The 59,951-nt window shown below is 40.2% G+C and overlaps 4 protein-coding genes and 1 pseudogene across 4 annotated transcripts; all 5 read right to left on the reverse strand.

Moving 5' to 3' along the window:
• Positions 1–2,313: 2,313 nt before the first annotated feature.
• LOC130138342 (cysteine protease XCP2-like) lies at positions 2,314–2,862 on the reverse strand. Its single transcript, XM_056312122.1, has one exon. The coding sequence runs from the start codon at positions 2,860–2,862 to the stop codon at positions 2,314–2,316; it is 549 nt and encodes a 182-aa protein (XP_056168097.1).
• Positions 2,863–17,330: 14,468 nt separating this feature from the next.
• On the reverse strand, positions 17,331–18,145 carry LOC130138368 (peroxisome biogenesis protein 7-like; the record flags this gene model as incomplete). Its single annotated transcript, XM_056312233.1, has 1 exon — positions 17,331–18,145. A coding segment is annotated over one exon (633 nt), but the record flags the coding sequence as incomplete, so codon positions are not given.
• A 12,658-nt stretch (positions 18,146–30,803) lies between these two features.
• Positions 30,804–34,490, reverse strand: LOC130134605 (uncharacterized). Its single transcript, XM_056312296.1, has 4 exons — positions 34,392–34,490; positions 31,536–31,618; positions 31,192–31,432; positions 30,804–31,009 (listed from the first exon to the last, which is right to left on the reverse strand). The coding sequence occupies exons 1-4, from the start codon at positions 34,488–34,490 to the stop codon at positions 30,866–30,868; spliced, it is 567 nt and encodes a 188-aa protein (XP_056168271.1). The 3' UTR covers positions 30,804–30,865.
• A 1,743-nt stretch (positions 34,491–36,233) lies between these two features.
• LOC115663206 (cysteine protease XCP2-like) lies at positions 36,234–40,901 on the reverse strand (annotated as a pseudogene).
• Positions 40,902–49,875: 8,974 nt separating this feature from the next.
• On the reverse strand, positions 49,876–51,108 carry LOC115684770 (peroxisome biogenesis protein 7). Its single transcript, XM_030609643.2, has one exon. It carries the CDS (start codon positions 51,014–51,016, stop codon positions 50,057–50,059), a length of 960 nt encoding a protein of 319 aa, XP_030465503.2. The 5' UTR covers positions 51,017–51,108; the 3' UTR covers positions 49,876–50,056.
• Positions 51,109–59,951: the final 8,843 nt, after the last annotated feature.

Raw genomic sequence — 59,951 nt, forward strand, 5'->3', positions numbered from 1 at the left:
TGAGAACATAACGAATTAAGACCTACCGAAGTGTAGAGCTGAAAATCTTTTGCGGAGCCGTCCATGGCGACGCTAATCGGCTGTTGAACGACGGAGAAGAGAAGAGCATTGTCTGACGGATACACGACCACGTACCCGTCAATGCTCACCGCCTTGTTATACTCCTTCTGATTGAACAAAATCAACTCTAAATCAGATACATGGCAAAAGACTAATGCTATTCATCATGTTTCCTATGACGTCACACGTAATTCCCTCAAGAAGATGCGTATCGAATTTACTCCAAAACAATTCACTCATTGCATTTGTTTTGCCTCCATGGCCTAGAGACCAAATGAGACCATATATAAATTCAGGGGAAAGTGGATAAAGATACATTCTCATCAGTGAATTCAATGAAACATAAGCACATGATGTTCATAAACAAAAATTTATGAACTCTCAGACTTGCACATGCAGGATGTCAAGATACGAATCATACGGGACCGAACCTTGGTGACGTTGCAGACACCTGCCACGCCGGTGTAGGGATAGTCTTCTTCCGAATCGATTCCGCCGTTGTTGATGACCCATTCGAAGGCGTTGGTCATGTAGCCACCACCGCATCCATAGTTGGTGGTGACGCAGTCCACGAGCTCTTGCTCCGAAAGGCTGATCAGGTCCCCGGTTTTGAGTGCATTGATTCCTTCCATGGCTCCGGTCGAAGAGAATGCCCAACAACTTCCTATGATCGTGGATCGAGTGCAACATTCAAGCGATATTCGAGAGAAAATCACCCAAAAAACACACAATAAACAAGCACCTGAGTGCCTGAACTGCGACTTCGATCACAATTTGCATCCATAAGATTGAGAACCCATAATTTACATCCTACTGTAACAAAATCTAGCAATTGGTTTAATAATATGCTTGGGAAAACATTTTGATCCTAAAGAATTGTTGATATTATCAGGCGACAGACAACCTAAACACAGGATCAAATTTAAAGTGTCACGTTACAAATTGTTGGTTTTGAATCGGGTTCTTCAAACACCGAGAATTTTTACTTCGTTCTTCCAGAAAATATGGAGCCGAAAAGCTCTCTCTCTTCTATTTCTGCTAAACTTAATCGTATCTATGAGCTACAAGCTCTTTATTTTGTTTCTGCGCATATCTAACCTGCATAGTGGTACAAAACAAGGATGCGAATATTCAATAATCCATACGGCCACAGCCTGATTCCGAAGCTCAATTATTTATTTCTGGTTGATCGGCAAATTTTCATGTTGTCGACGTCAAAGCGTATGAGAAGAAACTTTAGGGTTGTCAAGTCGAGGGAGGCTTTCCAATCCTCTTCTAATCTTACCAGATGGAATTTTACTAAGATCAGGCAATTCTCTTCTGCTCATTTCTCAGGCATATTTAACTTTCTTAAAACCTCTTTCATAGATCAAAACGCTCCAAGATTTCACCATTCCATCCTATTTTTAGCCTTCACACAGGCGATAACATGTGACTCCCTGTTTCCTAACAACTCAAGCTTTTACATTTATCGGCAGTCCCATGAACTTCGCGGGTTTCTCTTACAATTTGGACCTTCTACAGTGAAAATTCTTAAGGACCTCGATGTCCCTATATTGCTAAGATCGATTGCATCGCTACAGAATCAGTCCAAACTTACCTAATGTTCTTGCAGTGCAGTGATTGGGTTGAAACCTGGCCACGTTTATCATTAAATTACCCGACAACACCAAGGGCTCACTAATTATTTCATATAGTCGTATTCGGAAAACATAATTCGATGTTTTTGAACCTAGTGGTCTTACCTTCTTATATTTGACCAAACCAATAACATACGACAAAGAAGAATTTCTAGTGGTCAAGTCAATGGCATCTTGTTCACGTGCATGCAGACCATGTTCTCTCAATATCTCACTTGCCAACTATCGAAACAGAATTCCCAAAAAAATTTATCGTATGTTCAAGCATAATAAAGCTTAATATTAAGCTAACACGGTGATTAGTCCGAATCAGATTGAATACAAATCTCAAACTTTAGATACAGCTTCAAGTCCGATTAGACTCGGTACTATCTAATGTCACGCATGCTCGTGTTATAGGGATGATGCATGAGTGGAACAAAGCAAATCACGGTTTTGAAAATAACACGGTCAATCGTGGGTCATGATGATTTTTGAACTATGAACCACTCGATATAAACATATAAATCTAGAAGATAGGATAAGGTATGTTCCTAATGATTTTGTGATGTCATCTTAGAGATCAGCAAAATACACCCCAAAAATTATGATGAAAGAAGCAAAACCAATCAAATTAGCAGGTCAAAGACGTACCGCATTGTCCTTGGTACTTCACACCAGTGACGATGCCATAGTTCCTCCAATCCAAAGAAGATGGTGCCTCGCAAGACTGCACTCCCTTCCTCTCGCTCCTCCTCAAGCTCTCTCTTTTGGCCCTCCACTTTTGGTTGACCGACTTCTTCACCTTGGACAAGTAAAGTTGCTTGAACTCCTCGTTGCTCAAGTCAGCAAACTTGTTCAGCCCCACGCTATGCCTCTTGTCATCGCCTGACCTCTTGCCCTCCCTATTTCTCTCCACTACGTATCTCAAGTTACTCTTGAAGTTCTCGAGCCGCTTCTCGGCCTCCTCCGCATGATTGTACACCTTCTTGTGCTTCGCCTTCCATCTCTGGAAGAGCTCGATGACCCGTTCGTCCGAAATGGCGTCGTTTTGGTCCTGTCCATGGCCGATGATCGAATACTCACTGGGGAGAGAAGTATGTGACAGAGACAGGCATGTAAGTGAAGCAAAGAAGAGGAAGGCAAGATCTAGTTGATGATGAGTTCTTGAAGAAGAACCCATGATGTTCTCTCAACTGGGATTCAGAGAACAGTGCTTAACTTGGTGTGAGAGCTGGTCTCTCTCTCGTTGCGTAGGGTTTGTTTATAAGATGGGAATTCGCAGCATTAACTACCAGTCAGCCCAAGTACTTCTTTTCTCTTTTTCCTTTCCCTGTCCGTGCTTCACCATCCCACGTTTTCAATGACGGATGACAAAAGCTTTAATTCCATTAGATTAACAATCAACCTAATCCACGATGACAAGGACTTTCGAAATTTATAATAAGTAGCTCTGCTCGGAGCTGTATGATTAATCGAAATTTGACTTTTAAATGTTGTTCTATATTTCTCTTTGCACTTCTATCAGATCTTTCCATGTGAAAGGTTTCGACTACAACGTGTTAAAGTCATCGAAATATATCGAAATATATACAGAGATTATAACTTTACATATATTTAGGTACTATAAATTTTGAAACTGCAGTACTTGCTCCACCAAAGGGGAAAAAAGGATAAATTTAACATTGGGCACAAAAGGACCCCCATATAAAACTGTGCATTTTCTTATTTAACTTCTTGAATCCAAATTGGAAGTGTTTCTTGTGAGCCCACGTTAGCAATGTTGGTAGCAACAATGAGGCCAAATTGAAGCAAGGAGGCACTCCAACATATATGATTAAGCTGCTTCTATCAAGGGTATACATCACAATCTCAGCATATCAAGCTCAAACTGTCTTTTTAATTAGTTGGCATAGGTCCACATTTTTAGACTGTTCTAACTAGGGTTTTTTTTTTCCTTTTCTGATGGATCCTTGACTAAGGAGTTAAGTGGGGAAGAAATATAACAGTCCAATCCAACTACTCTCTCTCTCTCTCTCTCTCTCTCTCTCTCTCTCTCTCTCTCTCTCTCTCTCTCTCTCTCTCTCTCTCTCTCTCTCTCTCTCTCTCTCATTGTATCTAGATGATGTTGTATTAGATTTTGCGATAAATATTGTATAGACTTATTTATCAAAAAATGTCGTGAATGGTACAAGTCATACATATGAAAGTTTAATTGAGGATATATTTCTCCCATGCATGTTCGTAAAAAGAATATGTGTGAAAATAAAATGTCTGTGAGCTGGGGTTTCGATTTCCAACATTGCAGCTTTGTCGTGAGCTGGTGAGGATTGTTTAGGTAAAAAGAACGTGATTTTCTAGTCAAATCAAATGGGACCATCACTTTGCTGCTTTCTTTTGCAAAATAGACAATGTGATAGTAATTGCAAGATTCTAGTAGAGGACAATCCTTCAAGTCTTCACTTCACCAGAACGTCTTCATTTTGCTTAGATCCATTGAATAACACTTGAGATGAGTCGCTTCCTATGGACATAGATGCTAGTAATGAAAACTTGTCTTGAGATTTCGATTTTGTCGCGGGAATAGCGGATTTGGAGAAGAAAGAAATGATCGGGGGGTTAAAATGTTAAACTCGCCATGGACATATCTGGAGTCGGGTGAATCTGAGTCAAGTTGAAGCTACTCACCAGTGGCTCAAGTTCGAGTAGCTGCCAGCTCGACTGGGTAATTGCTCAAAATTGACTCACCTCATTTCGAGTCGAGCTAGTGGTCAGGGAACTCGAGTATTTTGGTGAGTCGAGCTAAAGCTCGCCATCACTCGGCTTGAAAAGCTAGCGAGCATAATCGAGTTTTTATTACTTTGTTGAAAAATACATTACAATAGTCTTTAGAATTACATGTTGTACCATCACATCACATGTATCAATGCGAGAAAAATATCCGAGCTTATTAAGCTTGAGCTCGAGTACATATATATCTGTTTTTAAATTGAGTTGAGCTTTGAGTGTTTGGAGTTTCAAGTCGACTTGAGCTCAAGCCTAAATTTTGATATTCGATCGAACTTCAGTTGAGTTTCCAGCACCGAGTAAGCGAATCGAGTCAAGCTCAAACTTGACACCGTATCAACTCGACTCGATTGCACCCTTGATTATACTACCGATATGGGCTTTTCAGGCAAAGCTAAGAATTAACAATCATCAGGACTGGGAATGTGGAAAACGTTCGGGCAACTGCACAACAGAGAAAGAAAAGTGCTCAATTCATTGCAACGACTGCTTCAGCAACTAGGGCAGAGCATTCATGTTCTGTGAAAAGATTAGATGGGAGGTGGGGTTTTGATTTCCAACATTGCAGCTTTGTCTTGAGCTGGTGAGGATTGTTTAGGAAAAAAGAACGTGATTTTCTAGTCAAATCAAATGGGACCATCACTTTGCAGCTTTCTTTTGCAAAATAGACAATGTGATAGTAATTGCAAAATTCTAGTAGAGGACAATCCTTCAAGTCTTCACTTCACCAGAATGTTTTCATTTTGCTTAGATCCATTGAATAACACTTGAGATGAGTCGCTTCCTATGGACATAGATGCTAGTAATGAAAACTTGTCTTGAGATTTCGATTTTGTCGCGGGAATCGCGAATTTGGAGAAGAAAGAAATGATCGGGGGGTTAAAATGTTAAACTCGCCATGGACATATCTATAGTCGGGTGAATCTGAGTCAAGTTGAAGCTACTCACCAGTGGTTCAAGTTCGAGTAGCCGCCAGCTCGACTGGGTAATTGCTCAAAATTGACTCACCTCATTTCGAGTCGAGCTAGTGGTCAGGGAACTCGAGTATTTTGGTGAGTCGAGCTAAAGCTCGCCATCACGCGGCTTGAAAAGCTAGCAAGCATAATCGAGTTTTTATTACTTTGTTAAAAAATACATTACAATAGTCTTTAGAATTACATGTTGTACCATCACATCACATGTATCAATGCGAGAAAAATATCTGAGCTTATTAAGCTTGAGCTCGAGTACATATATATATCTGTTTTTAAATTGAGTCGAGCTCTGAGTGTTTGGAGTTTCAAGTCAACTCGAGCTCAAGCCTAAATTTTGATATGTGATCGAACTTCAGTTGAGTTTCCAGCACCGAGTAAGCGAATCGAGTCAAGCTCAAACTTGACACCGTATCAACTCGACTCGATTGCACCCTTGATTATACTACCGATATGGGCTTTTCAGGCAAAGCTAAGAATTAACAATCATCAGGACTGGGAATGTGGAAAACGTTCGGGCAACTGCACAACAGAGAAAGAAAAGTGCTCAATTCATTGCAACGACTGCTTCAGCAACTAGGGCAGAGCATTCATGTTCTGTGAAAAGATTAGATGGGAGGTGGGGTTTTGATTTCCAACATTGCAGCTTTGTCTTGAGCTGGTGAGGATTGTTTAGGAAAAAAGAACGTGATTTTCTAGTCAAATCAAATGGGACCATCACTTTGCAGCTTTCTTTTGCAAAATAGACAATGTGATAGTAATTGCAAGATTCTAGTAGAGGACAATCCTTCAAGTCTTCACTTCGCCAGAATGTCTTCATTTTGCTTAGATCCATTGAATAACACTTGAGATGAGTCGCTTCCTATGGACATAGACGCTAGCAATGAAAACTTGTCTTGAGATTTCGATTTTGTCGCGGGAATCGCGGATTTGGAGAAGAAAGAAATGATCGGGGGGTTAAAATGTTAAACTCGCCATGGACATATCTATAGTCCGGTGAATCTGAGTCAAGTTGAAGCTACTCACCAGTGGCTCAAGTTCGAGTAGCTGCCAGCTCGACTGGGTAATTGCTCAAAATTGACTCACCTCATTTCGAGTCAAGCTAGAGGTCAGGGAACTCGAGTATTTTGGTGAGTCGAGCTAAAGCTCACCATCACTCGGCTTGAAAAGCTTGCGAGCATAATCGAGTTTTTATTACTTCGTTAAAAAATACATTACAATAGTCTTTAGAATTACATGTTGTACCATCACATCACATGTATCAATGCGAGAAAAATATCCGAGCTTATTAAGCTTGAGCTCGAGTACATATATATCTATTTTTAAATTGAGTCAAGCTCTGAGTGTTTGGAGTTTCAAGTCGACTCGAGCTCAAGCCTAAATTTTGATATTCGATCGAACTTCAGTCGAGTTTCCAGCACCGAGTAAGCGAATCGAGTCAAGCTCAAACTTGACACCATATCAACTCGACTCAATTGCACCCTTGATTATACTACCGATATGAGCTTTTCAGGCAAAGCTAAGAATTAACAATCATCAGGACCGGGAATGTAGAAAACGTTCGGGCAACTGCACAACAGAGAAAGAAAAGTGCTCAATTCATTGCAACGACTGCTTCAGCAACTAGGGCAGAGCATTCATGTTCTGCGGGGTTGAAAGATTTGAATGAGTGGTTAGGACCCCCAAAAGAAAAAAGGGTTTAACCCTCATATTTTCTTTGTTCTCTTTTACTTATCCATTTTCTGCAGAAAGGAGTTACTGATACAGCTTTAGTCTATTACAGAGAGAGACCAAAAATTGGCTCATAGTTTGAATGGTATTTCCAGCAATTGGAGGACGATGATCGGGTCATCAGACCCCGCAAATCTTCCTGACAGAGAGATGTGCGAATTCATCTCAGTTATTCCTGCAACCAGATGTGGCTGGCTGGTCTCGTTTCGATGTTGGAGTGAGACATTACTAGCTAGCAAAGAGAGAGAGATACAACTAGAACACTCGTATTCCCACCAATTCACATTAACATCACATAGTACATAAATCTACGGTTTATTGGGGAAAAAAAGAAGAACAAATACGTCTGCTAAAACATTGAAACGAACAATCAGATTGCATCTCAAGCACTGAGATTCTGAGTAAGAACGTTTCAGACTTGGAGCTAAACATACGAACGCTTATTAGATTACCTCAAAGCAGTTTCCTGCGTATTGCTACCTTCATTGCTCATCATACAATGGAAAATGACGGGAAATATCAGAAATCTCAAGTTTCGTGCGTAATTCTTGATCAACATTGGACGTTCAAATGATTCATCAAAGCAGGCAAGGCACCCTAAGCATGCATCTCAAAACGTTCTCAAACAGTGTGATCAGCATAATTTCGAGATGCATTTCCCGCAAAAGGTTATTCACTGAATATACTCGGACTTATTAACAGAATCCTTTCAATTATTTCAGCTAACAATTCTAGCGAAAATCAATTCTTTGGGGCAAATCAACAATTTGACTTTGGTAAGCGAAAACAAGTGCAATGCGATTTCGACTATTAAAAAAATAACCAAGAGGAACCTAATTACTTCACAGGGACAAAACTGACCAAGTATCTTTTGTTGCTTTCATATGGCAAAGTATGCATCTTCTGGACCACATACTTCAAGACCAGTAGATGAATGTCCTTATCCACAAACCTGCAACCATATGTCACGAACAAAAGCCTGAGTTAAAATACCATTTCCTGTGGGTTAAAGACAAACAAATCGGTTGAAATTTTTCCTGAGATGAGAATCTCCTCACAGTATTAGGCACCAAAAAGTCTCTTGACAGTATATACTATACACCAGTCACAGTGAGGCCCTCTTAAGATTTGACCCTGTAGACACAAACCTTAAGCAAGAAAGCAAGGAGAGTGAGACATTGAAGAAACTCAGCAGTTGATCTCCCCCAAGGAATCGAATTTTTTAACTCTCACACTTGCTAATGCCTCTGCAGTATTCCCCTTCCACCAGACCTCAAACTGCAGATCTTCCGTGACATTCTTAAGCGAGCAGTTATATCAACGGTGTCAAATGCAGTTGATCTTTCACAGGAAAGTATAACATATACACAAAACTAGATAGAGCAGCAAAACACAAAGAAGCAAATCTTGACAGGAACTCAATATGAGGGAAAAAGAAGATTAAATATTCTATGGCAGGTAAAAAAGGGTTTAACCAGCTGCCAAGGTCATTTAAACTTGATCATACGCTTTATGCTTTGGACACAATAGTAAAACGAAAGTAACAGTACATGACGACATAATCCATCACAGTTTGATTTGAAGAAGGATTGTAGGTTAAGAGGAGTTTGGAATGCAGGAATAGAATCAGCCTTACACAGTTCAAAACCTAAGCTCAGTTAGGACTTGACAAGGAGATATGTCAAAGAGCAAATGATAGAAAAACTGAGACTAAGAGTAGACATCAACTACAGAAGGACAGAGCAAGGGAGCTGCAGTGAAGGGGGTTTCTGGGATGTAGAACATAACAAGAGAATACTAGCTCGGAAAAATTGGAATATCTTTAAATATAGAGATGAAGAAATGACTCTGACTCCATGGTGAATACCAGGCCATCGATTTGATAGGAAAATACCTACATAAATCACTCGTCGACCTCCACTCAGTGTGTGATTTACATTATTAGAAACCTCAAAACAATTCTCGACTGACCCAATATGGAGACAATTGACAGTAAAGAACAAAAGAGGTAAAGAACAAAAGATCAGGAAAAGACTCCAGCTTCGCTAATCTTAAAAGTCAGAAAGATCCTGAATAAAGCCCTATAGAATCATCAAAAACCTGATAAGCAATTACAGTTCTTCAGGAGCTAAAAAATGCATGTGTATACCACTGTACGAAAAGCACCAATAATCACAGCTACCTAACCACACATTATTCACATCTAAACCAAACTTGCGGCCTGACTAGATGTAACTTGTTAAATTGATTTAGTTCACAGCTTCATTCGCATCACTTCATCACATGCTGCTAAAGTAAGCCCAACATTAAAACTTTGACCAACTTTCAAATACTGATACCATTACACAGCTTGATTAAGAGAGAACCTTCTAGATTTCAATTACCTGGACCATCTCAATAGTATTGTTCTTAGCTAGCGAGTGAAAGACTTGCACTAATAAGGCAGAAACGAACCTATGAAAAGCCACAGAAATAGCTTTTGTTACTCCGTAGTGGAAAACAGTGACAGTGAATTTAAGTAAGAGCAAAAAGATTGTTGCATGTTGAAAGGGTAGTTTAGTCTTCTCCATAATTAGTGAGCCATAATGCTCACTATATATATATAGATGATGTAATTTGATTAAGTAAATTACGATTGTGTTTTTCATCATGGTATCAGAGCCAATAAACAAAACCCTAGTCCTTCAACTGTTACCCTAGCCACCGGAGGCCACTGTTGTCACCGGAGAAGTCACTGCCGCCGGCCTTGGAATCTACGCTGGCGGCGGCTACCACAACTCCTGCAACAACCGCCGGCGTCCGCAACGTCCACAACGTCCACGACTCCCGCGACTCCGGCGACTCTTGCGACACCATTCCGGCATTGATTCATCCGTCGATTCACCAAATCGACACTTCGTTACTGTCGCTTTGAGTCGTCCTGAGTCGCGCCAACATTGCCTAGTTCTAGTCCGGCATCGCTGGGCCTTGCTGAACTCAGATCTGGCGATGTTCCACCAAGTTCTGAAGCCGCGAGTTTGAGTTTGAGTTTGAATGTGAAGCCACGACGAAATCCACGAGTGTTGCTGGTTCTACGAGCGTCGCTGGTTCCACAGAGCCGTCAACGATGACCTCCAGAGTCCACGAGTTTTGCTGATTCTACGAGGGTTGCTGGTTCATGAGTGTTGCTGGTTCCACAGAGCTGCCAACGATGTCCATCAGAGTCAAAAGGTGAGTGAGAGGAAAGTGAAGTCACAAGGTGGGCCTTGCTCGTACTCAAGTGTAAACGAGCATTATAGGTTCAGCAGCCAGAAGAAATATTTGAGAATGGGATTATTAATTTTTGGTGAATCACACTGTTATTTGCCCGACGCATATCACATAGGCGTTCTTTTCTTGCAAAACTAAAGTCCCTGCCTCGTGTTGAAGTTTACTTGTGATGATAGATTATTGGGTTTGTTAATGCCCTATGTTGATTTGTGCTTCTGTTCTGATGAGTTATTATGTTTGGTGGTAATTGGTGGTAATTATTACAATTGGTGCACAAGGTGCAAATTTCGGTTAAGTTTATTTTGATATTATTATTGAGTTATGGCTGGCAATTCTGGAAACACGGATACCAGTCTCACTAATCTGAAGTTGACCTCTGTTAAGCTCGATGGGACCAATTACCCTTCTTGGTCTATGGCAGTCGAAACATATCTTTTAGCCACCAAACAGCTGAGTTATCTGACTTCATCTCCACCTACGGATAAAACAAAGGAGGATGATTGGCGTTCTGGCGATGCTGCTATTCGAACATTGTTGTGGAATACCATGGATTCCAAGATTAGTCCTCAGTTTATGCAGCGTACATCAGCCAAAGCTATTTGGGACAAATGTGCTCTTATGTTTTCGGGTCGTGATAATATAACCCGTGTTTGTGATGTGTGGGAGGAGCTATTTGACCTACGTATTGGAGACATGTCTGCATCTGATTACTATTCTAGATTCACCACCCTTTGTGAGAAATTGGATACTTATTTGCCTACCACTGATGACATTAGAGAGTTGGCTAAGCGCCAACAGGATATGAGAGTTGTGTTATTTCTCCGGGGGCTTGGTCCTACTCATTCTTCTCTCCGACAACAGATTATCTCCCAGGGTACTCTTCCATCAGTAGATGAGGTCTTTTCTCGGGTCCTTCGATGTGTGCCTGACTCATTATCATCTGCACCTGTAGCAAGTGCTATGGTCTCTCAGTCTTCTGGTGGCCATGGAGGCCGAGGACGTGTTCCTCGGGGTCGTGGCAGGTCAATCTTTTCTCTTGGTCGTGGCCGAGATGGTGGTAGGGGTGCCGGAAGTTCTCGTTATTGCAACCATTGTCAGCGAGCTGGCCATACTGAGTCTTATTGCTATACCCTACATCCTGAGCTTCGTCCACGGGCTGCTTATGCCGAAGCAGTAGAATCTCAAGTACAGAAGGTTCCTGATCAGTCACAGGAGTTACCTAGTACCATTATGCTGACTCGTGCCGAGTATGAGTCCTTAGTGCGTCACAACCAGGTGGTGGATTCCTCTCGCTCCCTATCGCTACTTTGGCACGAGACTTCTTCGGGTAGTCCGTCTGTTTACTCTCTTCTGCGCCCACTTCCTGGGTCGTAGACTCTGGTGCCACAAATCATATGACCGGTAATTCTAAGCTGTTGTCTGATATTACTTCTATGTCACCTAGTTCCGTTACACTTGCTGATGGTTCACAGTCCCATATCACTGGTCAAGGGAATGCAACCTTGGGTCTCTCTCTTACTCTTTCATCTGTTTACCATTTGCCAGCTTTCCCATATAACTTGCTCTCTGTTAGTTCTCTTACTAGAGATTTGAATTGTTCTGTAACGTTTACTTCCACTCGTTGCGTCTTTCAGGATCTGAGGACCGGACGGATGATTGGTGGCGGACATGAGTCCAATGGGCTGTACTACCTGAACAAAGACCTCATTGCTGCGGCTGCTCAAAAGAAAACTGCTTCCGACTTATTTCAGATGCATTGTCGTATGGGTCATCCACCACCTGACATTCTTCGTCATTTTTCACCTGTTTCAAAATCTATGAGTCCTATCCAGTGTGATGCATGCCAATTTGGCAAACACCATCGGGTGTCGTTTCCTTCTCGTGTCCAGCGTCGTGTGTCTAGTCCTTTTGAGTTGGTCCATACTGATGTCTGGGGACCGTGTCGTGTCAGCGATATGTCTGGTTATAAATATTTTGTTACATTCGTGGATGATTATTCTCGAATGACATGGTTATATTTAATAAAAGATCGAACTGAAGTTTTTTCATGTTTCCGTATGTTTTACTTTGAAATTCTCAATCAATATCATGTTTCTATTAAATATTTGCGTTCTGATAATGCCAAAGAATATATGGCTGTTTCCTCTGGTTTTCAATCATTTCTTATATCTCATGGGATTTTGCATCAGACTTCTTGTCCTTATACCCCCCAACAGAATGGGGTGGCTGAACGAAAAAATCGGCATCTCCTGGATGTGGCTCGTTGCCTCCTTTTTCATATGAACCTCCCCAAAATGTACTGGGGGCATGCTGTTCTTACAGCATGCTATCTCATAAATCGCCTTCCATCCTCAGTGCTTCATGGGGGCATACCTTTCTCCACTATCCATCCCACAAGTCCACTTTTTACTTTACCACTTCGTGTGTTTGGGTGTGTCTGTTTTATGCATCGTCTTGCTCCTGGTCATGATAAACTCGATCCACGGGCCCACAAATGTGTGTTTCTTGGGTATTCTCGAACTCAGAAAGGGTATAAGTGTTATAGTCCAGTTAGTCGGCGGTTGTATGTCTCAGCAGATGTAACTTTTTTCGAGGATCAGTCATATTACTCCTCTACAGCGGGTCCTTCTGAAGATGTTCCATCTTCGACTATGGCTCCACTACCGCCTATTCTCTTAGCGAGTATGCCTGAGTCATCAACGTCATCGCCTAGTTTTCAGTTCGCCGACAAGACCTATCAATGGCGCCGGTCTGTTCAACGTGAGGTAGTACAGTCACCGCCTGCATTGGATATGCATGATTCTCCACCAGTCAATGTCCCATCTTCTGATCCACCAGTTGCTTCTGAGCCTGATTCTACTACTGACATTCCCATTGCATTGCGCAAAGGTACACGTTCTTGTGTTGGTCAACCCAATCCTCGGTTTACTCCTTATAGTGGTTTGTCTTGTCATACACATACTCGTTACCCTCTTTCTCGATTTTTATCATACGATTGTCTTTCTCCTACATATTCCTCGTTTGTTGCTTCTTTATCTGCTGTATCTGTGCCAAGTACTGTTGCAGAGGCTCTTGCTCATCCAGGTTGGCGACAAGCTATGGAGGATGAAATGCAGGCACTACAGGATAATGGGACATGGCAACTTACATCGTTACCTGCTGGGAAATAGGCTGTGGGTTGCCGTTGGGTTTTCACAGTGAAGTTTCAACCAGATGGCACTGTTGAGCGTCTGAAGGCACGTCTAGTTGCCAAAGGTTACACCCAGACATATGGAGTTGATTATGATGATACATTCTCTCCTGTAGCAAAGATACCTTCCGTTCGTGTTTTCATCTCTCTTGCTGTCCATTATGGTTGGACTCTTCACCAACTTGATGTCAAGAATGCCTTTCTTCATGGGGACTTGGTAGAGGAGGTATATATGGAGCAACCCCCGGGGTTCGTTGCTCAGGGGGAGTCTACCAGTGTTTGTCGTCTACGCAAGGCATTATATGGATTGAAACAGTCTCCTCGTGCATGGTTTGGTCATTTCAGTGATGCAGTTATTCGGTTTGGTTTGCGACGTTGTACCGTAGATCATTCTGTATTTAGCTCTACTTCCCCTGCTGGGTGTGTTCTCCTGATTGTGTATGTGGATGATATTATCATTACTGGTAGTGATTCTGTGGGCATTAAAAAATTGAAACAGTTTTTACAGGCAGAATTTAGCACAAAAGATATGGGTTGTTTGCGGTATTTCTTGGGCATTGAGGTGGCCTACTCACGTGATGGTATCTCATTATCACAGCGGAAATATGTATTGGATATTCTTAGTGAGGTTGGTTTTCTTGGAGCGAAGCCTGTTAATACTCCGATGGATCCTAATGTGAAGCTTGATGCAGAACAAGGTGAATTACTTAATGATCCAAGTAAGTATCGAGATTTGGTGGGTAAGCTCAATTATTTAAGCATTACCCGACCCGGATATCTCTTTTGCGGTTAGTCTTTGTTAGTCAATTTATGAGTACTCCTCGTACTACACATTGGGATGCAGTGCTACGTATAGTTAAATACTTGAAGGGAGCACCAGGTAAAGGGATATTGTTCAAGAATCATGGACATCTTGATGTTATTGGCTACTCTGATGCTGATTGGGCTGGTTGTCCTTTTGATAGGCGATCAACTTCTGGTTATTGTGTATTCTTGGGAGGCAATCTTGTGAGTTGGAAAAGTAAGAAACAACGGGTGGTGTCTCGATCGAGTCTTTGAGGCGGAATATCGGGCCATGGCTCATGTGACTAGTGAGTTGATTTGGTTGAAGATGTTATTATCCGAACTTAGTATGTCTTCTTGACTCCCTCCGTTCGTGTTGTGATAACTGGTCTGCTATGCATATCGCTTCAAATCCAGTTTTCACGGCGCACGAAGCACATTGAAGTAGATTGCCATTTTGTGCGAGAAAAGATTCAAAACAAGGAAATAACACTTCAATACACACGGACTGAAGACCAACTTGCTGATCTTTTCACTAAGTCATTGCAAGGTAGTAGAGTGATTACTTTGTGTAACAAGTTGGGGCTCTTTGATGTTTATGCCCCAACTTGAGGGGGAGTGTTGAAAGGGTAGTTTAGTCTTCTCCATAATTAGTCAGCCATAATGCTCACTATATATATATAGATGATGTAATTTGATTAAGTAAATTACGATTGTGTTTTTCATCATTGCACAACCAAACAAAAGAACTGGTAAACTGAAACTTGAGTTTACTCTCATTGCAAGAAGAATAAACAGTTTTCTTTTTTTTTGGTCAGAAGAATAAACAGTTAAAAGGCATTCTTTTGTTAAACCTGACAAAAACTCCATGGAACAGACATTACTTTAACTATTGCCATCGCACTTTTATTCACATTAGAAGACTGTACCAATTAGTTTAAACACCGTAGCAAATGAAAACAGGACACCTGCTATTTACTGCTACACAATTTACAATGAATTCGATATGCAGATAATTAATCATGATATGCAATTTCCAACAAAGATTTTCGCTATTTTCTCAATTTAAATATACAGTCTACTTGTTCGTAAATTATTCTTATTAATCAAGATCAATAGCGAAACAAGCAATACAGATACCCACATCGCCGGACTGAAGAAGCCAAAGCACAATCATATGCGTATTACACTTTTGACATGGACCATTCAAAATCCCGCTTCCAAGTACTTAAACAACCACAGCAAAATCAGCTCAAAGAGGGTACACACAAGGTAAAAAAAAAAAAGCCTCCAGTTTAAGTTGCTCTAGGATCAGTCCCAATTTGCCAAACATAAACAAGCTCATCCCAATCAGTACTCCCAAGAAGCCCTTTGACAAGTGCACCCATGTCAAGGCCAACCACAATCACGTCCGTTGGTTGTGCCCTCCCCACAAGCAAATCCCCCACCATGTAATCCAATAATAACACAGTCATATTGTACAAGCAAGACAGGATCAAACTCCGGCTGGCACTCAGATCCAAATACCATTTCCCAGCTAGATAATGCAAAACTCTTTATAACTCGAACCAGGAGCATCCAGTGGTAATATTCTTTGCTAGCAATTGAAAGACCTGACCTCCTAGATGGAAACAAACTGATGAAAAGCCATATTTATATTTAAAAGCAAGAGATCGATTCGAAAATCAAGCTCCAGGGTAAGGCAGCCACAATTTTGACAATGCATCCTTCATTTCTATGAAGATTAGCCAACAAGGAACTCATAAGAACAAAGAATGCCTAGAAGCATACTACCAATCCCGCAACACTACAGAAATTTCCACGCAAAATATTACAAAAGATTAAGGAGGCGATTCCATTAAAGCCATTGTTCTGCCATGAATAAAGAAGAGATCCTAAACATCATCCTGGACTTAGCAACTAAAATCAAAAAGAGAATCGCCTTACTTGGGGACCAGCATTAGACATACATGGGGATCACAGTCCTCGTAAGGCTGTGCTTTTCTAGGAGAATTAAAAGACCAAAGCTGGCGACAGAGCCCGGCAAAAAGCACTGACAAGCATGTAGATAAGACATTCACCAAAAAAGAAAGAAAGAGAAAAAAACTAAAATTTGAAAAACACACAGTATTCTCAGAATCTTGCATTTAGATCACTTCAGCTTTAGAAGATAACTATGAGCAATTTCTATCTTCAAATATTTATGAGAGATCAGTTCAGAAAAACTATTTTTGCTGGATCTCCCACACTTATCAACAACAGATTCATATTGCCAAAAGTTTCTATATATCAGTTTCTATCAATGACTGTCTTTGGCAGAGTTACTGAGCAAAGTTATAACCAAACTCAATGGCAACATGAACTTTCGGCCAATAGTTGCACTCAATGTAAGTAGATCATTATAAGTAAAAGTGCCCATTTTGTCCATAAGAAGATCAGAGAATAGTAAGTAACCCAACTAGACACGTCAGAGAGAGGCATTAAAATGACACTTTCAAATCATTTGAAATGCTCAAAAAACACAATTAACAAAGAAAAGATGTTTTGAGACAAGCACCAGAACTATTTTGTCAAAGAAGTTGGAACTCCCGTGCCCGGAACAGGTGATATACAAGTTAGAAAGAGTGACCATAAAGTAAGAAGTATCAAAGAATGCTGCACTAACCAAACAAAGGAACCGATAAAATTGAAAGTCAACCTCATCCTCACATGACAAAGAAGAGGCAGCTACATGGTCTTTCCTTGATCAAACAAGGTAATACTGAAAATTCATAATCGAGACATTAATTTCACTACAGCAACGGCAACTAGATCCTTATAATAAGACTACAAAGCTGAGTTAAAACAATCGCAGCAATAAACAAACACAGGAGAACCATCACTGATGCCATCCCATACAAGGTGAACATAACGAGCGCAAACTCATCGTTCTGAAAATGCAAATAGAAATTTTCCCTGCTTCATTGAATCTAATTTACAATCTATTTATTTGCGAGTCATTTACCAAGATCAACCGTAGAACGACAATTACGCTTTCAAATTTGGCCATTCAGAATCCTGATCCCAAGTTGATACAGCTCAATGAGCGGACGACCCAAAAAAATGAAATTTGTTATCCTAATTCAAGGAGCTCTAGGATCGGTCCCATGTTGCCAAACATAAACAAGCTCGTCCCAACCTGTACTAGCGAGAAGCCCTTCGACGAACACGCTCATGTCGACGCCCACAGCGAATTCCGTGTGATGATCATACCTCCCCACGAGCGAATCCTCCACCATGTAATCCCACAAGCACACCGTCATGTCGTAGGAGCACGACGCCATCAAGCTCCCCCTGTGCGGCGAGAACCTCACCTTCCTCACGGCGTACCCGTGCCCGTTGAGCGCGGCCACGGGGACCCGGTAATTCCTCACATCCCAAATCCGAATGCTCTTGTCGACCGAGCCCGTGGCGATCACGACGCAGTCGTCGTACTTGTTCCAGTCGAGGGAGAGGATCTCGAACTCGTGGGCCGGGATGATCATGGTGGAGCCGGGCTCGCGGACGTCCCAGATGCGGACGGTGCAGTCGCCGGAGGCGGAGGCGGAGGCGAAGACGTCGGCGTGGCGGGGGTTCCAAGGGGCGGCGGAGTAGACGCAGTAGGTGTGCTCCTTGAAGGTACGGAGGCTGGCGGGGCGGTCGACGGTCCAGAGCTTGATGGTGTCGTCCCAAGCGGCGGAGAGGAATGAGTCACGGCGGATGGGTACAATCCCAAATATTATTTTTGAGTAAATTTATTATAGAAGTACAAAAATTTGAGATTTTCGGTGGTTAAAAAATTAATTTTAGATAAATTTATCAACGTATCAGTTTAGGATTTTTCATGATATTAATTTTTAAAAAAACAGGAAAAAAAGGAAAATGAGAAAAAAACCTAAATGGGCTCAGTTTGGGTTATTAACTGAATTGGGTTTGGTTTAGTTTTAGAAAGTATAGGCTTGGTTATAGTTTAGATAGATTTGGGCTGAGTTTGATTTTTTTCTAATTGAAAAAGGGCTTGATGTAAGAGCCCATTTGTATCTACAGCCCAAACCCTAGCTGATCAAGTATCCATGTGAGGACCAGGCCCAAGGGCCCAGACCGTGTCTCTTTTATTAGAACAAATAAATAATAAATAAATCGAAAATAATAAAAAATATATAGGAAAAACATATTAGAGTGTGCAGCTTACGTTTAAGCGTGGTGACAATAAAAATAATAATAAAATAATCGAAAAATGAAAATTTGGAAAATGCTTAGGAAAATAGGCCTTGATTAGGTTGTTAGATTTTAATATTAAATTTATCTTAGTTTCATTTAGTTTTTTTTTATCGAATAGTTTATTTTAGCTTGTATACGTATATTTTAGGGATTTTAATTAATACCTTTGATTTAGTTTAGGTTTAGGAAGATTAATCTTTTAGAAATGAAATTGGATTTTATCTAAATTTAGCTCATCAGGTTGCTGTCATGGGGCTTAATAATAAGGCCAAGTTTTTTTCTTGACTAACTCGTATTAGATTACACTACAAAAAAACACCGGATTAGCGACGAAATTTGCGACGGAAAATTTGGAAAAATCCGTCGCAAATCGAATTTACGACGAATTTTACGACGGAAAAAATTCCGTCGCTACTAGGTCGTCGCAAAATTTTGCGACGGAAAATTTAAAAGTTCGTCGCAAATTAGCCACGAATACAATCCGTCGCAAAATTCGTCGCAAATATTTCGTCACAAATTTACGACGAACTCTATCCGTCGCAAAATTCGTCGCAAAATTCGTCGCAAATTTCGTCGGAAATTCGTCGCAAAAATTCGTCGCAAAATTCGTCGCAGATTTCGTCGCAAATTTCGTCACAAAATTCGTCGCAAATTTCGTCGCACAAATTCGTCGCAAAATTCGTCGCAAAATTTCGTCGCAAATTTCGTCGCAAAATTGGTCGCAAATTTCGTCTCAAATTTCGTCGCAAAATTAGCGACGAATACAATCCGTCGCAAAATTCGTCGCAAATTACATCGCAAATTTCGTCGCAATTTCGTCGCAAAGTTCGTCGCAAAAATTCGTTGAAAAATGTATTCGTCGCAAATTAGCGACGAACTGTAATGATCGCAAAATTCGGCTTAAAATATTCGTCGCTATGTTTACATCATTTCGGCCATAAATTCTTGTCCATAACAAACAAAGGAGACAATGACATATAATTGAAACAGAAAAACGAACAAACCATAAATTCTGACAAACAAGCCACAATGACATATAATTGAAACAAATAACTGAAGGAAAGTTACAGAGTCTGACATGATGCTATTGGATATTCAATCTTACAATACATTCAAAACATGAACTAAGAGACGAGACAACCATAAAAGACGCAGAAAAACCATACACAAGAAGACGCAGCTTTGGTACGATGGCATGACACCAAAAGTAGTCACTTTTGTCGAGACCTGAGGAAATGTCGATGCATAAATCAGTTCAGAATATAAAAGAAGCGTTTATGCATGGATGTGGAACTAGGTGTAAAATAACAAGAGGGTTAACAAAAATACGTTTCAGGACGAACATAAATGTTCTTACTTATAAATATGAGTGAAATTATAAAAAACCAAGATTATGAAGCAAGCTTACCCCCGATTTTGAGAATTTTAACTAGAAAGACTGGAGAAAATCATCATCATCATCATCATCAGCATTCTTGGCATCAATGTGTTGGTCATCATTGTGCCCATCACCTACTGGATTGGTTGGAGGTACAGGAGGATCGTCATAGCGATTGAGGTTAAGGTGTTGCATAACGAGTCTCATTTGTTGTTGTAAGTTATTTATTTGTTCGTCCTTCTGAACAAGTAAATTATTCAGACGATGCACTTCTTGGGTCAATTGCTCGTCTTGTCGTGGCTTCCTTCGACCAGTCGCAGTGGATGATGAACTTCCAGGATTATTCGGCATGTACATCCTTGACAACGATCCCATCCCAAATATTTTTCCTTTTTTCACCCCACCCGTTGCCTCCATCCATAATGTCATATTATCAACTGGTGGCCCAAACTCAGGACAATCATCACTACCACTAGCCACTGCTCATTAAAAGTTCATCATATTTTTCCTACATTAACAATGTAGATGAAAATAAAATCACTATATATATATACATATATCTACCATAAATATTGAAAGCATTCAGGGTTTTCATTATAGTTTACATATAAGCCAAAGTATAACCTTACATACCTTAATGACTTTTGCTCGATCGCTTGATCCATGTCTTATCTTTCTTTTGAAATGTGCGTTCAAATGTAGCTGCAAATGTGGGTTCCGTCCCCAATTCTTGTGCCTACAAAATGTAAACATGAGTAATTGAATTAAATTAACTTATAACTCATTTAACAGACTCACCAGTCGTTTGCGATGCTCTGCAATATTGATAGAACCCCCAGCATATGTGGCTGACCCATCATTAGAGCTAGAAGATCGATTCTTCTTATTCTGCTCACAGAGTTGCCGACTCTGTTCAGATGCTCAAAATCTGTTAATTGCCGCCCAATTATCAGCTGTAAGGAAAGACGGCTTCACTTGCTTAACCTTGGTTCTATTCATGACATTTCGCATAAAATCATTGTTTTTCTTATCGAAAATTCTTCTCACTTCATTGTCTTCCGCTTCCTCCCACTTGAACTTCCGCTGCAATGAATAAAAACACAAATTGAAAGTTATTATGATGATCACATATCCATAACCATGCACCAGACAAATATAGACAGATTTTGTAAAGTTCATGTCGGGGAAAATATCTGGTCCTTTAGGTATCGAAAACTACAGAGTTGTTCTGATCCCTTTACATCATTCTTGACCATCAATATACTACACCAAACTTAATTGGTGAGAAAATAAAATATGTAAAACTTACCTTGAACTCATTCCACCACATTTCTTTCACTTCTTGTGGAACACTTATGTAATTAATATACTCTCCCGTCCAAAAGTTTCTTACTATTTTGTTCAATTCCCTCACAACAGACGGAGCATCCGTGAATCTGCAATCATACGGATATTGTGCAACATCGACAATTCAGTTGACATCAATATCTAAAGCCCTAAATATTACATATACTAAAATAAAAATGAAGTACTTACGAATCTCCAAATGGGCATATGAAGAATCGGTTATCTTCTTGACCCGTGTTTCCGTCAATATTCGATTGTTCCGCCGAATAATGGGGTGGAACGGAAGGAGAGGGAGCTAAAGGAGATTGAACTGGAGGAGATTCAGTTCGCATGTGGCCAAGTCCCGTAACATGTTGTTGAGTATTGGAGGAAGGGCCAACGTGTCCATATTGTGATGGACCATATTGTGGTTGAGGGTTAGATGACGGGACAGGGGAAGAGGAAAGGGCCGGGGACGAGGACGAGGAAGATGCTTGTCTTCTATACGAATGACCTCCACGTTTATACTGACAAGTAGGAAGGTTATGCGAATATGTAAAGAACTATTGACACGTATTACGGACACATAATGATGTACATGACAAAGCTTACCATTTTGATGGAAAGACTGAGAAAATGTTTCCTTGAAATGAACCAATGTCGAGTGCTTATGACGTGCAATTTCCTACGAACAAATATACTATGAATCACATTCATTTGATATGAAACATCAATATATGAGCACGATATGGGTGGCCACAGGTATCAAACATCACTATATGAATCACATTCATTTTGATTAAATTTTTTCACTGAAAGTGGGTGGCCACAGGTATTCTAAGTCATTCTGTAAAGTTTTGTAAGAGAAAAATTGTCATTCTAAGTCATTCTGTAAAGTTTTGTAAGAGAAAAAAATAAATTTCACTAAAAGTTGGTGGCCACCGATATTCTAAGATATTCTGTAAAGTTTTGAAATTTAAAAATTTGTAGAATTTTTAAATTATTATTTTTTAATATAAAATTTTTCCTGTGAAATAAAAAAAATTTCCATACTAAAATTGGGTGGCCACAGGTAGTATAAGCTATTAGGTAAAGTTTCCAAAATTTTTGTCCTTCTTTATTTTAAATATTTTTAGGGCACGTTAAAAAAATTAAATATAACTAAAAATGGGTGGCCACAGGTATTCTAAGCCATTCCGTGAAATTTTGGAATTTTTTAAATTCTAATTTTTTTTTGGCGACCTAAAAAAATTTAAATTGCAATTTTGAAATTTTATATTTTTTTAATTTTTTTTCACCCAAAAAAATAAAAATTTCCCTCACAATGGGTGACCACATTTATTTTAAGCCATTTTACAAGGTTATGAAAATTTTTAATATTTTAATATTTTTTGTCCTGGAACGTTAGAAACTCTAAATTTCACTCAAAATGGGTGGTCACTATTAATTTTTGCTATTTTGTGATATTATGAAATTTTAGTTTTTTAAAAATTTTAAAAAAATTTTACGGTCAAATTTCATATTTGTTGTCAACATATACCGTTTTTTTAATTTTCCGTAATTTTACATGATTTTTTTTATAGAATTGTTCAATTTTCAAGCATTTTCTGTGAAAACGCTTAATCAATCACCCTATCGTCATTTAACGCTTAATCATCCACATAATAGACAAATTAACCAGTCGACCATCGATCAAAGCCACATGCAATCTTGAAATCGACCCGTAAGCCAACGAAAAATGATCATAAATAATCCCTAAACAAGTCCGACTAATTACCTAATTATACTAACTAGGGTTTAGGGAGTTGCTTACTTGGTTCAAGGACAACAAAAACCGGCCGATCGAGACGAGGTTGCGAGTCCGACGGGCGTGGGCCCAAATGGTGACTAGTCGGCCAGGTGCTCGGCCACGACCGGGCAAACGACGGCGGAACTCGGCGGCGACGGTGTCGGTAGGCGGCGACGGTGGCTGTGCTCCGGCGAGGGCGGCAACGGGCGGGGGGTTGCTCCAACGAGAGCCTCGGCCGGCTGATGGTGGGCGGCGATGGCGGCGACGCGGGAGGGACGGCGTGGGCGGCTCCTGGCGGGCGGGCGGGGCGAGCGAGGCTAGGCGCGGCAGCGTCGGTCTGGCTGGTCGGCGGCGAGACAGGGCAGGCTGCTCGAGCGGGCGAGGCGCGACGGGCGGGTGACGGGCGAGGGCTAAGGCGGGCGGCCGCGGCCGGCGGCGAGGCGGGAGGCTGCGGGGGAAGGCTGCGAGGCTAGAGCGGCAGGCTGCTGCGGCGAGCGGCGCAGCGGGCGGGGAGGGCGGGCGACGGGCGGGGGCTGCGGGGCGGCTGGCCGGCAAAGCGCCGACGGGCGGGGGGAACTGCGGGCGAAACAGTGACGAGCGGCGGGAGGCTGCGGGGCGGGCTGCCGAGGCTGGGCGGCAACGGCGACGGCTGCGACGGCGACGGCGGCGGGGGAGCAGCGTAGATCGGGCTTGGGCGGCGTCGGGGAAGGGGGTAATAATATCGCAATTTCCGACGGAAATTGGAGTTCCGTCGCAAATTTGCGACGGACATTAGGTCCCTCGCAAATTTGCAACGGACACTTTAAGTTCCGTCGCAAATTTGCGACGGACTTTCTATGTCCCGTCGCAAATTTGCGACGGAACTCCTCCTTCTGTCGCAAATTTGCGACGGACTTTGAATGTTTGCGACAGACTTTGAATGTCCGTCGCAAATTTTCCACCGACAAAAAATTTCCGACGGAAAAGAAAATCCGTTGCAAGCAACGTAAAAAAAAATCTGTTCGCAAATTTTGAACCGCAAAAATTCCCTCGCAAAATTTGCGACGGATCAGTATAGTCCTTCGCAAATTTGCGACGAATCAGTATGGTCCGTCGCAAAATTTGCGACGGATAGGTTGAGTTCCGTCGCAAAATTTGCGACGGACATAATTTAATCCATCGCAAATTTTTGACCGACAAAAAATTTACGACGCAAAAAAAAATCCGTGGCAACTTTGCGACGGAAATAAAAATCCGTCGCAAATTTGCGATGGATTAAATTATCCGTCTCAAATTTCGAACGGTAAAATTTCCCTCCCAAAATTTGCGAAAATTTGCGACGGACTCAAGCTTGATTCCGTCGCAAATTTGCGACGGAATATATTGGTCCGTCGCAAATATGGACATACTACATATCGTTGTAAATTTGTGACGTCTTTTTTTCGGTCAAAAATTTAGCATCTCATTTATTTGGGTCCTAAATTTGCCACGTCTTTTTGTCAGTCCAAAATTTTGGCATCTCAAATTTTGCAATGGAAATTAGAATATCGGAAATGTTAGGGCACGTTAATAATATTTGACTTGTCGGCATTTAGGGAAAAAATTTCGGATGATCAATTAAAATAAAAAGAATAATCGACAATAATAATAATAAAAAAGCACAATAACAATAATAACAAGAACAATAATGATAACAACCAAAATAGCACTTGTAGCGTTAATAATTACACATCTATAGTGTTTTGTGACAAAAATTTTAATTTTCGTCTTCGTCTTCGTCTTCGTCCTCGTCTTCATCATCTGTCTGAAAATCAGATTCTGAATATTCTTGTACATTTAATTCGCAAATTTTAGTTGGATCCACATCTATCATTGCTCCACACGGATCTCGTAAAGTTGGTATGTTATATTCCTCAATTTCAACCGTGTTACACACTTCCTCTTGTTGGTAGGCTCTATCCTTCCGGTGTTCCTCGATTTTCCTTCGTGCTTTGATTTTACATCTGCCCACCAATCGGCTTTGTCACGTTTCAAACTAGGATATGATGCATAACATACTTGAATTGCTTGTTGTGCCAAGACAAATGGTTCATACTTCATATACATTTTCTTGTGATTTATTTCAACCAAATTGAACTTCGTATGCACCTTCATTCCTTTGACCGGGTCGAACCACGTGCACTTAAATAACACAATCCGCATCATTAATGGTCCCGGGTACTCTATCTCTATGATTTCATCCAACAAGCCATAAAAATCATCTTTTGAACTGCTACCATTGGATGACCGAACAGACACACCACTATTCATTGTGGATTTTCCCATTCCATATTCTTGAGTATGAAAATTATATCCATTTATGAAATATGCTGGTCAACTTCGAACTCTTAACTGTGGACCCCATGACAGATGATATAGCAATCCTTGCCCTCCAATTTCATCATAATTACTGTGAACCTAAGGTTACACATGCAAAGTCAATAATATATATTATACTAAATGATGTATATAATTTTAATAACTTGGTTTTGGTCCATAGGCAACTTACATATGTCTTGAACCATGCTGCAAATTGTTCATCGCACAAACGGTCAAACTCATTTGGTTGTAGTCCAAACATTTCAGATTGGAAAATCCTAATATTAAAAACCGTATAAATATTAGCAAATATTTGACACACAAAACATATATTTGCAAATTTACATTTACTTAAAGTATGGCTCGACTTCTGGGCAGTTCAGTAAAATATAAGTACGGGCTGCATGAAATTCTTCGCTGATAAGTATGGCCCGACATGAGCCGCTTGGTCGACCCAGGATAATTGAAAATAGAGAACGCTGTGCAATTGGGATCAATGGGGCCCTCATCATTTCTGCTGCTCTCCGCCTCTTGCACTGAACGTACGGCTCAAAATAGTATGATGCAAATGTTGTCACTTCTTCCACAATATATGCATTACAAATTGAAGCTTCAACACGTGCCTTATTCTTCACTTTTTTCTTCAAATGATATAAGAATCTAGTTGAAATAGAAAGAAGCTTATCGGAACATATTATATGATAAACTAATTTGAACTGTATTTTAAAAAAAAACATTACCTCTCAAATGGATACATTCATCGAAATTGGACGGGACCTGCAACTTTGGCTTCATAAGGCAAGTGAACTAAGAGATGCTCCATCGAATCAAAAAACGCTGGAGGAAATATCATTTCTAAGTTGCAAAGAATAATTGGAATATCTCTCTCTAGTTTTTCCATGTGCGATGCTTTTAACACTGTCGAGCAAATATCATGGAGGAAATTGCTTAACTCTGTAATGGCGCCCCATACAAAGTTCGGTAGAACTTCCTTCAAAGCTATTGGAATTAGTCTTTCCATCAGGATGTGACAATCATGACTCTTCAAACCTGTGAACTTGCATTCATTCAAATCAACACATCTCCCGAGGTTCGAAGCATATCCATCAGGAAACCGCACAGATTTCAACCATTGACAAACAACTCGCCTCTGCTGCTTATCCAATGTATAAACTGCTTTCGATTTTGGTCCCCTGCTGCTTGCATCCATAGCTAGTATTGGCCGATCGCAAATATCTCTCATATCTTTTCTTGCGTTCAAGTTGTCTTTTGTTTTTCCGGCGACATCCATCACAGTATTTATGACATCGTCGAAAACATTATTTTCTATGTGCATGACGTCAAGATTATGATGAATAAGATGAGCCTTCCAATATGATAGATCCCAAAATATACTGCGTTTTGTCCACTTATGTGTACTTTCGTACGCAAAAGTCGTGCCGTGCGGGTACTCAACAACAGTTAGAAAGTCCTGCACACGCTCTCAAATTTGATCGCCGATCCAACCTCATTGGTGGGCCGCGTTCTTTCGATCCTATTCTTGGTGAACTCTTTCTTATTCCTTCGAAAGGATGACTTGGCGGTAAAAATTATGCACGTGATGATCAAAATAGCTGGGCTTCTTTCCATGTTTTAATCTAAATGACTTTGACCTCTCCAAACATATCGGACATCCTAAGATCCCAGCTGTACTCCATCCAGATAACATTCCGTAAGCTGGAAAGTCATTTATCGTCCAAAGAAGGGTAGCCTTCATTACAAATGTTTGATCGGTAGAAACGTCATACGTAGGGACACCTTCAACCCATAGCCGTTGTAACTCCTCAATCAATGGTTGCATATAAACATTTATCAACTTTTTCGAATTTTGCGGCCATGTCACGATCAATGTCAAAAACATATAAGGTGTCTTCATGCACATACCAGGTGGAAGATTGTACGGCGTTAAGATAACTGGCCAACATGAATAACTTTTTCCTGTTTTCCCAAATGGAGCAAATCCATCGGCACAAAGACCTAACCTGATGTTCCGAGGCTCCATCGCAAACTCAGGGTATGTTCTATCAAAATGTTGCCATGCCTCCGCATCTGAAGGATGACACATTAGACCCTCCTCTTGTTTCATGATTTGCATGCCAAGTCATGTGTTCAGCAGTGGCTTTAGACGCATAAAGCCTTTGCAATCTGGGGATTAAGGGCAGATAAAACATTTGCTTGCATGGTCTACGCTTCTGATTACGACCCGGCCTCCTGTTAATCTTGTACCTAGGTTGGCTACAGAATTTGCAAGATTCTGCATTTTCATCATCTCTCCAATATATCATACAACCCCTACTACATACATCAATCCTTACAACCGGAAGACCTAAGTTATTCACTAGCTTTTTCATATCATAAAAATCACTTGGCATGATGTTATCACGAGGCAATGATTCCCGCATTACTTCAACAAAAGAGTTGAAGCAATCCGCAGACACATTATGCTCTGCCTTAATATTTAATAGTCGGGTTGTCACCGATAACTTAATGTGGTCCTCACAACCTGGCCATAAAGGTTCATCTGCTACTTTCAACACATCCCGGAACTGATTAGATTGAAAAGTTTCATTATAGACATTCTCATCAAAACCCGTTACTCCTATATCTTCCAATTGTGAAGCATGACTAGTACTCACTTGTTCACGTATAGGAGTAAAACTAGTACTTGCATGATTTGATTCTGTGACAAAATTATAACTAGCTGCATCAATCACCATCCTCTCGTATGGGTTCAATTGTTCATAATAGCCACATTCTTCCCTAACTGAAAATTGGTCACTTCTTCCATATCCTTCATCAAATATAAATGGTTCACCATGGGAAGTCCAATTATAATAGTTCGGACTAAACCCAAATCTAGTAAGGTGTTCTCTAACTTGATCACACACAAGAAATTTACCATTACCGTACTTTTTACACGGACACCTTAACTTATTTCCATCCATGAACTCATATTTACTACTAGCAAAGTCTAAAAATAGTTCCAACCCAGTACGAAACTCATCTGTCAATCCTTGACGTCCAGGTAAGTTCTTATTATACATCCAAGCCCTTTCTCTTTGCATTGTGTCTGTATTAAAATAAAAAATTATGGTAAAATATTTAAAATATCATATCTATTGCTCTTAATTAAAACCATAAAATTTTTGAAATTATAATTTTTATTATTCACGCAACAATTAATATGAAATTGCAAAAATAGAAAAAATTACCATGTAAAGAAGACTTACCCAAATATTTGATTGAAATATTGGTAGGAGAAAGTGGTCAATTTGATGAGAATTGCAACGTCCACTTGGATTGCGAGACCTTCAATTAGACACATACCCAAAAAGAATAATCACTGAAGAATCATTTTTTAATAATTTTTAATGTGCAATGGAAAATGGAATTCATCCGTCGCAAATTTGCGACGGATTGCCTTTATTCCGTCGCAAATTTGCGACGGATTTCATTTATTCCGTCGCAAATTTGCGACGGAATTTTCACTTATTCGTCGCAAATTTGCGACGGAAATGGCCGTTCTGCCTCATCCAAAGGCCGGCGAGGTGTCCACGGTCGTTCAACCGGTGATGCAGATACGAAAAAAAAACAAACATAAACATATATAAAATAAAAAAAATTACAATTCAACGATGAATAGTCACGAAGCTAGCTAATGATACTTACCAGTACAAAAGCTTCACCGAGATTAATATATGCGTGAGCGAATTTTGCTGATTTCAGACATATGAAAGAGGGAGAAAAGCGAGAGAGAGCGAGAGAGAGATAGGGCTGGAATATCACGGGCTAATAAACTACAAATTTGCGACGGACGTGCGTTTTCATCACAAATTTGCGACGGATGTGGCGACGGTTTTTTTTTCCGTCGGAAATTTGAGACGAAAATTTTGCGACGGATTTATTTTCCGTTGCAAATTTGCGACGAACTTATTTCCATCGCAAATTTGCGACGGTTTTTTTTTTCCGTCGCAAATTTGCGACGAACTTTTTTCCGTCGCAAATTTGCGACGAAATTAGCGACGGTTTTTTATTTCCGTCGCAAATTTGTGACGGAATTTGCGACGTATAAAAATTCCGTCGCAAATTTCTGACGGATTATTCATCCGTCGCAAATTCCGTCGCAAATTTGCGACGGAAATAAGTTCGTCGCAAATTTGCGACGGAAAATATAATCCGTCGCAAATTTCGTCGCAAAATTTGCGATGAAAAATTTCCGTCGCAAATTACATGTTTTTTTGTAGTGTTAATTTACTACACTTTATCTTTTAATGTACCTTTATTATTTTTTTTGACGAATTGGTTGTGATTCTTTTATATCACTTTTGCGTCGTCATTTGCGTGTTCTAGTTAAATATTAGGTTACATTTTTAGGATCATAATAATTACAAAAACATCGCATAAAACATTTAGCTGACGGCAGCTTTAGGACTCATAATATAATGAAAGACCGTATGTGACACTTAGTTGACAAATAATCAATTTTAGGTATCGAAAACGCATTAGTCGGATAACTAGTATAATCAAATCCCTGACCCTATATATATTTGGTTGCATAGGAAGTGAGCTACGTGGTTTTGTCCTTTGGTGTACTTGTTAGAACACTATCAAGATGCACACTTAACTTTGGAGTTTTAAAACAAAGTTAGCATTTACCTCAAAAGGTGCCTTCGTGAATTAATTCTAATTTGTGCGTGCGCGCGCGTGCACACACACATATTTATCATAGGCATGCTCTGCCCCTATCGAAGTACAATTCGGTTTATCTTGCCTCATTTGTCGTCCTAAAAGCCTACTAGGAGTTGTTCCTTATTTAATCTCTCTGTCCCCGGTGACCACTCTCCGCCCTTGTCGGACCAAGTCGTTACATTACAAGTGAGGGTCGGTAGGTCCTCACGACGATCAAACAAGGGTCAATTAAACCTCTCGTTGTTTCAAGCATGTGGTGGCACTGCCGCCACCACGCGCGAGGGTTATTGCTCTCACCTATGGCCAAGCAAGGATTCTCCGACCTCATTGGTAAATGTGCCCCCAACCCAACCCTCCAAAATGCAGAAAAATAAGATGAAAAACACATTATTTGACTATATTCTCCTTATATTCAGATTCCGGAATGACGCAGAGATGTTCAAGCATCGACTTCGGCTAGAACGAAACAATAAGTACCGGTAGCAGTAATTGCAAGTAGTGTACATAATACATATGATGTAGTGAAGAAAAATAACCATTGACCTGAAGCCAGGACATGCTCAAATCCATACATATCTACATGAGCCTGATACAGGGTTTTGGTCGATGCCTAGATTGCCGACGATTACTAGTATCAAAACTGACAGATGTTCGGCCCATTTGGCGCTTCCCTAGTGGTCAGCGAATTGCCGCGAGACGGTTCCTCTTCCACACCAATGGTCGGTAAATCTTGTTCTGGTTTTCTTCAAACCGATTCCACGGGAGTTTGTGCTTTGCCATCTTTCGCCTCCTTGAGGCGACTCCCAAGTAATCTCCAACATTCTGTTAGGATTAAGCAAGAGAAGCGTAAGAGTTCGACGCAGGTATAAAAAGATAGGACTAAATTCCTAGCACAGATGATTATGTACTTCAGTTGTGAAATATGATCAGTGAATTTGTAATATGAATGAGCGATGTTGAAATTGACTAAAGAACCTGAAGCCTTAAGATTCAAGTTCACATACCCTGAGACACAGTCCCTCTTCAACATCACAGATCGGATAATTACTCGGGCAGCAATCGCCGGTCCCGGTGCAACACACCACATTCTCATAAGGACAACAGCTGTAAATTAGGCAGAGATCGTAGAACTCAAAGAGGCAATAGCACGTCTCGTCGCTGGGGCAATACGAGAAGTCTCCGCATTCGGTGGGCGAAGGAGACGGGGACGGCGGCAATTGATGGGATAAATTTGAAGGTGAAACACTCAAAATTCACACAATCTCAGAGAGGAGAAGGAGATGGATAGACTTCTTTGTTCTCTTTATTTCATCTTATATCTCATATCTTACACAATTACAAGACTTACCTTAATGTAGGCTTTATACATGACTCTTGAATAAACTCATAAATGACTCGTAAATAAGAGCAACATTCCAATGAGATAGACTTCTGGGAACTCTCAAAACATTAACTAGACATCGAGACACGAAGAGATGCTTTGAAAGCAACAATATAATAAAGACTCTATTTAACTCATGACACTGAATAGTCATCAATATCGACAACTCGGTAGTTCATCGATGGTCTCGACATCAACACATTTCATCGATTCCCTTGACAAGCCTAAAACAATGAATTTGATTTGTTAGTAACAGACGCGGAAATATAAATACAGAACACAGGGATTTACGTGGTTCGATCACAAGGTGATCTACGTCCACGGGTGAGGCAAGACAAGATTCCACTATAATCAAATAGAGTACAGTTTTCAGAAGTCGAAACAACGACAAAAGCTCACGGCTCACAAAACTCTCTGAAAACAAAATTCTCTCACTATCCAATGAAAAAACCCTAGCCGCAGTATAAATAGTGCTCCCAAAAAATAGTGCTCCTAAATCTCAATTTTTCTCCACTTTCGGGTCGCACAAAAAATATGTCGGGTCGGGTGATAAATTGGACCGAGTACATAAAATTCAAGACATATTTAACATGATTTAATTTCTAACACTCCCCCTTAAACCAAATTCCGTTCCATTGATCATTCCAAGTAGGCTCTTCAACAACTGAAATGCATCGACCTTGAGAGGTTTCGTAAAAATATCGGCTACTTGATCTCCGGTCTTCACATGAGAAATTTCGATCTCTTTCTCTTTTACTTGCTCTCGATTGAAATGATATCAAACATCGATATGCTTGTTTCGTTCGTGAAAAACTGGATTTTTCGCCAAAGCAATCGCAAAAACATTATTGACAAAAATCTCCGTCGATTTCACTTGCTCCATGTGAATCTCTTTGAGTAACCTTCTCAACCACATCGCATGACAAACACATGAGGACGCTGCTACATATTTAGCTTCACACGTTGATAGAGTAATACTGGGTTACTTCTTTGATGACCACGCAAAAGCAGTGTCACACAAGAAAAATACAAAGCCCGTAGTGCTTTTTCGATCATCGATGTCTCCACCATAATCACTGTCTAAATAGGCTCTAAGCTGAAATGATTTAGACTGAGTGTAGTGTAAGCCATGATCAATAGTACCGCTTGCTCAACCGGTGCTTGCATCAGCCCGCGACCAGTTATCTTCAACCCCAAAATTGCAAGCCGACAATTCAGTTGGTCCCAGTCTCGTCCGACGCTATAGCTTGTTGTTTTATTGTTCTTACCACACCCGAGTTTTATTTTACAGGATCACTTAAGGCTGGTCTAGCATTGATTGAGTCAATATTCTTCATCCAAGCAAACTCCATTTTGCTAATATCCTTGTGGAACTGTCCATGCTGTTGTCAACGTAAAAGCCCTCTCACGACCGAGCACTTACAAATGTGAGTCCTACCGAGAGCTATTGTCACCATACCGAACCTCATCCGCAAGCCGTGATCCACGATCCCGAGGTGTTACGAAGTTAGAAACATTATCTGCAAGATTAGGTAAAATCTCATCCGAATTTGATTTGGATAATTTATTGCCTAATATATGTTTATCAATATCTAATGTGCATATTTTGAGTGATAAGCATAGATCGATTAGGATTTATCTCCTAATCCGCAACGCAATATAATCTTTTGATTCTATCTATAAGCCCTTAGATGGAATTATTAGATTGCGCGGTCAGAAAATTTATCTTGATCTTTGAGCCTTAAGATTAAGATATTGATTCTATATTTGCGAAAATATCAAGTTGAGATAATGTTTCCAATTTTGAATTATCGATATTTTTGGTGAATGATATTTTTCTTATCTTTGATTGTTTTCCTAAAAAATTACAAAAAAAATCGCATGTCATATAGATTACTCTTAATTTTTTTTTAGGTAAGGATTACTCTTAATTTTTTAAATAAAAGAAAACCCAAAAAAAATATTAGATTGTTTTGGTGTGTTTATTTGCTTTACTTCCTTCCAACTCAATAGCTTGCTTTGTTAATTGATTGTTATTTTAATGGTTGCGCACTCGCTTGATCACTCCCTACATGTTAGTAACCTAGGTTAAAATCAATCCAAGTTGCCTGCTAAATATTTTTTAATAAAAGTGAAAAGGTACCGAAATGGGCATTAGGTTAACCTGGTGTAATCAGGTCCCCGAATCCATAATCTCTGGTTCGTAGGAGTAAAGTAGAACTCCCGATACTTTACTTGGGTTTCTAATCGACCCACCAAAAATAGATTAGTGGCGACTCCTAATTGAAATGATCTTGCATGATAAATAACTTGAACTTAAGTTGCGAATTGGTATGGGCTTGGGAGAGCCCGAGCTAGGTTTAGACTTAGCAATACATTAGCCAAAGCCCTATGTAGTGCACCACGGGAGGTTAGGTCGCAACAATCGGTCATCTTAAATTCCTTCACCATCGACGTTTTAAATGCATCGATCATCGATGGATTATTTCCCGTAAAAATAAGATCATCGACATATAAACATGCCAACAAAACATCACCTTTTTCATGCTTCAAATAAAATGCATGCTCGCATGGACATTGAGAGAAGCCATTTGCTTTGAAATAGGCATCGATTCTAGAATTCCATGTTCTCGGGGCTTGTTTAAGTCCATAGACAGTTTTCTTCAACCGCAACACTTTGTCTTCATGACCTTTCACAATGAACCCCTTGGATTGCTCAACATAAATCTCTTCATCGAGGATGCTATTTAAAAATGCTGATTTGATATCTATTTAATAAATTCGTTAATTATTTTGTACTACAACCGAAATCATCAATCTAACCGCTTCCATGCAGATGACAGGAGCAAATATCTCTTCATAGTCGATCCCGGGTTTTTGCTTGTACCCCTTCACGACTAACCTGGCCTTATACTTTGCCATGTCTCATTTCTCATTTTTCTTGGCTTTATACACCCATTTCATACCGATCAATTTCTTGTCCTTCGGAAGAACCCGCAAGTTCCCATGTTTGATTCTTCTCGATGGCTTCAATTTCTTCATTCATGGCTTTTCTCCATTATTCTTCTTTGGCAGCATCATCGTAAAGAAGTAGTTCACAATCGGCAAGAAGACACACAAGGTGAAGCTCATCGGTACTTTCATAAATCTCGGACAATCTCCTCGTTCTTGGCACCAACGGTTCATTGACACCGTTTGAAGAAGTCGACGGTGATGAACTCGAAGAAGATAGTGGAGAAGAAGGTGAAGAGTGATCCTTCAACTCCATTTGGCTGGAATCACCACAAACATTTACATCATCTTTTGGATAGTCTTCCCACAAGCCTCCTTCATCGAACTTGACATCTTGGCTTATATACACTTTCAAAGTGTTCGGATTAAATAATCAATAGGCTTTAGAAGAAGAGTCATACGCAATAAACATGAGCTTTTTGCTCTTGTCTTCCAATTTTGATCTTTTTTGGTCCGAGATGTGAGCATATGCAATGCTCTAGAAAATTCTCAAATATGAAACACTAGGTGTTCTCCCGCTCCACGCTTCTTGTGGAGTTACGCCTTCAAGGCCATTTATGGGACATCTATTTTGTAGATATACTGCACACATAATAGCGTCACCCCAAAGCTCTTTGGGCAAATTCTTGCTTTTCAACATGCTTCGAACCATGTCAAGAATGGTTCTATTTTTCCGTTCAGCCACGCCATTTTGTTGGGGAGAATATGGAGCCGTCAAGAAACGCCGAATTCCATGATCTTCACAGAATTTGTTGAATGTGGCTGAAATGAATTCTCCTCCACGATCGGTTCTCATGGCTTTGATGAAATAGCCACTCTCCTTTTCAACTAACCTCTTGAATTGTTTGAACGCATCAAACACTTCCGATTTCTCCTTCAAGAAATACACTCAGGTTTTTCGAGTAAAATCATTAATAAATGTAACAAAGTATCGATGATTACCATACGACTGAGGAGTGATTGAACCACGCACGTCCGAATGAATCAATTCAAGTGGCTTCTTCGCTTGATATGTTGCTTTCTTTGGAAAGCTATTTCTAAAATGCTTACTTATAACACACTTTCCACATACTTGATTGGGATGATCAATATGTGGTAAGCCATACACCATCTTCTTGCGAGAGAGCATAATGAGTCCGCCAAAATTAAGATGGCTAAGCCTCAAATGCCACAACCAGGAAGGATCATCCACACATGCCTTTAAACATCAAGCCATTTCATTTTTTATATTGAGAAGAAACATCCGGTTCTTTGACATCTTCACATTTGCAACCAGTTTATTATTTTGGTCTCTTAGCATAGGGCTAAGATCTTTCATGTGGACAGTATAACCTTTCTCAAGAAGCTGTCCCAAACTCAAGATATTGCTTGACATTTTTGGAACATAATAAACATTAGAAATAAACTGATGTGCACCGTTCTTCGGACGAATCAAAATTGTACCTTTGCCTTCAACAAGAATTTTACAATCATCACCGAACTAGACTTTCCCTTTGATTGTCTCATCCAATTCGGCAAACATTTCCTTTCTTCCACACATGTAGTTGCTTGATCCGGTATCCAAATACCACGTATTGCTTTGTTCACCTTCATCTTCTTTAAACGCCAATAAAAGAACTGGATCGGCATCATTTACCAAGTTCGCTTTTTCGTCTACTCCACTACCATCTTTATTCCAACACGCAAAAGCATAATGACCAAGTTTATTACAATGATAACATCGAACTTTCGATTTATCATACCATTATTGTCTCGAGTTCGTTCCTCTTCCACGAACACCTTTTTGACTCTGGTATTGGTTTCCATTGCGGGCAACATCTCCTCTGCTTCGTCCACGACCTCTACCTTGAAATCGACCTCGGCCTCAACCTCGATCACGATCTTGATTAATCCCTCGAGACTACACAAGATTACTACTTTGGTCCTTCTCTTCTCGGATAGATAACCGACTTTGGAGTACTTCCTCCACCGACTCATTCTTGTTCCTTCTAAGTCTTTCTTCATGAGCTTATAAGGAACCTAGAAGCTCATCAATTGTCATAGCGTCCATGTCTTTGGACTCTTCGATCGCAACAACAATATGGTCAAACTTCTTGTCTAATGACCAAAGAATCTTCTCAATGACACGAACGTCTGAAACATCTTCATCATTTCATTTCATCTGGTTGACAATCGCCAAAACTCTTGTGAAATAATCAGCAATCACTTCAGATTCTTTGATACGGATTACCTTGAATTCGCCTCGCAAAGTTTGAAGACGGATCTTCTTCACTTTTTCTACTCCTTGGTGCATGTTGTAAAGGATCTCCCACGCCTCCTTTGAAGTAGAAACATTCAAGACCTTCTCAAACATAGAATCATCCGGGGCTTGACAGATGATCGATAGAGCTAATTGATCTTTTGTGCGAACCTTCTCCGAGTTATTCCTCTGAGTTTGATTCAAGGTGGCTTTGTCCTCTGGCTCATCATAGCCAGTGTTGACAATCTCCCATACGCCATGCGCACCGAGCAAGGCGTTCATTCTAGTAGCCCAATTACCATATCTATCTTTGGTAAGACAAGGGTATTGAAGAGGAAGTTGATTGTTTGTTGAGGCAATGATCACAAACCGTAAGCTCTGATATTAATTTGATGGGATAAATTTGAAGGTGAAACACTCACAATTCACACAATCTCAGAGAGGAGAAGGAGATAGATAGACTTTTCTATTCTCTTTATTTCACCTTATATCATATATCTTACATAATTATAAGACTTGCCTTTATATAGGCTTGATACATGACTCTTGAACAAACTCGTAAATGACTCTTAAATAAGACCAACATTCCAATGAGATAGACTCCTGGGAACTCTCAAAACATTAAATAGACATCGAGACATGAAGAGACATTTTGAAAGCAGCAATATAATAAAAACTCTATGTAACTCATGACACTGAACAGTCATCAATATCGTCAACTCGGCAGTTTATCGACGGTCTCGACATCAACGACATTTCATCGATTCCCTCAACAAGCTTGAAATAATGAATTTGGTTTAATTTCTAACAGCGATGGCGGAGGCGGCGGTGGGGGAGTGAATGGGGGGGGGTGGTGGGGGGGGCGGAACGACGGATAGGGAGACGGCGCGGAAGACTCTTTGTCGGGTAAGAAGCCATCGCGTTGATGGCACATACACCGAACGGTAGGTCGGTGTTTCTTCGTATCAGGAAGTATCCTTCCACGCCCCAATCTGTTCCCCAGGAGTTCTTCACAATCCAATAATCTTCGCCACCTTTAGAGCCATAACCAACTATTAGGACCGCGTGGGTGATGTCGCCAGGATTGTTTGAACAGTTACCGTCGTAGATTCCCTAATGTGTTGATTCGCAGAATCATCAATCAAATGGTTTGTATGCAAAATTGTTTTCGTGTGAGAACATAACGAATTAAGACCTACCGAAGTGTAGAGCTGAAAATCTTTTGCGGAGCCGTCCATGGCGACGCTAATCGGCTGTTGAACGACGGAGAAGAGAAGAGCATTGTCTGACGGATACACGACCACGTACCCGTCAATGCTCACCGCCTTGTTATACTCCTTCTGATTGAACAAAATCAACTCTAAATCAGATACATGGCAAAAGACTAATGCTATTCATCATGTTTCCTATGACGTCACACGTAATTCCCTCAAGAAGATGCGTATCGAATTTACTCCAAAACAATTCACTCATTGCATTTGTTTTGCCTCCATGGCCTAGAGACCAAATGAGACCATATATAAATTCAGGGGAAAGTGGATAAAGATACATTCTCATCAGTGAATTCAATGAAACATAAGCACATGATGTTCATAAACAAAAATTTATGAACTCTCAGACTTGCACATGCAGGATGTCAAGATACGAATCATACGGGACCGAACCTTGGTGACGTTGCAGACACCTGCCACGCCGGTGTAGGGATAGTCTTCTTCCGAATCGATTCCGCCGTTGTTGATGACCCATTCGAAGGCGTTGGTCATGTAGCCACCACCGCATCCATAGTTGGTGGTGACGCAGTCCACGAGCTCTTGCTCCGAAAGGCTGATCAGGTCCCCGGTTTTGAGTGCATTGATTCCTTCCATGGCTCCGGTCGAAGAGAATGCCCAACAACTTCCTATGATCGTGGATCGAGTGCAACATTCAAGCGATATTCGAGAGAAAATCACCCAAAAACACACAATAAACAAGCACCTGAGTGCCTGAACTGCGACTTCGATCACAATTTGCATCCATAAGATTGAGAACCCATAATTTACATCCTACTGTAACAAAATCTAGCAATTGGTTTAATAATATGCTTGGGAAAACATTTTGATCCTAAAGAATTGTTGATATTATCAGGCGACAGACAACCTAAACACAGGATCAAATTTAAAGTGTCACGTTACAAATTGTTGGTTTTGAATCGGGTTCTTCAAACACCGAGAATTTTTACTTCGTTCTTCCAGAAAATATGGAGCCGAAAAGCTCTCTCTCTTCTATTTCTGCTAAACTTAATCGTATCTATGAGCTACAAGCTCTTTATTTTGTTTCTGCGCATATCTAACCTGCATAGTGGTACAAAACAAGGATGCGAATATTCAATAATCCATACGGCCACAGCCTGATTCCGAAGCTCAATTATTTATTTCTGGTTGATCGGCAAATTTTCATGTTGTCGACGTCAAAGCGTATGAGAAGAAACTTTAGGGTTGTCAAGTCGAGGGAGGCTTTCCAATCCTCTTCTAATCTTACCAGATGGAATTTTACTAAGATCAGGCAATTCTCTTCTGCTCATTTCTCAGGCATATTTAACTTTCTTAAAACCTCTTTCATAGATCAAAACGCTCCAAGATTTCACCATTCCATCCTATTTTTAGCCTTCACACAGGCGATAACATGTGACTCCCTGTTTCCTAACAACTCAAGCTTTTACATTTATCGGCAGTCCCATGAACTTCGCGGGTTTCTCTTACAATTTGGACCTTCTACAGTGAAAATTCTTAAGGACCTCGATGTCCCTATATTGCTAAGATCGATTGCATCGCTACAGAATCAGTCCAAACTTACCTAATGTTCTTGCAGTGCAGTGATTGGGTTGAAACCTGGCCACGTTTATCATTAAATTACCCGACAACACCAAGGGCTCACTAATTATTTCATATAGTCGTATTCGGAAAACATAATTCGATGTTTTTGAACCTAGTGGTCTTACCTTCTTATATTTGACCAAACCAATAACATACGACAAAGAAGAATTTCTAGTGGTCAAGTCAATGGCATCTTGTTCACGTGCATGCAGACCATGTTCTCTCAATATCTCACTTGCCAACTATCGAAACAGAATTCCCAAAAAAATTTATCGTATGTTCAAGCATAATAAAGCTTAATATTAAGCTAACACGGTGATTAGTCCGAATCAGATTGAATACAAATCTCAAACTTTAGATACAGCTTCAAGTCCGATTAGACTCGGTACTATCTAATGTCACGCATGCTCGTGTTATAGGGATGATGCATGAGTGGAACAAAGCAAATCACGGTTTTGAAAATAACACGGTCAATCGTGGGTCATGATGATTTTTGAACTATGAACCACTCGATATAAACATATAAATCTAGAAGATAGGATAAGGTATGTTCCTAATGATTTTGTGATGTCATCTTAGAGATCAGCAAAATACACCCCAAAAATTATGATGAAAGAAGCAAAACCAATCAAATTAGCAGGTCAAAGACGTACCGCATTGTCCTTGGTACTTCACACCAGTGACGACGCCATAGTTCCTCCAATCCAAAGAAGATGGTGCCTCGCAAGACTCCACTCCCTTCCTCTCGCTCCTCCTCAAGCTCTCTCTTGTGGCCCTCCACTTTTGGTTGACCGACTTCTTCACCTTGGACAAGTAAAGTTGCTTGAACTCCTCGTTGCTCAAGTCAGCAAACTTGTTCAGCCCCACGCTATGCCTCTTGTCATCGCCTGACCTCTTGCCCTCCCTATTTCTCTCCACTACGTATCTCAAGTTACTCTTGAAGTTCTCGAGCCGCTTCTCGGCCTCCTCCGCATGATTGTACACCTTCTTGTGCTTCGCCTTCCATCTCTGGAAGAGCTCGATGACCCGTTCGTCCGAAATGGCGTCGTTTTGGTCCTGTCCATGGCCGATGATCGAATACTCACTGGGGAGAGAAGTATGTGACAGAGACAGGCATGTAAGTGAAGCAAAGAAGAGGAAGGCAAGATCTAGTTGATGATGAGTTCTTGAAGAAGAACCCATGATGTTCTCTCAACTGGGATTCAGAGAACAGTGCTTAACTTGGTGTGAGAGCTGGTCTCTCTCTCGTTGCGTAGGGTTTGTTTATAAGATGGGAATTCGCAGCATTAACTACCAGTCAGCCCAAGTACTTCTTTTCTCTTTTTCCTTTCCCTGTCCGTGCTTCACCATCCCACGTTTTCAATGACGGATGACAAAAGCTTTAATTCCATTAGATTAACAATCAACCTAATCCACGATGACAAGGACTTTCGAAATTTATAATAAGTAGCTCTGCTCGGAGCTGTATGATTAATCGAAATTTGACTTTTAAATGTTGTTATATATTTCTCTTTGCACTTCTATCAGATCTTTCCATGTGAAAGGTTTCGACTACAACGTGTTAAAGTAATCAAAATATATCGAAATATATACAGAGATTATAACTTTACATATATTTAGGTACTATAAATTTTGAAACTGCAGTACTTGCTCCACCAAAGGGGAAAAAAGGATAAATTTAACATTGGGCACAAAAGGACCCCCATATAAAACTGTGTATTTTCTTATTTAACTTCTTGAATCCAAATTGGAAGTGTTTCTTGTGAGCCCACGTTAGCAATGTTGGTAGCAACAATGAGGCCAAATTGAAGCAAGGAGGCACTCCAACATATATGATTAAGCTGCTTCTATCAAGGGTATACATCACAATCTCATCATATCAAGCTCAAACTGTCTTTTTAATTAGTTGGCATAGGTCCACATTTTTAGACTGTTCTAACTAGGGTTTTTTTTTTCCTTTTCTGATGGATCCTTGACTAAGGAGTTAAGTGGGGAAGAAATATAACAGTCCAATCCAACTACTCTCTCTCTCTCTCTCTCTCTCTCTCTCTCTCTCTCTCTCTCTCTCTCTCTCTCTCTCTCTCTCTCATTGTATCTAGATGATGTTGTATTAGATTTTGCGATAAATATTGTATAGACTTATTTATCAAAAAATTTCGTGAATGGTACAAGTCATACATATGAAAGTTTAATTGAGGATATATTTCTCCCATGCATGTTCGTAAAAAGAATATGTGTGAAAATAAAATGTCTGTGAGCTGGGGTTTCGATTTCCAACATTGCAGCTTTGTCGTGAGCTGGTGAGGATTGTTTAGGTAAAAAGAACGTGATTTTCTAGTCAAATCAAATGGGACCATCACTTTGCTGCTTTCTTTTGCAAAATAGACAATGTGATAGTAATTGCAAGATTCTAGTAGAGGACAATCCTTCAAGTCTTCACTTCACCAGAACGTCTTCATTTTGCTTAGATCCATTGAATAACACTTGAGATGAGTCGCTTCCTATGGACATAGATGCTAGTAATGAAAACTTGTCTTGAGATTTCGATTTTGTCGCGGGAATCGCGGATTTGGAGAAGAAAGAAATGATCGGGGTTAAAATGTTAAACTCGCCATGGACATATCTCGTAGTCGGGTGAATCTGAGTCAAGTTGAAGCTACTCACCAGTGGCTCAAGTTCGAGTAGCTGCCAGCTCGACCGGGTAATTGCTCAAAATTGACTCACCTCATTTCGAGTCGAGCTAGTGGTCGGGGAACTCGAGTATTTTGGTGAGTCGAGCTAAAGCTCGCCATCACTCGGCTTGAAAAGCTAGCGAGCATAATCGAGTTTTTATTACTTTGTTGAAAAATACATTACAATAGTCTTTAGAATTACATGTTGTACCATCACATCACATGTATCAATGCGAGAAAAATATCCGAGCTTATTAAGCTTGAGCTCGAGTACATATATATCTGTTTTTAAATTGAGTCGAGCTTTGAGTGTTTGGAGTTTCAAGTCGACTCGAGCTCAAGCCTAAATTTTGATATTCGATCGAACTTCAGTTGAGTTTCCAGCACCGAGTAAGCGAATCGAGTCAAGCTCAAACTTGACACCGTATCAACTCGACTCGATTGCACCCTTGATTATACTACCGATATGGGCTTTTCAGGCAAAGCTAAGAATTAACAATCATCAGGACTGGGAATGTGGAAAACGTTCGGGCAACTGCACAACAGAGAAAGAAAAGTGCTCAATTCATTGCAACGACTGCTTCAGGAACTAGGGCAGAGCATTCATGTTCTGTGAAAAGATTAGATGGGAGGTGGGGTTTTGATTTCCAACATTGCAGCTTTGTCTTGAGCTGGTGAGGATTGTTTAGGAAAAAAGAACGTGATTTTCTAGTCAAATCAAATGGGACCATCACTTTGCAGCTTTCTTTTGCAAAATAGACAATGTGATAGTAATTGCAAAATTCTAGTAGAGGACAATCCTTCAAGTCTTCACTTCACCAGAATGTTTTCATTTTGCTTAGATCCATTGAATAACACTTGAGATGAGTCGCTTCCTATGGACATAGATGCTAGTAATGAAAACTTGTCTTGAGATTTCGATTTTGTCGCGGGAATCGCGAATTTGGAGAAGAAAGAAATGATCGGGGGGTTAAAATGTTAAACTCGCCATGGACATATCTATAGTCGGGTGAATTTGAGTCAAGTTGAAGCTACTCACCAGTGGTTCAAGTTCGAGTAGCCGCCAGCTCGACTGGGTAATTGCTCAAAATTGACTCACCTCATTTCGAGTCGAGCTAGTGGTCAGGGAACTAGAGTATTTTGGTGAGTCGAGCTAAAGCTCGCCATCACGCGGCTTGAAAAGCTAGCAAGCATAATCGAGTTTTTATTACTTTGTTAAAAAATACATTACAATAGTCTTTAGAATTACATGTTGTACCATCACATCACATGTATCAATGCGAGAAAAATATCTGAGCTTATTAAGCTTGAGCTCGAGTACATATATATCTGTTTTTAAATTGAGTCGAGCTCTGAGTGTTTGGAGTTTCAAGTCAACTCGAGCTCAAGCCTAAATTTTGATATGTGATCGAACTTCAGTTGAGTTTCCAGCACCGAGTAAGCGAATCGAGTCAAGCTCAAACTTGACACCGTATCAACTCGACTCGATTGCACCCTTGATTATACTACCGATATGGGCTTTTCAGGCAAAGCTAAGAATTAACAATCATCAGGACTGGGAATGTGGAAAACGTTCGGGCAACTGCACAACAGAGAAAGAAAAGTGCTCAATTCATTGCAACGACTGCTTCAGCAACTAGGGCAGAGCATTCATGTTCTGTGAAAAGATTAGATGGGAGGTGGGGTTTTGATTTCCAACATTGCAGCTTTGTCTTGAGCTGGTGAGGATTGTTTAGGAAAAAAGAACGTGATTTTCTAGTCAAATCAAATGGGACCATCACTTTGCAGCTTTCTTTTGCAAAATAGACAATGTGATAGTAATTGCAAGATTCTAGTAGAGGACAATCCTTCAAGTCTTCACTTCGCCAGAATGTCTTCATTTTGCTTAGATCCATTGAATAACACTTGAGATGAGTCGCTTCCTATGGACATAGACGCTAGCAATGAAAACTTGTCTTGAGATTTCGATTTTGTCGTGGGAATCGCGGATTTGGAGAAGAAAGAAATGATCGGGGGGTTAAAATGTTAAACTCGCCATGGACATATCTATAGTCAGGTGAATCTGAGTCAAGTTGAAGCTACTCACCAGTGGCTCAAGTTCGAGTAGCTGCCAGCTCGACTGGGTAATTGCTCAAAATTGACTCACCTCATTTCGAGTCAAGCTAGAGGTCAGGGAACTCGAGTATTTTGGTGAGTCGAGCTAAAGCTCACCATCACTCGGCTTGAAAAGCTTGAGAGCATAATCGAGTTTTTATTACTTCGTTAAAAAATACATTACAATAGTCTTTATAATTACATGTTGTACCATCACATCACATGTATCAATGCGAGAAAAATATCCGAGCTTATTAAGCTTGAGCTCGAGTACATATATATCTATTTTTAAATTGAGTCAAGCTCTGAGTGTTTGGAGTTTCAAGTCGACTCGAGCTCAAGCCTAAATTTTGATATTCGATCGAACTTCAGTCGAGTTTCCAGCACCGAGTAAGCAAATCGAGTCAAGCTCAAACTTGACACCATATCAACTCGACTCAATTGCACCCTTGATTATACTACCGATATGAGCTTTTCAGGCAAAGCTAAGAATTAACAATCATCAGGACCGGGAATGTAGAAAACGTTCGGGCAACTGCACAACAGAGAAAGAAAAGTGCTCAATTCATTGCAACGACTGCTTCAGCAACTAGGGCAGAGCATTCATGTTCTGCGGGGTTGAAAGATTTGAATGAGTGGTTAGGACCCCCAAAAGAAAAAAGGGTTTAACCCTCATATTTTCTTTGTTCTCTTTTACTTATCCATTTTCTGCAGAAAGGAGTTACTGATACAGCTTTAGTCTATTACAGAGAGAGACCAAAAATTGGCTCATAGTTTGAATGGTATTTCCAGCAATTGGAGGACGATGATCGGGTCATCAGACCCCGCAAATCTTCCTGACAGAGAGATGTGCGAATTCATCTCAGTTATTCCTGCAACCAGATGTGGCTGGCTGGTCTCGTTTCGATGTTGGAGTGAGACATCACTAGCTAGCAAAGAGAGAGAGATACAAATAGAACACTCGTATTCCCACCAATTCACATTAACATCACATAGTACATAAATCTACGGTTTATTGGGGAAAAAAAGAAGAACAAATACGTCTGCTAAAACATTGAAACGGACAATCAGATTGCATCTCAAGCACTGAGATTCTGAGTAAGAACGTTTCAGACTTGGAGCTAAACATACGAACGCTTATTAGATTACCTCAAAGCAGTTTCCTGCGAATTGCTACCTTCATTGCTCATCATACAATGGAAAATGACGGGAAATATCAGAAATCTCAAGTTTCCTGCGTAATTCTTGATCAACATTGGACGTTCATATGATTCATCAAAGCAGGCAAGGCACCCTAAGCATGCATCTCAAAACGTTCTCAAACAGTGTGATCAGCATAATTTCGAGATGCATTTCCTGCAAAAGGTTATTCACTGAATATACTCAGACTTATTAACAGAATCCTTCCAATTATTTCAGCTAACAATTCTAGCGAAAATCAATTCTTTGGGGCAAATCAACAATTTGACTTTGGTAAGCGAAAACAAGTGCAATGCGATTTCGACTATTAAAAAAATAACCAAGAGGAACCTAATTACTTCACAGGGACAAAACTGACCAAGTATCTTTTGTTGCTTTCATATGGCAAAGTATGCATCTTCTGGACCACATACTTCAAGACCAGTAGATGAATGTCCTTATCCACAAACCTGCAACCATATGTCACGAACAAAAGCCTGAGTTAAAATACCATTTCCTGTGGGTTAAAGACAAACAAATCGGTTGAAATTTTTCCTGAGATGAGAATCTCCTCACAGTATTAGGCACCAAAAAGTCTCTTGACAGTATATACTATACACCAGTCACAGTGAGGCCCTCTTAAGATTTGACCCTGTAGACACAAACCTTAAGCAAGAAAGCAAGGAGAGTGAGATATTGAAGAAACTCAGCAGTTGATCTCCCCCAAGGAATCGAATTTTTTAACTCTCACACTTGCTAATGCCTCTGCAGTATTCCCCTTCCATCAGACCTCAAACTGCAGATCTTCAGTGACATTCTTAAGCGAGCAGTTATATCAACGGTGTCAAATGCAGTTCACAGGAAAGTATAACATATACACAAAACTAGATAGAGCAGCAAAACACAAAGAAGCAAATCTTGACAGGAACTCAATATGAGGGAAAAAGAAGATTAAATATTCTATGGCAGGTAAAAAAGGGTTTAACCAGCTGCCAAGGTCATTTAAACTTGATCATATGCTTTATGCTTTGGACACAATAGTAAAACGAAAGTAACAGTATATGACAACATAATCCATCACAGTTTGATTTGAAGAAGGATTGTAGGTTAAGAGGAGTTTGGAATGCAGGAATAGAATCAGCCTTACACAGTTCAAAACATAAGCTCAGTTAGGATTTGACAAGGAGATATGTCAAAGAGCAAATGATAGAAAAACTGAGACTAAGAGTAGACATCAACTACAGAAGGACAGAGCAAGGGAGCTGCAGTGAAGGGGGTTTCTGGGATGTAGAACATAACAAGAGAATACTGGCTCGGAAAAATTGGAATATCTTTAAATATAGAGATGAAGAAATGACTCTGACTCCATGTTGAATACCAGGCCATCGATTTGATATGAAAATACCTACATAAATCACTCGTCGACCTCCACTCAGTGTGTGATTTACATTATTAGAAACCTCAAAACAATTCTCGACTGACCCAATATGGAGACAATTGACAGTAAAGAACAAAAAAGATAAAGAACAAAAGATCAGGAAAAGACTCCAGCTTCGCTAATCTTAAAAGTCAGAAAGATCCTGAATAAAGCCCTATAGAATCATCAAAAACCTGATAAGCAATTACAGTTCTTCAGGAGCTAAAAAATGCATGTGTATACCACTGTACGAAAAGCACCAATAATCACAGCTACCTAACCACACATTATTCACATCTAAACCAAACTTGCGACCTGACTAGATGTAACTTGTTAACTTGATTTAGTTCACAGCTTCATTCGCATCACTTCATCACATGCTGCTAAAGTAAGCCCAACATTAAAACTTTGACCGACTTTCAAATACTGATACCATTACGCAGCTTGATTAAGAGAGAACCTTCTAGATTTCAATTACCTGGACCATCTCAATAGTATTGTTCTTAGCTAGCGAGTGAAAGACTTGCACTAATAAGACAGAAACGAACCTATGAAAAGCCACAGAAATAGCTTTTGTTACTCCGTGGTGGAAAACAGTGACAGTGAATTTAAGTAAGAGCAAAAAGATTGTTGCACAACCAAACAAAAGAACTGGTCAACTGAAACTTGAGTTTACTCTCATTGCAAGAAGAATAAACAGTTTTCTTTTTCTTTTTTTTTGGTCAGAAGAATAAACAGTTAAAAGGCATTCTTTTGTTAAAACCGACAAAAACTCCATGGAACAGACATTACTTTAACTATTGCCATCGCACTTTTATTCACATTAGAAGACTGTACCAATTAGTTTAAACACCGTAGCAAATGAAAACAGGACAACTGCTATTTACTGCTACACAATTTACAATGAATTCGATATGCAGATAATTAATCATGATATGCAATTTCCAACAAAGATTTTCGCTATTTTCTCAATTTAAATATACAGTCTACTTGTTCGTAAATTATTCTTATTAATCAAGATCAATAGCGAAACAAGCAATACAGATACCCACATCGCTGGACTGAAGAAGCCAAAGCACAATCATATGCGTATTACACTTTTGACATGGACCATTCAAAATCCCGCTTCCAAGTACCTAAACAACCACAGCAAAATCAGCTCAAAGAGGGTACACACAAGGTAAAAAAAAAAAAACCTCCAGTTTAAGGTGCTCTAGGATCAGTCCCAATTTGCCAAACATAAACAAGCTCATCCCAACCAGTACTCACAAGAAGCCCTTTGACAAGTGCACCCATGTCAAGGCCAACCACCATCCCATCCGTTGGTTATGCCCTCCCCACAAGCAAATCCCCCACCATGTAATCCAATAATAACACAGTCATATTGAACAAGCAAGACAGGATCAAACTCCGGCTGGCACTCAGATCCAAATACCATTTCCCAGCTAGATAATGTAAAACTCTTTATAACTCGAACCAGGAGCATACAATGGTAATATTCTTTGCTAGCAATTGAAAGACCTCACCTCCTAGATGGAAACTAACTGATGAAAAGCCATTTATATGCAAAAGCAAGAGATCGATTAAAAAATCAAGCTCCAGGGTAAGGCAGCCACAACTATGACAATGCATCCTTCATTTCTATGAAGATTAGCCAACAATGAACTCATAAGAACAAAGAATGCATGGAAGCATACTACCAATCCCGCAACACCACAGAAATTTCCACGCAAAATATTACAAAAGATTAAGGAGGCGATTCCATTAAAGCCAGTGTTCTGCCATGAATAAAGAAGAGATCCTAAACATCATCCTGGACTTAGCAACTAAAATCAAAAAAGAGAATCGCCTTACTTGGGGACCAGCATTAGACATACATGGGGATCACAGTCCTCGTAAGGCTGTGCTTTTCTAGGAGAATTAAAAGACCAAAGCTGGGGACAGAGCCCAGCAAAAAGCGCTGACAAGCATGTAGATAAGACATTCACCAAAAAAGAAAGAAAGAGAAAAAAACTAAAATTCGAAAAACACACAGTATCCTGAGAATCTTGCATTTAGATCACTTCAGCTTTAGAAGATAACTATGAACAATTTCTATCTTCAAATATTTATGAGAGATCAGTTCAGAAAAACTATTTTTGCTGGATCTCCCATACTTATCAACAACAGATTCATATTGCCAAAAGTTTCTATATATCAGTTTTTATCAATGACTGTCTTTGGCAGAGTTACTGAGCAAAGCTATAACCAAACTCAATGACAACATGAACTTTCGGCCAATAGTTGCACTCAATGTAAGTACATCATTTTATGTTAAAGTGCCCATTTTGTCCATAAGAAGATCAGAGAATAGTAAGTAACCCAACTAGACACGTCAGAGAGAGACATTAAATTGACACTTTCATATCATTTGAAATGCTCAAAAAACACAATTAACAAAGAAACGATGTTTTGAGACAAGCACCAGAATATTTTGTCAAAGAAGTTGGAATTCCCATGCCCGGAACAGGTGATATACAAGTTAGAAAGAGTGACCATAAAGTAAGAAGTATCAAAGAATGCTGCACTAACCAAACAAAGGAACTCATAATATTATAGGTCAACCTCATCCTCGCATGACAAGAAGGGGCAGCTACATGGTCTTTCCTTGATCAAACCAGGCAACGCAGAAAATTCATAATCGAGACACAAATTTCACTACAGCAACAGCAACTAGATCCTTATAATAAGACTAGAAAGCTGAGTTTAAACAATCGCAGCAATAAAACACAGGAGAACCGTCATTGATGCTATACCATACAAGGTGAACAAAACAAGTGCAGACTCATCATTCTGAGAATGCAAATAGAAATTTTCCCTGCTTTATTGAGTCTAATTTAAAGTCTATTTATTTGCGAGTCATTTACCAAGATCAACCGTAGAACGACAATTACACTTTCAAATTTGGCCATTCAGAATCCTGATCCCAAGTTGATACAGCTCAATGAGGGGACGACCCAAAAAAATGAAATTTTTATCCTAATTCAAGGAGCTCTAGGATCAGTCCCATGTTGCCAAACATAAACAAGCTCATCCCAACCTGTACTAGCGACAAGCCCTTCGACAAGCACGCTCATGTCGACGCCCACAGCGAATTCCGTGTGATGATCATACCTCCCCACGAGCGAATCCTCCACCATGTAATCCCACAAGCACACCGTCATGTCGTAGGAGCACGACGCCATCAAGCTCCCCCTGTGCGGCGAGAACCTCACCTTCCTCACGGCGTACCCGTGCCCGTTGAGCACGGCCACAGGGACCCGGTAATTCCTCACATCCCAAATCCGAATGCTCTTGTCGACCGAGCCCGTGGCGATCACGACGCAGTCGTCGTACTTGTTCCAGTCGAGGGAGAGGATCTCGAACTCGTGGGCGGGGATGATCATGGTGGAGCCGGGCTCGCGGACGTCCCAGACGCGGACGGTGCAGTCGCCGGAGGCGGAGGCGAAGACGTCGGCGTGGCGGGGGTTCCAGGCGGCGGAGTAGACGCAGTAGGCGTGCTCCTTGAAGGTGCGGACGCTGGCGGGGCGGTCGACGGTCCAGAGCTTGACGGTGTCGTCCCAGGCGGCGGAGAGGAAGGAGTCGCGGCGGGTGGGGTTGTAGTCCACGCTCTGGACCTCGCGCGTGTGCTCGCGGAGGGAGCGGAGGGGGTTGCCGGCGGCCGGGAGGGCGGTGTCGTAGAGCTTGACGGAGCCGTCGGCGACGGCGGCGACGAGGAGGGAGTCGTGGGACTCGGACCAGGCGAGGTCGTAGACGCCGTCGGCGGTGTCGAAGGAGGCGATCTCGGAGATCGGGGCGGCGGGGGAGGGCGGCAGGGAGAGGACGTGGAGGCGGCCGTTGCCGAGGATGCCGAAGTTCTGGGCGGTGGCGACGGCGAGGCGGTCCTCGTAGAAGGGGCTGAACTTGACGGAGTAGCCATTGAAGGGGGTCTTGAAGATGGGCATCGCGGCGGCGGCGGCGGCGACGGCGGCGGCGGTTGGTGGGTGGGGGTTTGCGGTCGTAGTTTGAGCTGAACTTTGAGGGTTGCTCGTCGGATCGAGGGGGGGTCGGGGCGCTTTTTTCTTTTTCTTTTTTATATATATTTTTAAAATTTTATTTTTTAAGGGTTAATATCATAAAAAACCCCAAACTGACAAACTTGTGATGAATTTACTCAAAACTAATTTTTTTACCACGAAAAATCTCAATCTAGTATATCCGTAATAAATTTACCAAAACTTAATTTTCTAATCACAAAAAATCCCAAATTAGTACACCTGTAACAAATTTATCTCAAACTGGTGCACTTATGACAAATTTACTCTCCGTTAACTTCCATCAAATTTTACCGTTAAATTTGTTGATGTGGATGACACATGGTGTCGTGGTATGGTCCATGTGTAAATCCATGGGGCAAATAGCACGAAAAACCTCAAATTGGTCCGCTAATAAAGGGTAAATTTGTCACAATATTACCAATTTGGGTAAATTTGTCACATGTGGGTTTTTTGTGGTCAAAAAATTAGTTTAGGGTAAATTTGTTACGAGTGTACCAGTTTGGGGTTTTTCGTGGTTAAAAAATTAGTTTTTGGTAAATTTGTCATTGGTATACCAATTTATGATTTTTTTTGTCAAAAAATTAATTCGGGGTAAATTTGTCATAAATGTACCAGTTTGGGATTTTTCATGGTCAAAAAATTAATTTTGGGTAAATTTGTTATAAATGTACCGATTTAGAATTTTTTGTGGTATTAACCCTATTTTCAATTTTTCTAATTTTCTATTTCTCAAATAAAGATGTTCAGTAGAAAAGAAGGGCTGGCTTCGAAACCGGAGATAAGCTTTATCATTTCTCTTTTGGATATTTGTGTTCTAAAACAATTAAATTGAAGATTGAAAATACATTCGTAATTATAAAAGGAACAAATCTCTTTCGTTTATTGAAAACCTCTAAATTATTCATAAGATTTTATATTCCGTACATGGCAAAAAATGCACTTAGATACGACATCATGACGACGGCAGATTAGTATATGGGTTAATACCACGAAAAACCCTAAACTGGTACACTTGTGACACATTTACCCCAAACTATTTTTTTGACCATAAAAACCCCAAAACCTGAGACATCTCGTGACAATTTTACCCGAACTATTTTTTTGACCATCAAAACCCTTAGTACATGTCGTGACAATTTTACCACTGAACTTACAAAAACTGCAACCGAGTACATATGTGACAATTTTACCCGAATTAAAATTTTAATATCATTTTTCGAATTTTTATTTATTTTTTTCCTTTTATTTTTTTTCTTTATCTTCAACCTTTGGCCTGTCGCCGGCCCGTGACGATCGCAAGTGCGGAAGCCGCGCGTGGCCGCCTCGCCGCGTCGGCGAGGCCGCCCTCGCCGGCGTCGGGCGAGGCCGTCCTCGCCATATCCGCGAGGCGACCGCTGTACGGCGAGGCGCCGCTCGCTGCTGCGCGGCGATGGCCGCCCTCGCCGGCCGGCGAGGGCATCCTCGTCCGCCCGAGGCAGGGCGATCCTCGCTCGACTCGGGCGAGGCGACCCTCGCCGGTATCGGCGAGGCTACCCTCGCCGAGATCAGCGGCGACCCTCGCTGCGTCGAGCGAGGTTGCCCTCGCCGGCTCCGGCGGCGACCTCGCTGCGTCGAGCGAGGGTTGCCCTCGCCGGCGTCGAGCGGCGACCCTCGCTGCGTCGAGCGAGGTTGCCCTCGCCGGCGGCGAGCGGCGACCTCGCTGCGTCGAGCGAGGGTTGCCCTCGCCGTGCGTCGGCGAGGCCGTCCTCGCCGACGCCGGCGAGGGCCGCCCTCGCTAGATCCGGCGAGGGTCGCCCTTGCCGAGTCGAGCGAGGGCGGCCTCGCCGGCTACTGAGGCGGCCTCGCCGGCTTCCGCCTGGCGGTCGCCGGACCGGCGACCGGCCGAGGTTGAAGTGAAGGAAAAAAAAAGAAAAGAAAAAAAGAAAAATTCAAAAAATAAAAAAATGAAAAAATAATATTAAAAATTAGTTGGGGTAAAATTGTCACATGTGTATCGGTTTGGGGTTTTTGTGGTATGTTCGGGGTAAAATTGTCACGGTATCTGGATTTGGGGTTTTTATGGTCAAAAAAATAGTTTGGGATAAATGTGTCACAAGTGTACCAGTTTAGGGTTTTTCGTGGTATTAACCCTTAGTATATTGAGGGAGCGCGGAACCGATGGCCCAGGATTTTGGTGTCTACTTTTTTGCTCGCAAAAGAAAGTAAAGCATAAGAAATCCAAAAATTTGCACATATACATTGTCACGTGGGTCATGTGGCAATCACGCGATTTCGAATCGACCCAACTATCTTTTCATCCAGGTCGATACATTTACTAGGCGCATTCAAAGCATATCCACCGGGAACTTTACGAACTTGAAGAACTTCTTCTAGTAGTCTCGATCCAAAGCGTAAGTTGTGGGTGGGTTTGCAGTAAAACTAGGGGGTGCCATATACCCAAACTGACCCGATCCAATCCGATCCGATATGAACCGAACTGATAAGGTTACCTCGTCTTCGTCCAATTCCCTTACGTAGTACGTTGGCCTCTCTCATTTTTCCTACCCTTCCCGAAAGTTACCTCGCCCTCTCGCGGTAACTCTTCCGAAATTTCTTCTATCCATCGCTTCCGAGGCTCGCCGTTAAATTTTCCGACTTCTCCGCCGTGCCTGATCTGCATCTAAGAAACTTCGATGCCCCGTGAAGCAAATGTCATCACGTTATTGCCGATGGTCCAAAACACGGTGACATGCACACGAAAGTCACGTTGTTCAGACATATTCGAACGCCTCGCATCCCTCTTCCAATTATGTCTTCGCTCAGCCATCAACGATTGATGGTACACACATCTATCTCTCTTCTAAGAAACAAGGTTGTGGATGAATTTACGTGGCATCGCCAATTAGGCCATCCGAAAATTTGGGACCGAGCCCAGGTCCTTTTGTGCAAACATTTCAAGATTATGTTGTGCTTACTGATTATTTCTCCTATTACTGTTGGTTGTATTCATCGAAGCGAAAGTCGGATTTCTTTGACATTTTCCTATCTTGTCGTAGATTAGTAGAAAATCGGATTGTTAGAAAAATTAAAAACTTTCAATCGGATAAAGGAGGTGAATTCATGAGCAATAGTTTTCTCACACATCTTAATGAATGCGACAAGCAACTCTCTTGTCCAGGTACACTAGAGCAAAACGGGGTTAGTGAGAAGAAACATCGATACATTGTTAAACTCGGGCTTGCTACATTATTTGGGGCCTCTATGTCACTCAACTATTTGGTGGCAATGTTTACAACAACAACGAATGATTTGATAAATTGGCTTCCATCCATTGCTCTAAGCAACCGAGGCCCATACTCAATTTTGATTCAAGACTATTCATTACTCCGAGTGTTTGGCTCCCATTGTTGTCAATATTTACACAACTATAAAAAGAACAAATTTGACAAGTGTTATTTGTCGTTTGTATTTTTGGGATATGGTGAAAACCCATTTTGGGGCTTATTCTAATTAAACTCAAAGCATTATAACTTTGTGGGCTAAACCCAATCTCAAAACTTGGTCCATTAGGCTTGAAATTTTTGGCCCTCACACCTCCTTGCCTTGGCCGAATTTTGCTTGTATGCCAAGCCAACCCATGTGATCTATCTATATTCGTTCACCATCACTGGTCGAATGCAAAATGCAATTGATAAATTACGCTACTAATGACTATATGCTGTGCAATTTTTATATATTATCTTGTTTATGGGCTAAAGATAAATCTCTAACTTCCTATGCAATTAATGTCTAAATGGTTAGTCAAAATTTAGGAGTCAACGGCTACAGTTGAGAGGAAGCTATTGCAATGGAATTTAACTTTAAGTCCATCACAAACAAAAATTGTTGGTGATCATTGGAACATGCTACAATCTAGTCTAGAAATTGTTCATAATGGTTGTTCACCAACAAATCTTGACTTTTCACATGAGCATGCATGTCTATTTGCTAAGATAGAACCGGACTCAAATGCTTCATCTATTATTCTCTCTAATCACGTGCCCTAACTAGTGGAGAGTGAACTTTAGTTCAATCTCAACCTGAAGCTTCCAGATCCTTAATGTATCCCATGATTACCCGTTCAAAGACTGGAATCTAGAATTTAAATCCAAAGTATGCCAATCTAGCAATATCACCTATCCCTCTCGAGCCACGCTCATTCCCCCATTATCCCTTGATGAATGTGGTTGGATGTAATAGAGATGGTTCACTTGACCAACTAAAAGCCCGACCTGTTGTAAAATGATTCCATTAAGATGAGGGCATTGATTTCATAGAATCTTTTAGTCTGGTAGTTAAATAAGCCACCATTCGCATTGTTCTTTTCACTGCTACTATTTAGAACTGGGAAATTAGCCAATTAGCTGCTAAGAACACCATCTTACACGGCGATCTCGATATTTATATCTACATGGAACAATCAATCACCTAGCTTTCATGATTTATCTCGTCCTGATAATATTGGCTTACACCGACGTGTGTTATGTGGGTTCAAACAAGCTCCAAGGCATGGTTTGACAAGTTCAACGACCTTCTTTTTTTAATATAGATTCTTTTGCAGCACTGTTAATCCATCACTATTTGTTTATCGTTATCAAGGTCATATTATCATTCTATTGGGAATAAAGACATCATAACTTTCATACAGTGTTAACTTGAATGCCACAACTTTTTTTCAACCACTTGAGTGCAAATTATTTCTATAAAAAGGTTCACGTGAGTATCATTATTTTCAATTGATCACTTAAGTGTCATAACTTTTTAAAAATCATTCACCCAAGTGCCAAAAATCTACGAGGCATGGGACTTGTGGTAACTTTTAAAATAGTTATAGTACTCAAGTGATTAATTGAAAAGTTACGTGGCACTCAAAGTGATTAGAAAAAAAGTTAGGGCACTCAATCGAGTGTCGTACATAAGTTATGACACTCGAGTGACTGAAAAAAGAAGAAGTTATATCACTCAAGTGCGCGCTGTTTGAAAATTGTGACACTCGTGGTGTCAGTTTCTCCATTATATTACTCTACATTGATGAAATAGCCTCACTTATAATTCCCACAATTATTGAACCGTCTTGTATCATGCACTTGGTTAGGTGTTTTCGATGAAACAACTGTTGGAAAAACATCTCTAAGTGATTTTGATGATTTCTAAAATTATCCTTAGTATAATATATATATTGACAAGTGCATATGTTTATGATATTATTAAGGATTACGTGACTTCCATGATGTAAGTCATTTTAAGAAAATCACAAGATGTCCGAGTTACTCGTAAAAATCACCAACGGACCTAAAGATTAGCTGATGATAGACCTGTCAAATGGGTGGGTCGGATCGGGTTTGGGTCGAGTAAAAAATGGTCTGACTCAAATAGACCCATTTAACCTATTTTGACCTATTTCCATGTACTACAAATCTAATGACCTATACCTGACCCAATCCATACCCGACCCTTACCTGACCCACCCATGTTGCTAAAATACTTGTATATTTAACTCAATCTAGAAAAACTCATACAGTGAGCGCGAAATTGAGTGAGGGCAAGAGATATTAGTAGAGTTTAAATAAATTGTAAGCCCATTTATGACTCATTTACAACCTATTTATAACCCATTTAACACTCATATTATGTTTATACCCATTTATGACCCATTTACTAAATGTAACTGACCCATTTATGACCTATTTACTTATATATGGGTTAAAAATGGGTTTATGACCCATTTTGACAGGTAGCTGATGATGATGTTTGTGTTGATGTTGAGATATCGTGTCATTTGTGATGCTTGTATAACCACCATGTGAGGATGTTCATTGGAGAAAAATATATAGCCGTTGAAGGGTGGAGTTGCACAACAGAAGATCAGGAAGTCTCTCGGGAACGAGGAAATAGGGATTTGTCAGAAATATCAAAGCAGTCGACGTCGGAACAGTAGCTGCAGGACTTATTTTCGGATAATCTGCAAATGTTCAGGAAAAAGAGCTATATGGGCAATTTTATTCTCTGACAATAGCACCAACGGAAACGGCTAGTTGGTCTTTTGAAGTATCTCCAATAGGAAGATTGAAGATGACTATTTAAGAAAAGAGCTTCTAGGCCAAAATGTCAGAGACGCATAATATAATATTTTAATATTTGTTCTGAGTTGCTTTTCTTATTGATATTGTTTTCGTTTCTCTCAAAAGATCTTCGCTGTGATAGTCTTATCGTATAGTAATCGTGTGAAAGAACGATTGTACAAGAGTGAGTGAAGTAGCCGAGTACTAATAGTATAATCTATCATTTGAAAAGGATCAGTTTTGCTAATTGTAACTTGTTGAGCAAATTGCTAGTGCAATTCGGCCAGACTCGTGGCTGTTAGTTTGGAGAGTGGACGTAGGCTTTGTGAATAAGGCAAATAACTATATATTGATGTATGCTATCTTTTACTTCCACATTTAACTAATATCTGCACATTAGCACCACTAGATATTTCTACAGCACCTGATTTCCAAATATACTTTGGTGATTTTCGTAAATCATTGTATGTTCTTGTCTCTATCATTTTCACATACTTTAGCACACAATCTACACATGATCTTGCTTGACCTGATCTTTACATAGTGGTTGCCAATTTCTTCAATATTGTCAAAAATTTTTAAAAAAACCTATTTGCTCCCCCCTCTAGGTTTTGTTGTTAGCCCCGACGACACCTCGATGCTCTCCATTATTTATTGAGCATTGAAGTCAATCGCTACATTGATGAACTCTCTCTCACAACAAATATATGTCTCGGATCTTTTGAGTCAAACATCCATGGCGCAATGCAAGCCAATTACTACTCTCATAGCTACCAAGCAGCCAACAATCAAACACGATGATAAGGCGTATGCTGATCCATCTCATGTTTGAAGCATTGTAGGCACTCTTCAATAACTTACCCTCATCCATCAAGATTGCGATCAACATTGTTGCCAATATACAACATCCAAATTGTTGCTTATTATCATATGGTAAAATGTCTTCTTCGATGTGTTCGCAATCCTTTACACCTTGGCCTTCGTATTTTGTCTCGCAATTCTCCCCATTTATTTGGCTTTGCCAATGTAAACTAGGCTCTGTACAAACTCACCCGACGTTCTACATTGATTATTGTACTTTTATTGGCTCAAATTATGTTTCATGGTGTACCAAGAAACAACTCACTGCAGCCCACTCCATAGTCGAAACTAAATACTGGCTCCTTCTTCAATAGGTGCTGAACTCACTTGAATTTTATACAACGTTGTAATATAACAACCTCAGCCTTCGTTATTTTTCTCGGATCCATTTTTTCATCCTATGACAAAGCACATTGAGATCAATTATCATTTTGTTCGGGAAAAAGGTTGCTCTCGATTCTATTGTGACTTGCTATGTTTATGTTCCTCACAAGTTGCTAATATTTTCACAAAACCATTGACTCAAGATAGCTTTGTCAGTTTACTAACCAAACTCTGTTTTTGGTCTTCCCTATTGACCGGTTTGAGGGGAAGTATTGAAGTCTCAGGATGGTTAGAATGCAAAATCTTCTACAAATCAATATGGAGAAAACAAATTAAGTACAACATCCACGAGCTAATCTCTACGTTTGGTAGTATGGATAATATACTGGATAGGATAAAATTTATCATATTCCGTGTTTGGTGCCTGCCCAAGATAGGATAAAGTTTGATATAGGACGAAAATAGCCTGGATAAAATTGTCCCACGAGAGAGGTGGGATAAAGGTGGCTAGGATTTCTAATATCCATAATATAAAAGTTATTTTTCTCAAATAACAAACTTGTTAAATTGATAAAATTAAAATAATATTTGAATATAAATAATGATTGAATTTTAATATATAAAATTCAAAATAAAAAAATAAAAAAATAATTTCGTTTTTATTTATTCTTATTTTTATTTATATATTCAAATTTTTTCTATCTTATGATATAAATTTCATATATACAAATAAACACATTTAGTAGTTACATTTACTACATATTTGGGTTAATACCACGAAAAATCCAAACTGGTACACATGTGATAATTTTACCCAAAATTAATTTTTTTGACAATCAAAAACCTAAACTGGTACATCTGTGATAAATTTACCCTCAATTTATTTCCGTTAAATTTTACAGTCAAATTATTTTGTTAAATGACACATAGCAGTTGACTGATATACCGATTTTATATTTTACCCTCCGTTTTTCATAGGTGTACCGATTTTGTGATTTTTTGTGATATTAATCCAATTTAACGAAAACTAACGGAGAGTAAACTTTTTACAAATATACCAGCTTGGGGTTTTTAATGGTCAAAAAATTAATTTAGGGTAAAATTGTCATAGGTATACCAGTTGCGATTTTTCATGGTAAAAAAATTAGTTTAGGGTAAAATTATCACAGATGTATCAGTTTGGGGTTTTTCGTGGTAGTAATATATTAGTATAGTTTACTATTTAATAAAGTTTTATTAGAGAATGATGGAAGCGGAAAAAAAGAAATAAAAAAGAGAGGGAAAAATAATAAAAAAAATAAGCAAATAAAAATGAAGCAGGTAAGAGTGTCTTGAGAAATTTTTATCAACTCCGTTTGTGTAATTTTTAGGTTTATCCGCAAATAATGGAAATGGTAAAATGTGAAAATATCCAACTTTATTACTATGATTCTCCAAACAGTGAATAGGATATAGCAAATCCCTTGGATTTCATATCCTATCATAATTAGTCCTATCTAGGGCTAAGAATCCAAATGACCAAATGCAGAGATTTCTTCATGATTTATTTTTATTCAATTTTCATCTACATAAATTAT

Source organism: Syzygium oleosum, unplaced genomic scaffold (assembly GCF_021117445.2).
Source record: "Syzygium oleosum isolate NSW1041296 unplaced genomic scaffold, Sole_v2.1 Sole_v2.01, whole genome shotgun sequence".
Taxonomy (NCBI): Eukaryota; Viridiplantae; Streptophyta; class Magnoliopsida; order Myrtales; family Myrtaceae; genus Syzygium; species Syzygium oleosum.

What these genes read in the sequence shown, in the direction of transcription:
- LOC130138342 (XM_056312122.1), bottom strand. Translation starts at nt 2,862, where the DNA reads ATGGGTTCTTCTTCAAGAACTCATCATCAACTAGATCTTGCCTTCCTC.
- LOC130134605 (XM_056312296.1), bottom strand. Translation starts at nt 34,490, where the DNA reads ATGGCAAAGTATAAGGCCAGGTTAGTCGTGAAGGGGTACAAGCAAAAA. An exon ending in CTGTCATCTGCATGGAAGCG is followed by an intron (nt 31,619 to 34,391) that starts GTTAGATTGATG and finishes GAGAGTTCCCAG; the next exon opens with AAGTCTATCTCATTGGAATG. An exon ending in AAGAGGGACTGTGTCTCAGG is followed by an intron (nt 31,010 to 31,191) that starts GTATGTGAACTT and finishes TAATCCTAACAG; the next exon opens with AATGTTGGAGATTACTTGGG.
- LOC115684770 (XM_030609643.2), bottom strand. Translation starts at nt 51,016, where the DNA reads ATGCCCATCTTCAAGACCCCCTTCAATGGCTACTCCGTCAAGTTCAGC.